The following is a 71,893-nucleotide window of genomic DNA, read 5'->3' on the forward strand; positions in this document are numbered from 1 at the left end:
CAAACAAAAACCCGTTGCTGTCGAGTTGATTCCGACTAATAGCGACCCTATAGGACAGAGTAGAACTGGCCCCATAGAGTTTCCAAGGAGCGCCTGACAGATTTGAACTGCCAATCCTTTGGTTAGCAGCCATAGCACTTAACCACTATGCCACCAGGGAGAATAGACATAGAGAAAAAGCTTTCCCCTAGAGCTGGCGCCCTGAATTTGGACTTCAGCCTCCTAAACTGTAAGATAATAAATTTCTCTTTGTTAAAGCCATCCACCTGTTGTATTTCTGTTATAGCAGCACTAGATAACTAAGACAGAACTTGGTGTCAGGAGTGGGGTGCTGCTCTCACAGATACCTAAAATGTGGAAGCTGTTTTGAAATCGTGAATGGATAGAGGCTGGAAGAGTTTTATTGTGCCTAATAGTAAAAGCCTAGATTGCCCTGAAGAGACTGTTGGTGGAATTATGGGAGTCAAAGACAATTCTGGTGAGGACTCAGAAAGAAGTGAGGAACGCTGTTACACTGGACACGGCGCAGACAGAGAGAATCAACAGCAGAAAACAGCAACAGCTGAACTAGGACACCAGAGTGAGATAGATAGTGCTGGAGCTGACCCATGGAGCAAGAGAGCTGAGTGCCTTTGCACAGAAGGCTTCTTGGCTGAGTGCGGTGCTGTTGCCAGGAACTCTGATTCTGCTAGATGTGACTCCATCAGTGCCAAAAAGACAGAGACTGAGTTGGGGAGAACGAAAGGCAACATTATTTTTTGGCCAAGCAAGGAGACAGTTGGGGCTAAGTGCCTTCTAAGACTGCCTCAAAGGCAGGTTGTTGAGGCTGGTTTATATAGGTAGGATCAGTTTCAGAATACAAAATGCCACCCATGCAGGCATGGAGGGTTTTAGAATGAGTAAGCATTTTCTAAGGCCTGGGTTTGATTCTCCATATAGGGGAAAATTAGCCATTTTTGTTCATTAGCATGTTAGCTCTCTACCCAAGGGCAGAGAATTTACCATGCATGAGGCAGTTAATGAGCTAACAGTCATCCAGAGTGCCAAGATGGAGGGCAGGACCTGTTACAGCCGATTCTGGCTAGCAGGTGGCTGTTTCTTTTGTCATCTAGTTCAAGGAAGTCTCTGCCAAAAAAAAAAAAAAAAACAAAACAAAACAGGAAATAGGGTGGAGACAGAGTAGGAACGATCTAGTAAGCCCAGTGTTAGTTCCTCCAGGCACTTATTGGTGGAGCTAGGCTTGCCAATCCATGGACCAAGAGAGCTGAGTGCCTTCTGGCTGAAGTTTACTGGTGGAGCGGGATGCCTCCATGTACTTATCAGTGGAGCTACGGAGCTTTGGAACACTTGTCCTATCTGGGCAGACACAGGCAGCGAGGTCTGAGGGGCTGAGAGGCCAAGGAAGCAGGAAGCAGAAGCTAAAGAGACAAGGAACACAGGAAGCTGAACTGCCTCAGTCTCAAAGGGTGGAGCCATGGCCCCTGGAGTTTCTAAGGGTGGAGTCGCCACTCAGATGGACTAGGAGGATGGGGCCGCCTAAAGCCGAGGGAGCAGAGTTGCTGTTCCAGTGGGCCTGGGAGGCTGAGTTGAAGCCCAGGGCTAAGGAGCCTCCACTCAGAATTGGGGAGTGTGTCCAGTACCTAGAGGCTGGAGGGCAGGGCCATTGTCTAAATGGTCTCAGAGAACTGAGGATTACTTTCAAGCCTTGAGGGCTAATGTAATGTGTTTTGCTGACTTGCTTGGTACCTGTTATGCTTTCTTTCCCTCCAATTTCTCCCATTTGTAATGGAAATGCCTACCTTGTGCCTGTTCTGCCATTGTACTTTGGAAGCAGATAACTTGTATTCTAGATTTCACAGATGAAGAAGAATTTTTGAAATTTGAACCTGGAGTTGATTTAAGATTTTTGCTATGATACGATGGGGTGAATGTGTTTTACATGTGGCAAGGACATGAATTTTGGGGGGCCAAAGGGTGGAATGTTATGGATTGAATAGTGTCCCTGCAAAATATCTGTCAACTTATCTAGGCCATGATTGCCAGTACTGTGTGATTGCCCACCATTTTGTCATTTGATGTGATTTACCTGTTTTATAAATCCTACCTCTATGAATTTAATGAGGCAGGATTAGAGGCAGTTATGTTAATGAGGCAGGACTCAATCTACAAGATTAGGTTGTGTCTTAAACTGATCTCTGTTGAGATATGAAAGAGAGAACTGAGCAGAGAGATGTGGGGACCTCATACCATCAAGAAACAAGAGCCAGGAGAGTAACACATCCTTTGGACCTGGAGTCCCTGTGCTGAGAAACTCCTCGCCTGGAGAAGGTTGATGACAAGAACATTTCCTGAGTATCAACTTAGGGGGAAAGCCTTCCCCTAGAGCTGGCACCCTGAATTTGTACTGCTAGCCTCCTAAGCTGTGAGAGAATAAATTTCTCTTTGTTAAAGCCATCCACTTGTGGTATTTCTGTTATAGCAGTACTGGATAATGAAGATAACTTGTAAGCACGGAGGGATGAGACCTCATTTTACTGTGTGCCAGCTTCTCTGTTAGGTCCCGAATACTCTTCCTTGCTCTAAAGAAATCTCACTGATCCCACATAAATAGGAACACTAATACCCAGTCATCAGCCTGAGCAGACAAATCAATAGGTCTCATTATAGGTAACGCTTTTTTTTTTTCCTGAGAAGTCCCTGTAAATAACCAATCATAGCCTCTTTCATCACCTTTATCTTTAATAACAGGAACTGCTAACACTCAATTATTCCATCATTCCTGCTCCAAGGTGGGAACAAACACTTAAATGCACTATTTACAGAAATCCTTCAAGAGTCCCAGTGTTAAGCACACCACCCTATCCAAGCGCTCTCAGCTCCTCTTTCCCTTATCAGGAACCCTCCCCTGCCAGTGAGACAGGGAAACCCCAAGCTTAGCTCCCCCTCTTAACTTCTTGTGCCATTACCACACCTGCAGAGTCTTTTAGGTTTTCTGTTAGCCTTTTGAAGAATGCTCATCTTTTTGGGCCAGTTCCAGTCCCACATCTTCCTGACTCCTGTCGGCATGGACCCCCCACCCCCCACCCTGGGCTCTGGGAATCCTTAGACTAGGTCACACCCTGGAATCTAGGTCTGTTGGTTTGTTTCATGTGCCTTGGAGTTTAGGTTTGTTTCTCTGGAAGCATAGCCTCCCCCTTGCCTGTGACTCCCCTGATTTTCCCCACCTTGAACCAGGAGGGTTGCCTGGCTCCAGCAAGGGTTAAGGAGGTGGAAGTTGGGGTATTGGCTCTGGCTCCCTAAGAACCAGAAGTGTCTGTATGCAGCGAAGGCCCTCAGTATATCCTGAAGGAATGAATGCAGCATGGCTCCATGAATCTTGGCCTGGCCAACTGGCTATGCAGCGGGCTCATTCCCTACTCTCTGTGGCTGCTGTGTGATCCTGGACAAGACATATCTCTATTAAACGAGAGACTATGGCATGATGATCAAATTCCCTGAGGCTCCCTGGCCTACACTCCCTTCTGCCAGCTTCACCAGCTGACTCTAGGCCTCTTTGGATCCCCCTTTCCAGGTTTGTTTTACTGCTGCCTGCCTGATTTGCTGGTGGCCTTTGGCACACAGCTGGCCTGGGGTCCCAGCTCCTCCTACTAGGCTGTGGGCAGGCCTGTGCCATGGATAGGGTATGGGAGGATCAGCTACGAATCTACTGACTTCTCTCTCCATCCAAAGCCAGGGCAAGTTCCCAGGGAGTCTGCTTTGAGAGACTTGAGTATCACGTGTGTATGCGTGGAGTGCTGGGAGGGTGCCTTAGGCGTTACCACGCTGAAGAGAAAGAGCTGTCCACAAATAGGGCATGCTTCCTGCCTCCAGGTTCTCACCCACTGAAGAAAATCCATACTAGGGTCTCAGAGTTTGGGGTCTTAATAATAGCAATTTGTATTCTGGAGGCAGTGCAGTGCAGCCCTTTAGATAAGGAAATGAGGTGGTTTATAGGTCAGCGCCCTGGGGTGGGAAATTGCAGGCCTAGAAATTGTGGCCATTCATTTCCTAGTTTACCCCAAGTAGCTCATTTGCCTTCAATGCCTTAACTTTCTTATGGGTGAATCAGGGGAGAAAATATCTCCTCTCATTAGGATGTTTTGGCAATGAAATGAGATAAAACAAAAAACATCCCAAAGGGTAAAAGAGATCCCCATGTGGTCCATGCGATTTTTATAGATACTGAAGCAGTGACTCAGTGAAAATATTTTTTATTACTGTTTGAGAAATTGAAAAACATTATAGAAGTTCAAAAAAAAAGTTTTAAAAATCAGGTGTAATTTTACCATCCTGCTACCATGATCATTTTCTTTCTCTTCCCTTACAGAGTTCAGATTGCTATTCTTAAATAGGTATGCATAATATACCTACCACTTGGTACCTCGATATAATGGTATCACTTGGTCTTTCGAACCTTTGTTTTCAATGCCTGCAAACTTATAATTTATTCAGCCATCCCAACAGTAACTGACGTTTCAGCTACTTTCAAATCTTCATTGTAATAAATGATGTTATGATCAGCACATGGCTTTTTAGTGGAATCCATCTGTATACAATGTTTTGTCTAATTATTAAATTAATACACACATGGTAGAAAAATTTGAAAGGTCCAGAATAGTATAAAGGACATTTAAACCGCTGATAATCGTACCACTGAAAGATATACCACAGTAAAAACATGGGTCACTGTTCCTCAATTCTTTTTGTATGCGTACATTGGGTGTATGGGCACACGTGTATACACAAATATACACATCACTAGCCTAGTGATGTATTTGCAATGTTGCATCCTATCTTTTTATTAGCTACTATTGCTGCTAACCAAAAGTTGGCAGTCCCAGTCCACCAGCAGCTCCTTGGAAATCCTATGGGGCAGTTCTACTCTGTCCTGTAGGGTCCCTATGAGTCAGAATCGACTCCATGGCAATGGGTTTGGTTTTTATTGTGGCAGGCAGTTAAGGGATGGGGAAAGGAATTAAGAGTTTGGACTTCATACTCAGACTCTCTGGATTCAAATCTTGCCTCTGCCACTTATTCAGCTAAGCCCTTTGGGTTAACTAAGCTTCAGTTTTCATATTTTATTAGCTACTCAACCTTAAGCAAGGTCCTTCTCTAGGCCTCGGGTTTTCCAAGAGGGATGATAATAGTATCTCCTAAGGTTGTAAGAATCAATTCATATAAAGGATTTAGCAGAATGTCTGGCACATGATGAGAGATCAGCAAATACCAGCTATTGTTACTCTGTGGATGTTTCATTCTTGATAATTTCTTGGAAATCGCCTTGTTTAATGACTGCATAATATTATATCGTTCTTACATACCCAGACTTATCAGATATGTATTTTTCACAACACAAAAGCAGTGAGTTTTGTGTACCTAAATCTTTGCCCAGTTGGGATTATTTCCGTAAGTCAAGCACCCTAGAAATGAAATTAATGGTTGAAAGAGTATGACGGTTTTTAAAAGACTTTTTTAAAATTTTATTTTAAATTTTAGTGAAAATATACACAGTAAACATACACCAATTCACCAATTTCTCCAAGGACAATTCGGTGACATTGGTTACGTTCTTCAAGTTACCCCACCTTTCTCAATACCCTTTGCCAAATTATTTCACCATCGTTGACACAAACTCACTTCCCCCCTAAGCTCCTCATCTAACCTTTCGAGTTGCCATTTGGATAACTTAAACCCAGTAACCCAGTGCCGTCCAGTCAATCCCTTGGATAGCTTAAAGGACTCTAAATACTAAACTGCTTTGGCACCAAAGAATGTAAAGAACTGAGCTTAAGCGTGCTTTCCCAGCTGCAGCAGCAAAAAGTGCTCCCTCTCTGTCTTCCTGCCCTTAACTTGCATGTGGAGCCACACTCTTCAGTCTCCCGGACTTTTGAGACGGTCCCTTGGTGTGAAAAAGGGCCAGCGCCCGGGAGAGGGAGGAGGAAGGCAGAGCAGGTTGGAATGTCTTAAACGCCGCGACTGTCTTAATAATTGTATCACAGTTGACAGACGCGGCAGCGGTCACGTGACCCGAGCATGACCTCATAGTTTCGGCCTCTCTTCTCTGCCTCCTGCTTCTCGGGCTCGGGAGCCCGGACCCCAAGACAGCTGGAGGAGGGGGTGGGCGATTTCGTCACCCCAAGTTGGCAAGTTACTTAAAGGAGACCCGGGAATTTGGGAACTCTCGTTTGTTCCCTGGGCAAAGAAGAAGGGAACCAACCGCTGGGAAGCCCAGATTTCTCTAATCGCTGGGAAGCGTGAACGTTTAATCGCACCATTAGCAAGTGTTTGCTAAATGCAGCTGGGTGCCCAGTCCTGGCTGCAGGCCAAGCTCCGTGCCAGGCGCCTTGCAAATTTCATCTTACTTCATTCTTATTATTCACATCTTACTGCTGAGGAAACGGGCTGGCAGGGGCGGGGTCGGACTTGGGGACACAGATGAGTAGACTTAGGATCTAGCTGGGGAGTCAGGACTAGCCCGAAGTCCCTGTCAACTGGAGGGAGCCGTGGATGCTAAACTGCGTAAAATCGGCCTCAGCCCCGGGGCCAGCAAGGCTTGGGGTGGGGCACGGCCGGCTGGGAAAGCTTCCGGGAAGAAAGAGCAAGGGGTTGAGGCAGGAGGGGAAAAGGCAAGACAGAACACACCCTGACCTGCGGGGCATCTGGGGTGGGGAAAGCGGGATTTCAAAGGAACGCTTAAAATAAAACAAGAAAGCAAAAAAGACCAAACGAAAGTATCGATAACTGCTTGGCTCCTTTCCCACCAACCCAGCCACCGTCGAGAGCTACCCCTCCGCCTCCGGGGCTTCCCTGGGTTCCCCCAAAGACTTAGGGATCCTTCCTAGCCTTGATTTAGCGTTCATTCCAGGCACACGCCCCCTTGCAGCCTCGGGCCAAGCTCCAGGACCCTGGCGCTGTAAACATTTTTGCTTGCAGACTCCTGAAAGAATTTTGAAAATCTACCCTCTTGCACAGTTTTTAGAAGGAAACATTGAAAATTTTTATCATAAGTTTCAACAGTTACATAGGATGTACTCTCTAGTGTATTGCAAATATTGACATTTTAAAATAAAACTGTTACATTTAATTAATTACTCCCCCCAAAATGTTTCTAAATACAGTACGATAGTGATTGGACGTCCACCATCATCCCTTTTAAAAATACATGAGCAAGTTCTTCTCTAACAGTTGGAAATTTTTCATCTTTTTTCTCCTTGAACTTGAATTTCCATTCCTCCATGCCTAGGGCATTTTATCCTAGTATCTTATGATTGAAAGTCTTTTACGTATCACCCTATCATACTTCTCTCTATCAAAACTAGATAAAATTCATTTATTTTGAAAATTTCCTGTGACCACAGACTCTAAATGTTAAAGAATATTTTGTCTGGATTTGTACAGTGACTACTCAAAAAAAAAAAAACAAGAATCAAACCTATTGCTCTCGAGTGGAGTTCTGACTCATAGACCCTTTAAGGAAGTAGACAGCAGTCAACTGCATCTTTCTCTTGATGAATGGCTGGTGGGTTCCAATTGCCAACCTTTCAGTTAGCAGCTGAGCTCTTAACCACTGTGCCACCAGGGTTCCTTGCAATGACTACTGGTACATCATTCATTAAAACAAGCACTATCGCAAATTTTAACAGATGATAAGGAAGCATTAAAAAAGTTTAATTGGAAATGCATGTTTTAATGAAACTTTTTTTTTTCTACCTCAAATTAATTCATATATCCATGGATGAATATTCCTTATTGCTAGAAGGGGTCAGGGGTTGGGGGTCAGTATTAATTCTATTCCTTTTTTTGTTTGTTTGTTTTAATCAGCTGAGAAACCTTGTTCACATACATAAGTACAAAGGAAGGCAAGGAGTTTCGCTACAGCAGTATCACTTAATTTTACAGAGTCCTTTGGATTATATACCAAAAATCACACGGATAGAACATTGAAAAACCTATCAGCTGACGAGAAACAGATTCTCCTTCTCTCTGGATGAAAGCAGAAAATTAGAAGCTAGCTGATTTGCACAGTAACTGGCGTCACTTCTCTCAGTGTGGATTGCTGTTGTTGGGTGTTGTGGAGTTGGTTCTGACTCACAGTGACTCTTATGTACAACAGAACAAAACACGGCACCATCCACACAATCGTTGTTACGCTTGAGCCCATTGTTGCAGCCACGGTGTCAGTCCATTTCATCGAGGCTCTTCCTCTTTTCCACTGACCCTCCACCACTTACCAAGCATGATGTCCTTCTCCAGGGACTGGTCCCTCCTGACAACATGTCCAAAGTATGTGAGACAAAGTTTTGCCATCTTTGCTTCTAATTAGCATTCTGGCTGTACTTCTTCCAAGACAGATTTGTTCGTTCTTCTGGCAGTTCATGGTGTATTCACCGTAAAAAAAATTTTTTTTTTTTTTTACCAGGACTTTAATTCACACTTTGTTGCACTGGACAGCTTTCCTCCAGCTCAATGCACCATGGTGAGATTTGTGATAGTAAGAGGTGTGTCTTCTTTGTGAAAGTAGAATGGCTATTGTGGAAGGGGAGGTAGGAAGGAGAACTAGCACCCCTTGTCCACAGGCGTGTGCTCAGGCAGGACACTTGTACAAGGCAGCACTTGCGGATGTTGAGGACTTGTGTGATTCCCTTAAAGTGACTCATGCCAGAATATGAACTCCTTAGGAAGTCTTGGTGTACCCCAGAGAGCACCTGTAACTTAGTTCGTACTGGTCCATTGCTGGATTGATGAGCAAAGGAAGGGAAGGTGGTGGGTGAGGGGTTCCTGGAGGTTCCGAAGGCCTGTTAGGAGGGAAGGTGCTCTGGGTGGATGTGACCTCCCTGAGGGTGCCCTCTCTGTAGGGCCTTTCTGTGGAGGGGTCAGAAGCAACAACCATCTGAATCCCAGGCACCCTACCTGCCATCTGTCTCTCCAGACCCAGATTCTTCTCTCAGAGCCTTCTTTCTCCTTTCAGTTCAACCTGCTTTGAGCTCTTGAAAGAACTTCTCATTCTTCCTTGTGTAGCCGAAGGGCAGTGTGGGTCCCCACCAGACCAGTCAGCGTGGAGAATAGAGTGGGACCAGCTAGGGCCAGGGAAAGCTGGTGTCCCAGTCAGGCCCTGAAGGAGTCCTGGCCTCCTTTGCTAGTGTGCCTCCCCTCATCATCCCAGGGTCTGCTCATTCCTGGGGCCTTCAATGGCCTCTGTGGCACCTTCGTGTTGCTAGAAAAGGCACCCTTCTGGGCAGCTGCAGCATCATGGGCCAATGGGGTGGGGAGCATGTGTCGCTGGTTGGTGTTAACTTGTCACCACCTCCCTGCCCCCGTCGCCCACAGTGGCACGCTAGGGAGGTGTGGGGGTGTGGAGAGCACCTCCTGACAATGTCGGAGGGGGTGACGCCGAAACAACCCCAGGTTCTGCGGCAGGTGGGCTGGTGGCAGGGGAGGGGCTGCCAAGGCAGTGGCGTCACTAGGGTTGGTGTCACCATCGCCCAGTGCGGTAACCCGTCACTGCCCACTAGAGGACCCTCTAGTGTCCCAGCACTGCTCTCAAATGTTTCTCAGGAGCTCCTGCTGCGATTCCCTGCTGATCGGACTATGACATTCTATCTTAAAAAGTGTCCGGCAGACACAGAATTCCTCACGTGGCTCCTAGAACCATCTAGTCTCCAGCCCGCACCTCACATACATGCCCAGTGCGTGGGCTCAGCTGAGAAGACAGTATTGAGAGAAACCATTAAACTTCAAGGTGGCTGGTGGCCATGTGTCAGCTTTCTCTTTTAGCCTGGAGCAAGAAACCATGAATCGTGTTTCTCAAATCCCTAAATGCAATCTGGGAAAACCCCACACCAGGATTCACTAGAAAAAAAAGTTCAGATTGATTTCTCTGACAAATGTAACACCTCCTCCCAGCAGGTCAGCTCCTAACATTTGTGAGCGCTCAGGGCAAAAGGACAAATGGAAGGCCACGGAGAAGTGTGCAAATACAACTATAAATCAAGGTACCAAACTGCTAAAATGTCCTGTCCCCCTCTCTTGAAAAAAATATCTTCATAATGACCTGGAAGGTTGAGTTTGAATTTGAATTCCTAGACTCTTCAGACTGCCACGCTGGAGCATGGGGGCCATGGACAGAGTCAGCTCCTAGCCTCCCCACAGCCCACATTCATGACCTGTGACCTGCCCGCTTCTCTTCTCACCCCAGCTCTGCCTCACTCTTTGGAGGGCCTGGTGTGTACAGATGTGGCAGCCCTGTCTACATATCCAAGTTCCAATCACACCCCTTGTATACTCACTAGCAGTGCCATGTACCCTTGAGAAGATGGACCTGGGGAAAAGACCCAGCAGGCTCTAGACACAGGTTTGGACCTTTTGGGCAATAAATTCCAGGACCCTGTGTACCGAGAGTATGGTCTAGGAGGGAGGAGGTGTGAGCTTGGGTGAGCATATCCACTTGGCCCCAGACTCCTTACCCTTCCCCAAGAGGGGGGCTAGAATGGAGCCCTCTTACAGTGCCCACAGCGAGGTCCTTCTTGTCCAGATCTAAGGGCAGTCCTGCCTCCCAGAGTAGCAGGACAGCACACCCACTCTTCCTTGTGCCCCCACAGCACAGACTGGGCAGGAACCTCAAGAGTCGTATTGAGATATAATCCACATACCCTACAATTCACCCACTTCAGGTGTACAATTCAATGGCTTTTAGTATATTCAGAGTTGGGCAACCATCACCACAACCAATTTTAGAACATTTTTATCACCCCAAAAAGAGACCCTACACCCCTAAGCTGCCACTTTCCAATTCCTCCCACGCCCATATCCCTAAGCAACCATGATTCCAGTTTCTTTCTCTATGGATTTGCCTATTCTGTGCGTTTCATCTAAACAGAACCATATAATATGTGGCCCTTTGCTGCTTTCACTTAGCGCAATGTTTTCAAGGTTCATTCATGTTGTAGCACGTATAGGTACACCATTCCTTTTTATTGTCAAATAATATTACATTATATGTATATGCCACTTTTTGCTTATCCATTTATCAGTTGATGGACGTTGGGTTGTTTTCAGAGCCTTGCTTTCATGAACCTCTTGTGAGTGCAGTGCTCTGCAATATTGGAAGTATGCAGCATACACTTCTCTGTGAAGTCTCCTGCTGGTCATTTCCTCTCAGCCAAGCACTGCCACTGTTTCCGTGACCTGCTTATCAATGCTCCATCCTCTCATGGTGCCAGAGTATGGCTGTTTTCCCTTAAAAAGTGGGGAAATGGCTCCCTTCTCTACTGAGGGGCACACATTGTCACCCTCACTTCTCTTCGTGTCTCTCCAGCTCTATTGTTTAGGTTCATCTTCCACATCTTTCTCCAAAAGGACAGGGCAGGAACAGACGCCATGATATCTCCTCCATTAGTTATTGCTGATCCCAGGTACCAACTCATGTAATCCTCTTTTCTTTAGCCAAAAGGGAAAACCCTTGAATGATTCAAGACTCTTGGTTGCAAGTGACAGAAAACCCAATTCAAGTCAAAGTTAATGGCAAAAGTTGAAGCTGAAAAACTTAGGGATGTCTCTAAAGCTTAGAGGCTCAAATCATGCCATCAAGGATTCACTTTCTCTCTCTCGACCTTCTCTCTGTCTATGTCCTCCCATATCTGACTCTGCTTCTTTCTATATCAACTTTATTCTTGGGTGGGCTTTCCCTCTGTGGAGGAAAAGGGCCACCAGCAGCTCTGGACTTACATTCTACCAGCTTAGTGCCCAGTGGAAAGTTTTCCCCGAGTTCCAACGAAAGTCCAGGGTTTGAGACTGATTGGCTAGGCTTAGATTATTTGTCTGCTCATGAACCAATCATTTTGGCCAGGAGATGGAATGTTCTGATTGGCCAAGTCTGAGTCTTAGAACCACCCCTAAATTGGAAGCTGGCCCACTTGAACCTCATGAACTGAGACTGGGGAAGAAGGAGCTTCCCAAAAGAACATCAAGGGGAAGATGAATGCTGGGCACACACTACACACACCCATCGGAGCCATTCTATGAATTGGCCTGCTTGGGGTCTGCAGAATCAGTTTATTATACATGTTCACATGTGCCTGAACCCTAGTAGTGAACAGTGCTTAGGCTGAAGCTGAAACCCCTGCTAAACAAAAACAAAAACTACCCATTGCCATTGAGTCGATTCCGACTCATAGAGACCCTATAGAACAGAGTAGAACTGCCCCATAGTGTTTCCAAGGAGTGGTTGGTGGCTTCAAACTTCCAACCTTTTGGTTAGCTGCCGAGCTCTAAACCACCGCACCACCAGGGCTTCAAGGGATCCCTGCTACATATGATAAATTAATTTTTCCAAGATTCTAAAAGTTGATAACCAAGTTATTTTCCTCCCTAATGACAGTGCACTTCAACATGAACAAAGCCAAGAAATTTTGCCCTAACGGTGGAATTACAGACTTGATGGCAAGACAGTGGAGAAAATATTTTGACTCTAAGAGGTCTTTTGCAGACCCAGAGGCACAGCAAGTAGGTATCCACTCAACCTACCCACATTTAGAATCTACATGTCCTTGACTTAATTTCATAGTAATTTATGCACACAGGCATGATAGACACAATCAGGATGGGGAGGTATCAGAGGGCCTGGGGAGTCACTGCCAAGGGTACCCATGTGATGAAGAGATGGATGGTTGTAGGGCGGCAGCACAATGTAGTCTTCCCTAAGATCTCTTGTTACTCTTCCCCTCCCTTTCCTTCCTCCTTTGTCACCATGGCAACTCATGATGCTCCCTTATTCTTTTCCCTGCTCTGGCTCCCTCTGGTCCCCAGGCCCCACCACTCTTTGTCTGACCAACTTCACAGAGCCGGCCTCTATTCACAGCTCTCAGCCTAGGGGACCCCAGCTTTGTCCTCTTTTCACCTCCACCCCCAACAGGGCTCCCATATCGTTTCTCTGCTCCCAGGTCCCTGCTGTGCCCCTTCCTTACTTAATCTTGATCCAGCCTTTAGCCAAATGCCCATCTTCCTTTAAGAAGTTGTATGAAAATTAGATTTTTGCCACTCTAACCTCATTTGAAATGCATTAAGAGATCTGTCTTTTGAAACACCTCAAGGTGAGGCAATTTGTGAAAGGAAGACACATTCCCTACTGCTGCTTCTGTGTTTGCACGTTGTTAGAGTGAATCATGTTCTATTTTTGCACCAGGAGTGTTTTCTGTTTAAAGAAACCCCCAGAATGTCTCTTAGTGAGAAGAGACCTCTATCACAAAGGAGATAACACCTCAAGTTCAGAGACTGTGCCCACAGCCCTATAGCCTTTTCTTATGTTCATAGAGTGGCTAAGGAATAAAAATAAAAAATTCGCAGGTATCACACGAATAGTTGGGATCTCTGGTTGCCCTTAGAAAACCAGACATGGGGCTTGCATCCTTAAATGGTGAGGAGGGGCCACCTCCTTTAGATGGCTCTTTGTTTCTTGTCAGTGACACCCCTCTAGCTTCCTTTTTTGACTTGACCCTCCTGGGCCCTACAGGTATCTGAGTTTCTACCCACCACCTAACTGATCAGTTTTTACAATAAAGATTGTCACGTAGTGCTGTATGACTCACAACAGAGTCACCCGGGGCTCCTCTGAAGTTAGGCTGACACCTGAGAGGAAATGAGCTTTCTACCGCTGTACTGTGCTTCTAGAATATTTCAACCAAAGCTCATCATTTTATAGGAACCCATGCGGGCTTTGTGTATACGAGGATGTGGAAATTGCCCAGATGTGACAGCCAGTGGGAGTGAATTGTGAGATTTTTCTCTCAGTCTGTCCACTTCCCTCTATTTCCACACACCTGCATCTGTCTCAGACGGTACAATAGCATCTGGGTCTTTACAGAAAAGGGTATGGCTTATTTAGAGGGAAATCCTCCAGACTGCCAGCTACAGACCCACTCGCCTGACTGGGAGTACCCAGAAGAGGATGTGGGATGGGGTCCAGAGGAAACTATGAAGGACTTTGGTTATTGACCTCTTGCCACTCAAGAAAATGAGGGTGTGTAACCTACACCCTCAAAGACATTTCCCTCCCCAGTCTTTCATGACAGGAAATGAGAGATAAAAACGCAGGCTTCTCAGCAGAAAACCATGGAAGCTGCTACCTCTAGGTGTACACATACAGAAAGACGCAGTGTGACCACACAATACCATCTTAAATGCGATCACAGTACTCTTCACATATGTTATCAGAACAGCGCATAATCTTTATCCACAAACTCAAATAGACAAAACATGTCACATTCTTTGTTTTCTTTGAATTGACTTACCGCAATGTTGCTCTCCTAGCTACCAAACCAGAAAACAGCCAACCCTCTTGCCATCGAGTCAATTATGACTCACTGTGACCCTATTGGACAGAGTAGAACTGCCCCATAGCATTTCCGAGGAGTGGCTGGTGGATTCAAACTGCTGACCTTTTGGTTAGCAGCCGAGCTCTTAACCACTGCGCCACCAGGGCTCCAATTTAATCTCAGACTTCCCCACCCCGCACCCCCATCTCGCCCCAGGATTGCACAGAACCCAGGGGCTTATGTGGAACTCAGAAAATGGGAGTAAGGCTCCACTCTCCAGTCTATGGTGGTCCCACCAACGCCATCTTTGTCCCAACTCATATGGCCCCTTGCAACTTTCAGCTCCTTGCTATGCTTGGTCTTTGCTACCTTCTGGAGCTCAGGCGATTCCTGAACCTCTTTGAGTCTGTTTTCTCATCTGCAAATTAGGTAGGGATGGTAATAGTGGCTCCCTTATGGGTTGTCATGAGATGACCTAAAGTGCATTGGGTGGGGTCACAATACACAGCAGGCATTCAGTAAATGAGTTCTCCCCTTTCCATGAAGCCTTCACGGAGGACTCTAGCTCACACAGCTCTGACCTTTCTCAGAGTTCCTATTGTATTCTTTCTTTTGTTCATTCATTGTTCATTCATTTGCTCCTGAAGCACTCACTGGGCAACTGTAGACGTGTTGGGCACCAGCAGTGGGGTGGTCCACACAGCCAGACTATTAGCTTCTGTGGCCTCTCCAGGGCCTGATGCCAGGCCTGGACACTTGCCTAAGAGTTGCCCTGTGGGAGCAAGCGCCTGGCACTGGCCCTGTCTTTGGGGTGGAGGGAAGCTCTTGGACACTCCCGCCCCAAACCGAGGGTTCCCTTGCTCAGCACTTTCTGCCCTGGCTTCCTGGTGGCCGTCTTCCAAGCCCTGCTTTCTGCCCCAGGACCTCACAAAGGCGCCTTTGAAGAAAAGTTCGAGGCCAAGTGACTGTGTCATTTGATACAAATGAGGCCCTAGGGGGGTGAAAATGTAGCATTATTCTCCTATTTTGGGATGTTCTAGCCCACAGGAAAATGGTCGGTTGAATGGGGTGAGGGGTGGAGACCAGAAGGAGAGGAAACGCCACCAAGTTGGAAAACCTGAGGCTTCTGTTTGCCCTATGATTAGCAGAAAGCCTGGAGCGTGACCTGCATGCTAAGAGGTGTCTCCCACTCAGCCGGACTCTGCTTGCAGAGCTGGTGGGGGCATGAGGGGGGCCACTTGGCCTGGGGGAGGCCTTTCCTCACCTCCACAGACCACCAGGCTCAGCATAACATATCCCCAGGCCTGTTCCAGTGGTCCACCCCCTCCATCTCCTCTCCCACCTGTTGATTGGGTGGAGGCTGAGAAGACCGCCTCTCTCAGGGTGGGATTTGTTGGACACCACAAAAGCCCGTGCCCCAGAAGGCCTCCATCTATCTCCAGGGCTGGTCTCATGAGTGTGTGACCAGGCAGTGGCACGGGACCCTGTGCTCAGAAGGGCTCGGTGCTTGGTTTCATGCTCTGTTGTCGCCATCTTGAAATTCTTCATATTTTTTGGACTAGGGGCCCAGCATTTTCATTTTGCACTGGGCCCAGCAAATTCTGGAGCTGGTTCTGTCACCTCTCCCAGTTCTTGAAATTCAGGCAGGCAATCAATACACATTCCCTGCTCATTTCCTGCTTACTAACACCTCTTATTTGTATACCAAACAAGACAAATCCATCGCCGTCAAGTCGATTCCAACTTATAGTGACCCTATAGGCCAGAGTAGAACTGCCCCATAGGGTTTCCAAGGAGTGGCTGGTAATTCGAACTGCCTACCTTGCGGTTAGCAGCCAAACGCTTAACCGCTGCGCTACCAGGGCTCCCTCTTTTGTATAGCTCTGTTTTATGGTGTGTTTTCACATCTGTCGTCATACTCAGGGGCGGAAGACCCAATAAGCAAGGTAAGCACGGGCTAACTTGTGCTTACTAATCTTTTGTGAGCAATTTCACATACGCTCACCACATGTGGAACAGTTCACTATAGATTAGTAACACATGTGAAATTGTTCACTACAAGTTAATCATTAAGCACAAGTAAGCCGTTGCGTACCTTGCTTGCTGGGTTATCTGCCCCTCTCAGGGATTGTAAATTTGAAAAGAGGTTTTGATTCTGTAGGAAGGTGCTGTGGGGTTGGGAGAGAGACAGATGCCAGCCATACCTAGAAGCAGAATCTTTGATGTGGTGAAAAAATGGTTCACTCCAGATGATCTGGTAAGCAGGCGCTTACCTTGCCTATTGGATAATCCACCCCTGGTCATACTTAATGGTCTCTACAGCCCTGGGTGTGGGTAACATCCTCCACCCCTCAAGCCTGAGGGGAACGCCTTCTGCAGTGATTTGTGTGATGAACCCAGGCCTTTGACACCACCCTGTTTGCTCTCTTTGAAGAACAAAATCGCCAACTGCCTACCAGTATCTGTAATCCCCTCCTGCTTAAGGGTAAGGAACTTTCAAGTCCGGAGCCGAATCCTCTGCTTCGCTCTTGAGAGCGGACAAAGCCCTATGAGGGTGCTTAATAAATACCGACTAATGAACCTGCAGCTGCTGCTCCTTGGGCTAATTAAATCTAAATAAGTCACGGACTTTAAATTATGCAACAAGGCTTGGCCAAAACAGCTTAAAAATGCGGGAGCCTCAGCTTTTCTGCTGTGCCCTGTGGAAAAATACCGTCTTTTAATCATGCTTAACCTTCCTGAAGGAACAGTGGCAACCTTTTAATAATGAATGAGCGTACACTGGCAAGATTCTCCCAAAGCTACATACAGAGGCGACAGATCAAAAAGGGGGCTGAGGCAGAGACAGGCCTGGGGGGATTCTGGAATTTTCTGGAGAATCCTGGAGTGCTGGGTGAAATTGTTTGGTTTCCCAGGAGCCCAGAGCAGGGACTGGTGAAAGAGCACGGAGGGAGAGGAGCAGAGGGGCTGCCTGTAGGCTCAGCATCCTGAGATTGCATAGCTGGCTCCCGCCATCTGGGGGCTGCGCTGGACCTTGATCAAAACCCTCACAGCACTTCCAGGGCTGACACACTCAGCTATCCCCCTCTCTTCTTATTTCCTATCTTGCCTTCTGTCATGGATTGAATTGTGTCCCCCCAAAATATGTATATCAATTCGGCTAAGCCAGGGTTCCTAGTGTTGTGTGATTGTCTACCACTTTGTCATTTGATGTGATTTTCCTATGTTTTTTTTGTAAATCCTGCCTCTGTGATGTTAATGAGGTGGGGCAGGAGGCAGTTATATTCATGAGGCAAGACTCAATCTATGAGATTGGATTGTGTCTTGAGCCAATCTCTTTCGAGATTTAAAAGAGAAAAGCAAACAGACACCCAGGAACCACCAAGAAAGCAGCACTGGGAGCAGAGCATGTCCTTTGGACTCAGGGTTTCTGGGCAGAGAAGTTCCCAGTCCAGGGCAAGACTGATGACAAGGACCTTCCTCCAGAGCTGACAGAGACAGAAAGCCTTCCCCTGAGCTGACACATTGAATTTGGACTTCTAGCCTCCCAGAAAACCAAAAAACCAAACCCGCTGCCATCAAGTCTGACTCAAAAGCCCATGGCCCAGAAGGTCAGGGTGAGGTCAACAGAGGTCAGGGTGAGGTCAACAGAATGAAGGCATTGCTGCTTAGTCGTGTGGCCAGGGAAAAAACCATGACCTTCCTACTATGGTATGTGAACTGCCCCATAGAGCTTCCAAGGAGCGCCTGGTGGATTTGAACTGCTGACCTTTCGTTTAGCAGCCATCGCACTTAACCACTACGCCACCAGGGTTTCCTCTAACCTACTAACCTGTGAGAAAATAAACTTCTCTTTGTTAAGGCCATCCACTCATGGTCTGTTGGAGCAGAACGAGATGACTAAGACACCTGCTCACACCCCCTCCTCCAAACACACACCCTACAGGTCAATGGCAGTATCTTCACAAGGGAGGACAGGTTGAATTAATGGAGCCCTAGAATTTCTTTTGGATGTGGCAGGGACCTCACCCACCACTCGGAGCAGCACTTCTCAGACAAATCACCCTGGGATAGTGTAAGACATCAAAATGCATCTGAGTCAGTCTGTCTTGGGGCCCAAGATGCTGTATTTTTAGCAGGCTCCCAGGTGATGCCGGTGCTACTGGTCTGCAGATCATACTTTGAGTAGTGAGAGTTTAGGTTTTCAACCCTGGCTGTACATTGGTTAAACTGGGGTGCTCTTAAAGCTACCGAAGCCCCGGACACCATCTCAGATCAGCTAAATCAGAAATTCTGAAATCAGGCCCTAGGCTTTGGTATTTCTGTATACTTTCGTAGTCCAGGTAGGAGTCCCAAAGTGGTGCAAATGGTTAACGCGCTCAAAACCAAAGGTTGGTGGTTTGAGTACACCCAGGGGCTCCTCAGAAGAAAGGCCTGGCAATCTGGCTCCTGAAAAATCAGCCATGGGGAACCCTACGGAGCAGAGTTCTACTCTGACACACATGCGGTTGCCATGAGGCAAGAGTCAAGTCTACGGCAAAACTGGTTTGTTGTTGTTAGGTGCCATCAAGTTGATTTCGACTCACAGTGACACAGTAGAGTTGCCCCACAGGGTTTTCTTGGCTGTAATCATTACAGAAGCAGGTTTCCAGGTCTTTCTGCTACAGAGCTGCTGTGTGGGTTTGATGCGCCAACCTTTCGATTAGCAGGAGAGCGCTTAACTGTTTGTGCTACCAGGACTGCTTGCAACTGGTATTAAAAAAATAAAATAAAACAGGAAAATCTATTGCTGTCGAGTTGGTTCTGACTCATAGCAACCTTGCCCATAGGATTTCCAAGGAGCAGCTGGTGGACCCAAACTGCTGACTCTTTGGTTAGCAGCCAAGCCGTTAACCACTGTGTAACTGATATAAACAGAAAAACCAAACCAAAAATGCATTGAGTTGACTCCAACTCATAGGACCCTATAGGACAGGGTAAAACTGCCCCATAGAGTTTCCAGGGAGCAGCTGGTAGATTTGAACTGCCGACCTTTTGGTCAGCAGCCGAACACTTAACCACTGTGCCACCAGGGCCCCGCACAACTGGTATAGTCTAGGTAATTTACAGGTGACCCTAATGAAGCCTAGAAAGCCTTACCGATTTGCTTGCAGTCGACTGCTAAATTGGGATTGGAAATAGCTGTGGCCGGAAAGTGGCCCTTGGAACTAAGCCTGCTGTCTTTTTCTTCCTGCAGATTTAAGCAGTCTCCCGACCTGAGTCCAGTCTTTGGGCTCAGGGCTGGAATCTCTGTGATTCCATTTGAGGACCAGGGACAATTTTTCTATCTTTCACTCCCTAATCCTGCCTGAAACTTCACTGTCAGTGCTTCATTACTTGGATCAGAGCTGAGTGGTCCTTTACAATACATAGAATCTGTGACACACTCAGTCTCAGTGGCTTGGTGTGAGTGTACTGATCAGAAGGTCCTTTGACTGGTGGGAGCGATAGAGAGGCCACTGGGCTCTGTTCTGGGGGAACTGGGACCCGGAGCTGGGAGGGACTCTGGACCAAACTTGCTTCCACTTGCAGTTTGCTGGAGGAATCCAGCACAGAAGTGCCCTTCTATGTCCCTGACAAGGCTGCTGTTACGGAAGGTTGTGGAAGGTCATCGAGCCTCTGGCAGAGGTCAGGGTGAGGTCAACAGAATGAAGGCAGAGCTGCTCAGTCGTGTGGCCAGGGAAAACCATGACCTTCCTACTATGGTATGTGAATGTGGCTTTAAAGCCAGGTCCATATTGGCTGCAGGCAGGCTCCACCCAGTTGTCTCAACCACCACGGAGCCTGGCTTTGGGGGCAGTTTGGGGAGGGAGTGGACGCTGGGCCTAAGACAGTAGGGTATGGTAGACACTGTTGTTTGCCTATTATGTCTACCCCTCACTCCCCATTCTATCAATCCTAGTTTTGTTCAAGACTACAACCAGGCCAGTTGCCTTCCGGTTGATTCCAACTCATGGTATCCCCATGTGTGTCAGAGAAGGGCTGTGCTCCATGTTTTTTTTTAAACCCACTTTTTGTCATTGTTGTGAAGATATAGGTAACGCAACTTTTTCCAATTCATCATTTTTCATGTGCACAATTCAATGATACCAATTACACCTATCACGTTGTATAACCGTCCATAGGGTTTTCAGTGGCTGATTTTTCAGAAGTAGATAGCCAGGCCTTTCTTCCGAGGTATCTCTGGGTGGACTTGAGCCTCCAACCTTTTGATTAGCAGCCACCAAGCACTTTAACCATTTGCACAACCCAGGGTCTCCAAGGCTGCAACAGTGCTCAGGTTAAAAACAAAACAAAAACAAAAATTCCCACCTCACATTTCTGCAGTTAGGAGTAGCCACATAACCCAGTTGTTTTTGTTTTTGTTTTTTAACTATTTTATTGTGTTTTAGGTGAAAGTTTACACTGCAAATTAGGTTCTCCTTTAAGAATTTTTATACGTATTGTTCCATGCCATTGGTTACAATTTTTACAATTGTCAGCATTCTCATTATTTCCATTCTGTTTGTTCTGTTTCCATTGATCTAGCTTCCCTCTTCCCTTCACCTCCTTGCCGTCTCATCGTTGCTTTTGGGTAAATGTTGACCATTTCGTCTCATATAGTTAATTGTTTAAGGGAGCACAGTACTCACAGGTGATAGTTTATTTTATAAGCCAGCCTATTATTTGGCTGAAAGGTGACTTGCAGAAATAGCTTCAATTCCAAGTTCAAGGCTATCTTAGGTGATAGTCTTGGGGGCTCCTCTAGTCTCTATTGGTCCAGTAAGTCTGGACTTCTTTAGAAATTTGAGTTTTGTTCTACACTTTTCTCCGATTCTACCCAAGACCTTCTCCTATGTCCCTGAATGGTCAGAATGGTCAGTAGTGGTAGCCAGGCACCATCTAGTTCTTCTGGTCTCAGGTTAGAAGAAGCTGTAGTTCATGTGGACTCTTAGTTCCGTGTACTAGTTTCTTCTCTGAGCCTTTGATTTCCTTCTCTTTTGCTCCATATGAGAAGAGACCAATAGTTGCATCTTGGATGACTGCTCACAAGCTTTTAAGACCCCAGATGCTACTTACCAAAAAGACCCAGTTTTGACCAATGAAAACAGACATCTCTGGGGGGGGGGGTCTTCATGGAAGCTTTTAAAAGGCAGCCCCTTTCCTCTTTTCTGACCTGGCAGGTGGACCTGCCACCTGCAGGTATAGCAGTCATTTGAGAGCCATGTGATAAGGATAAAAGCCACATGTGAAGGATGGTAGGAAGTCCCTGGGAGGTGCAAACAGTTAACATGTTTGCCTGTTACCAGAAAGGCTGGACCCTCAAGTCCACCCAGAAGTGCCTTGGCAAAAAGGCCTGGCTATCTACTTCCGAAAAATCAGCCATTGAGAAAACTCCGTGGAATACAGCTCTACTCTGCCATATAAGTTCTGCTGTGACTCCGTGGCAACTGGTTAAGGATGGTGGAGCTGGAGCAGAGTGGGTACTCTATAGCTTTCTAGAGAAGTTTCACCAACCTTGGACTGCCTACCTGGGGCTTCTTAGTAAATGAGGAACAGAAGCTTCTATTTGGTTAAGCCCTATGGCTGGGTTTCTTTTTATCTACTGCTGAATGCAATCCTCATCCTCAGGACCTCAGAGAGAACGTTCCCGGACTGGAAACGGGAAGGGAAGATCAAGGCAAGGATACAGACAGGAGTTACCTGCTTGTTTTTCGGTCATCACTATCTCACTCTACGATCTTCCAGGGAATTCCCTATTTCCCGAGGGATTAAGTTCATATTCCTCAGCCCATCATTCAAGACCCTATAAAATTTGGCCCCCAAACATTTTTCCAAGTCTGTTACCCTTTATACCATTCACTGGAGCAAGGAACAGCTTTCTCTTTCTCCCTAATACAGATTTTACATTCCCACCCTGACCTTAGTTTATGTGAGTCCTCCTTTCTCCTACCCACCTGTTCCAGGCTTCCTCCAGAAAACTTTCCTTCTTTATCCTTTAATCTTCATCACTGAGCTTCTTAGCAAGGCTGTGAGGTTATCCAAGGCAGGATCTTGGGAGCATGGTAGCATGGAAGGGGCATAAGCTTTGGAGTTAGACTTGGAATTGAATCCTTGGTATGCTACTTCTTATCTGGGGTGATCTTGGGTAAGTCACTTAGCCTCTCTGAGCCTCAGTATCCTCAACTGTGAAATGGGAATAATATAAATTCCTACCTCCCAGGCTCATGGTGCAGGTAGCCTCTACAAATCTTTTAGCGGAGTGTGGCCACATGGCCGGTGCTCAGGAAGTGCTTGTATGTTGACTTGTTGCCTGCTTGGCACCCTTCAGCTGTCCCTCTTTCCTCTCTTATACATCTCTCTCTACCTTCATCTCTTTTCCTTCTGAGTTTCTGTGTTGCTCGTATACCAGGAGATCTGCACCAGGTTGCACAGTAGCCATGAGCTGTTCTCATTTTCCCAGAGGGCAGATGTTAGTCTTAAACCACAGAAAAGGGGAGATTTCATGCCTCGTCTCATGTAATGCTGTGAGATGAGGGATGCTAACTTAACAGGTCAAAGGCATTTAGTCTTTCTCAAAAGATTTTAAAGGAAAATGCATGTCCAGTTCTGTCTGACAACAGGAGGATAGACTAAATGGCCTTATAGCACTTAGCATTTTTTTTTTTTTTTTTAACAAACTCCTAATTCTTATAACAAGGTAAGCATGTGAGTGGTAACCTCTTGAGATCCTTATCCCCTCCTCCCCGCACCTTGCTCCTACCCCGGAAACCATCAAATTAGATGCTTGTGAGAAGTGACCCATAGAGAAATGTCCTATGGTTGGAAGTTTAATGAGAAATGACAGTTTTATTACTTTTAAGTAAGTACCTGTCACACAGAGATATAAATGGGGGTGGATCCACTGAATAGGGTGGAAAATGAGACGTCACCGTAGACATAAAAGGCGTGATAATGTGTACTGACACTCAAGTCCCAGGGCGGTCTTCTTTCTTTCATGTGCTTGCACTAAGCTCCACTCAGGGGACTCAAGGACACAGAGCCTCGTCCCTGGCAAGACGAGGGGTCAATGAAGGCTTGATGGATTGCACAGCTATGTCCAGCCTCATTTAGTTTTGCTGCATTGTCACTAGACTGAAGCCTCCTTTGCCATAGTGTGCCAGCCAGCCATCATTTCTGGGCTGGTGGGTCAGGTCAGCCGACAGTCTGCATGATGTGTATGTGTGTGTTGGAGGGGGGTCTGAGGAGCTCGTGATTAAGGGACTTGAACTATTGTTATAAACACAATTAAAAAAAACCCAAAAAACAAAACTCATTGCCATCGAGTCAATTCTGACTCATGGTGACTCTACTGGGCAGGGTAGAACTGCCCCATAGGGTTTCCAAGGAGCGGCTGGTGGATTCGAACTGCCGACCTTTTGGTTAGCAGCCAAGTTCTTAACCACTGTGCTACCAGGGCTCCTCAAACACCTCTTGTAGCTTCATTTTTGGCCTCCTCATGAGCCCCCTATTGTCCAAAGTCTGTTCCTCTTGGTCGTTGCTGCATGTTTATCTGGGGACTTGTGTACGTATTTATTGTGGACAACCGTTTGCTTTGTATCTGTGTGTGTGTGTATGTCCTGGAGCTGGTGTATTTGTTTGGGGGCTAGCTTGTCTGCATGTGTTTGTGAGTCTGCGTTTGGGCTGGAAGTTGGTTGAAATTTGTGTGTGTGTGTGTGGGAGCACGCATGTGCACACATACACGCATCTTTGACGGTTAGGTTGTATTTGCCAGTTCTTTTTTCTTTTCCCACTTTTCCATTAAGGCAGCATTAATGACGTCCTCTAAGCCCAATTAGGCATTCAATTCCTGCTTCCCTAAACCCCTTAGATGATACCTGTATTCTGCCGCTCCTCCCCACCGGAGGGAAACACACTGCTCAGCAGTAAGGAGACCTTGCCCTTCAGGTTCTGATGGGCCTGTCCTGGGCTCCCTGGAGCTTCAGCTTCACTCCTTTTTAATCGTACTGCCTGAGGGCAGGGCCTTAAGCCTGCGTGGCTGACTGTGTACCAGCCTGCTCAGGCCCAGTGCTAAATGGGACCTTGCCAAGGGCCTTGGGATGATATCCTGACATGTCTCTTAGATGGAAAGAGCTCTGGGAATCTTGGCCCCTGTTTTAGTTCCCTACTGCTGCTATAACAAATGACCGCACACTGAAAGAACACAAATTTATTCTCTTACAGACATCTACAACAGATTGGCGGGGCTGCGTTTCTTTCCGAGGTTTCGGGGGAGAATCTGTTTACTTGCCTTTTGTAGCTTCTGGAGGCTGCGGGCATTCCTGGGCTTGTGGTCCTGCCTCACTCTGACCTCTGCTTCTGTCATCACAACTTCTCTGACTCTCCTGCCTCCCTCTCATAAAGGCCCTTGTGATTACATTAGGAGCTCTGGTGGCGCAGTGGCTAAATGCTTGACTGCTAACCGAAAGGTTGGGGGTTTGAATCCACCAGGTGCTCCGTGGGAGAAAGCTGTGGCACTGCAAAGATTTACAGCTTTAGAAACCCTGAGGAGCAGTTCTACTCTGTCACATAGGGTCGTTATGGGTTGGAATCAGCTCGATGGCAATGGGCTTTATGACTACATTGGGCCCGCCTGGATAATTCAGGGTACTCTCCCCGTCTCAATATCCTTAACTTAATCACATCTGCGAATTCTCTTTTGCTACGTGAGGTAACATATTCACAGGTTCCTGGTATTAGGAAATGAACATCTTTGGAAGCGTCCATTATTCTGCCTATCACAACTTCCCTACCTCAGAGATGATCTAAGATGGACCCCAAGCCATCCTAAACCTGTCTTCCCCATAGGTACCCAAAGTCACCTATATTTTCTCTTAGAAACTGTCTAGTTTTGCATTGAAGGTTTAGGTCTGTGATCCATCTTGGGTTAATTTTTGTGAAAGGTATACAGTCTGTGTCTAGATTCTTTTCTTTTTTTGCACGTGATGGCCAGCTGTTCCAGCACCATTTGTTGAAAAGACTATCCCTTCTTCATTCAATTGCCTTTGCTCCTTTGTCAAAGATCAATGAGTCTATTCCTGGACTCTTTATTCTGTTCCATTGACCTATTTGTCTATTCTTTCACCAATATGGCACTGTCTTGATCACTGTAGCTTTATCATAAGTCTTGAAGTTGGGTTGTGTCAGTCCTCCACTTTGTTCTTCATTATTGTGTCAGCTATTTGAGTCTTTTGCTTTTCAGTTCAACTATATCCTTACTGATTTTCTGCCTGTTAGATCTGTCAAGTACTGACAGAGGGGTGCTGAAATTTCCAACCATAAGAGTAGATTTGTCTACTTCTCCTTGCAGTTCTATCAGTTTTTGCTTCGTCTATACTGCTGCTCTGTTATTAGGCGCACCCACATTTACATTGCCTTTTGGAGAATTGACTCCTCTACGATTATATAATGTTCCTGTACATCCTTGATAATTTCCCTTGCTCTGAAACCTGCTTTGTCTGAAATTAGTATAGCTATTTCAGCTTTCTTTTGATTAGCATTAGCATGGCATATCTTTCTCCACCCTTTGCATCTATCTGTCTTTATATTTAAAGTGGGTTTCTTGTAGACAGCATATAGTTGCATCTTTCTTTTTCTCCACTCTGATAGTCTCTATCTTTTAATTGGTATATTTAGGTGGTTTAAATTTAAAGTGATTATCGATATAGTTGGATTACTTGTAACTACTTTCTGTTCTTACCCCCTTTCCCGCCCCACCCCCAACTCTTCTTTTTTTGCCTTCTGTGGTTTCGCTGAGCCTGTTATGTGATGCCATTTTCTCTCCTAAAAAAAATGTTTCGTGCTTCCCCTAGAGTTTGCAATACACATTTACAACTAATCTTAAGTCCATTTTCAAATAACAAGAGATAGCACAGGTACATTATAATGGAGTATTCCCAATGCCTCCTTCCTGGCCCTTATAACATTGCTGTCTTACATTTCACTTAATCATCAACTATATTGGTGCTGTTTTCATTGCCAACAAACTGTTATCTGTTAGGTCAGTTAAAAAGAAGAAGAAGAGATCTTATTTTACCTTCATTTATTTCTCCTTCACTAATCTTCCTTTCTTTACGTAGATCCAAGTTTCTGAGCTATATAATTTTCCTTCTCTCTGAAGAACTTCTAACATACCTAGCAAGGGAGGTCTACTAGCAAATGTCCTAAATTTTTGTTTGTCTGGGAAAGTCTTTATTTCTCCTTTACTTTTTTTTTTTTTTATTAACTTTTATTGAGCTTCAAGTGAAGGTTTACAAATCAAGTCAGACTGTCACATATAAGTTTATATACACCTTACTCCTTACTCCCACTTGCTCTCCCCCTAATGAGTCAGCCCTTCCAGTCTCTCCTTTCGTGACAATTTTGCCAGCTTCCAACTCTCTCTATCCTCCCATCCCTCCTCTCCTCCAGACAGGAGATGCCAACACAGTCTCAAGTGTCCACCTGATATAATTAGCTCACTCTTCATCAGCATCTCTCTCCTACCCACTGTCCAGTCCCTTTCATGTCTGATGAGTGTCTTTGGGGATGGTTCCTGTCCTGTGCCGACAGAAGGTTTGGGGACCATGACCACCGGGATTCCTCTAGTCTCAGTCAGACCATTAAGTATGGTCTTTCTATGAGAATTTGGGGTCTGCATCCCACTGATCTCCTGCTCCCTCAGGAGAGGAGTTGTGCTCTCTGTTGTGCTCCCTGTCAGGGCAGTCATCGGTTGTGGCCAGGCACCAACTAGTTCTTCTGGTCTCAGGATGATGTAGGTCTCTGGTTCATGTAGCCCCTTCCGTCTCTTGGGCTCTTAGTTGTCGTGTGACCTTGGTGTTCTTCATTCTCCTTTGCTCCAGGTGGGTTGAGACCAATTGATGCATCTTAGATGGCTGCTTGTTAGCATTTAAGACCCCAGATGCCACATTTCAAAGTGGGATGCAGAATGTTTTCATAATAGAATTATTTTGCCAATTGACTTAGAAGTCCCCTTAAACCATGGTCCCCAAACCCCCGCCCTTGCTCCGCTGACCTTTGAAGCATTCATTTTATCCCGGAAACTTCTTTGCTTTTGGTCCAGTCCAATTGAGCTGACCTTCCATGTATTGAGTGTTGTCCTTCCCTTCACCTAAGGCAGTTCTTATCTACTAATTAATCAGTAAAAAACCCTTTCCCTCCCTCCCTCCCCCGCCTCGTAACCACAAAAGTATGTGTTCTTCTCAGTTTATACTATTTCTCAAGATCTTATAATAGTGGTCTTATACAGTATTTGTCCTTTTGCCTCTGACTAATTTCGCTCAGCATAATGCCTTCCAGGTTCCTCCATGTTATGAAATGTTTCACAGATTCGTCGCTGTTCTTTATCGATGTGTAGTATTCCATTGTGTGAATATACCACAATTTATCTACCCATTCATCCGTTGATGGACATCTTGGTTGCTTCCAGCTTTTTGCTATTGTAAACAGAGCTTCAATAAACATGGGTGTGCATGTATCTGTTTGTGTGAAGGCTCTTATTTCTCTAGGGTATATTCTGAGAAGTGGGATTTCTGGGTTGTATGGTAGTTTTATTTCTAACTGTTTAAGATAACGCCAGGTAGATTTCCAAAGTGGTTGTACCATTTTACATTCCCACCAGCAGTGTATAAGAGTTCCAATCTCTCCGCAGCCTCTCCAACATTTATTATTTTGTGTTTTTTGGATTAATGCCAGTCTTGTTGGAGTGAGATGGAATCTCATCGTGGTTTTAATTTGCATTTTTCTAATGGGTAATGATCGAGAGCATTTTCTCATGTATCTGTTAGCTGCCTGAATATCTTCTTTAGTGAAGTGTGTGTTCATATCCTTTGTCCACTTCTTGATTGGGTTGTTTGTCTTTTTGTGGTTGAGTTTTGACAGAATCATATAGATTTTAGAGATCAGGCGCTGGTCTGAGATGTCATAGCTGAAAATTCTTTCCCAGTCTGTAGGTGGTCTTTTTACTCTTTTGGTGAAGTCTTTAGATGAGCATAGGTGTTTGATTTTTAGGAGCTCCCAGTTATCTGGTTTCTCTTCGTCATTTTTGGTAATGTTTTGTATTCTGTTTATGCCCTGTATTAGGGCTCCTAAGGTTGTCCCTATTTTTTCTTCCATGATCTTTATCGTTTTAGTCTTTATGTTTAGGTCTTTGATCCACTTGGAGTTAGTTTTTGTGCTTGGTGTGAGGTATGGGTCCTGTTTCATTTTTTTGCAAATGGATATCCAGTTATGTCAGCACCATTTGTTAAAAAGACTATCTTTTCCCCAATTAACTGACACTGGGCCTTTGTCAAATATCAGCTGCTCATATGTGGATGGATTTATATCTGGGTTCTCAATTCTGTTCCACTGGTCTATGTGCCTGTTGTACCAATACCAGGCTGTTTTGACTACTGTGGCTGTATAACAGGTTCTGAAATCAGGTAGAGTGAGGCCTCCCACTTTTGTCTTCTTTTTCAGTAATGCTTTGCTTATCCGAGGCTTCTTTCCCTTCCATATGAAGCTGGTGATTTGTTTCTCTATCACCTTAAAAAATGACATTGGAATTTGGATCGGGAGTGCATTGTATGCATAGATGGCTTTAGGTAGAATAGACATTCTTCCTATGTTAAGTCTTCCTATCCATGAGCAAGGTATGTTTTTCCACTTAAGTATGTCCTTTTGAATTTCTTGTAGTAGAGCTTTGTAGTTTTCTTTGTATAGGTCTTTTACATCCTTGGTAAGATTTATTCCTAAGTATTTCATCTTCTTGGGGGCTACTGTGAATGGTATTGATTTGGTTATTTCCTCTTCGATGTTCTTTTTGTTGATGTAGAGGAATCCAAGTGATTTTTGTATGTTTATCTTATAACCTGAGACTCTGCCAAACTCTTCTATTAGTTTCAGTAGTTTTCTGGAGGATTCCTTAGGGTTTTCTGTGTATAAGATCATCTCCTTTACTTTTGAAGGATGATTTCATTGGACATACAATTCTAGGCCAGCATTTTTTCCTTTTAATACCTTACATATTTCACTCTGCTCTCATTTTGTTTGAATGTTTTCTGAAGAGAAATTCAGTATTTCTTATCCTCGTTGCTCTATAGGTAAGGTTTTTTTTTTTTTTTTTTTTCCATCTGGCTTCTTTCAAAAATTTCTTTTTCTTTGATATTTTATAGTTTCAGTACAATATGCCTAGATGTCCTTTTTTGGTATTAACTTTGTTTGGTGTTCCATAAGCTTCCTAGATCTGTGGTCTGGTGTGAGTCAAAAATTTTAGAAAATCCTCGACAATTATTTCAACTTCAAATATTTCTTCTGTTCCTTTCTCTCTCTTCTCCTGCATTCTTATTACACATATGTTACACTTTTAGTAATTGTCCCACAATTCTTGGATATTCTGTTACACTTTTTTTTCAGTTTTTTTCTCTTTGCTTTTCACTTTGGACAGTTTCTATTAACATATTTTCGAGTTCACTGACTCTTTCGTCAACCATGTTCAGTCCACTGATGAGCCCATTTCTGTTATAGCATTTTTGATTTCTAGCATTTCCGTTTGGTTCTTTCATAGCATTTCTATCTATTTACATTACACATTTGTCCTTACACATTGTCCACTTTTTCCACTGGAGCCCTTAGTGTATTAATCATAGTCTGAATTCCTGGTCTGATAATTCCAAAATCTCTGCCATACCTGAGTCTGGTTCTGATGCTTGTTCTGTCTCTTCAGATTGTGTTTTTTTACTTCTTAATATGTCTTGTAATTTTTTTGTTGAAAACCAGATAGGATGTATTAGGTAAAAGGAGCTGAGGTCAATAGGCCTTTGGTGTGAAGTTTTATGTTTATTTGGCAAGGAATTAGGTAATACTTACTGTTTCTTATAGCTGTAGGTTCAAAGGCTAAAATTTCTCCCTGTGCTCTTGCTTTTGTCTCCCCTGTTCTTGGGTTTCCCCAGAGATTCTTTAAACAGGTCTGAGCCTTGCAGTTCTCTTCAGCTGTAACCCCCTTTTGTTATATAAGAGCCCTACTGATGTTAGGGGGTGTTCTATCATCCTATGATGAGGTCTCAGTCTTTTAGTAAGCCTGTGCTCCTGGGCTGTGATCTTGGGCTAAAGGGGGTGAGAGTTGGGTGTTCTCCTCACCCCATCAGTTAACATAGTTTTCCTTGAGGGCAGGTCATTGTTAAGGAGAACAAAGCACTCTGGGCTTGTTTCAAAATGGTTATTTCTCCCCTCCCCCGCTGGAAGTAGGAGTAGAGATTTTTCTTCGATCCTTGTGGTGAGAATCTGGTAGGGTGCCTACAGGTAAAACTCATAAAATGCAGGGCTTCCCCTAAAGCTATACCACCAGGAGTTTTTACCTCTAGTCCACACTCAGTCTCCAGCAGTTACTCAATTATCCTTTCACTGTCCCTGCTCAATGCTGGGTCTAGCAGTGGTTTCTGCTCTGGGTAAGCTTTGAGTTTTCTGGATCTACCTGTGCCTCCAGTTTTCAGAGTGCTGGTTTGCTCCGTGACCTCAGTTCTCTGTTGGATCTCAGAAGAGTTGTTCCTTTTCAGTTTTTCTTGTTACGGGAGGGACGACTTCCAAATTTACATGCCAGATCAGAAACTAGAAGTCCTCAGGACAAAGTATCTTTGTCCACAGTGAGAACTTGGGCTTAGTACAAGAGGCCTGAACATTTTTCTTTGCACTAAAGTTTAAATGGTGGACAGCAGGGTCTTCCCTAAGAGCAGGTTCTGGTTGGAGGGAGGTACAACATGAGGGAAAGAGGTTCCAGGAAGGGACGAGGAAGAGAGGGTGGTGGCTAATTTCAACATGTCCTGATGACACCCTAGCATGGGGATTCCCAGAGATGAAGAGACTGAAGGCACTTGGAAGTAGAGCCACAAAGTTTTAATCAAATAGAGCAAAATGGCTGCAATGCAGAAGAGGTAATGCTTGGAGAAGAGAAAGACGACCATCTCCTTGGTGACATAGATTATGTGTATAAAGATGAAGCAGTACAGGAACATGGCAAACTGGTTCTGGGGGAGCAGGAGATCCCGGAGCCCTCCTGAAAACTGTGGGGGAAGGAAGACCGTGGAGCTGGCAAACCAGAGCTTTGGTGCTCTGGGCTTGAGAGCCAGACAGATCTGGGTTTCAATTCTGCTCTGTCCCTCCCCACCTATGAGTTCAGGCAAGTTATCTTCCTCACCTCAGTAAAGGGCTAAGACTGCCCATTTCACAAGATCATTAGGAAGAAGAGTGAGACAGTAAGTGAAAAATTCCTAACAAATTCACTGGCACATAGGAAGCACTCATTATGTTTTCATTCTTGGGTGGAGTCTGCTTTTATCAAGCAAACGCCTTCCTTTCTGCCTGTCCCATACTTCCCATCTGAGTTACACATGTGGGCAGGGTCTCTCTGACTCAAACATCCTTACTTCTGAGCCCTAAGTCTTGGGGGTGTTCTCTGGATGATTTGACCCAACATTAAACCTTGTTTTCAGGCTGTGGCAGAATGAGAGGGGGTCCCTCGGGTACAAATGACTGTTTCTGAGCCCCCAGATCCTGGCACATGTCATATTGGAACAGCCTATGGTCCTTCAGCCCAGAGTTTTGTCTCTTCTGAGGGCAGGTGTTAAGAGACAGGTGGTGAGGTTTCCCTAAGCCCTAGGAGTACTGGGTTGTGGGGAAAGCCGCTTGAGTTGTCTGGCCGATCCTGCCTGGGAGCTGCTCTTTTCTGAAATCTATACAATTAGGATCCGACAGTTCCCATTTTAACTATAAAAAGCATCAACTTTTAACTAAAGTTGGTACTGATCGATAGTTAAAAAGGCATCACCCATGGTAAATTCTTTCAAATATTTTTTAAAAATCAAGCTATATTTTGTTGTAAGCAGGCCTAAACTAGGTTAAAAAAAAAAAATTTTTTTTTTTCAATCCATCCACAAAAAGAGAGGGAGGTTGGGGGAGCTTTAAAATTGAGTCAATGTCTCATCTTTTGTAAATACGCAAAGGTAATAAAAACATTTTTGTAAATTATTTCAAAAAGCTGGGGTCCTGGAGGCATTATTGTTGAAACAACTACATAAAACAAAGGCAACAAAATAAAATGGAGGAGGGCAGAAAATGACTACAGTGATGCTCCCTCTAAAATGAATAGCAAGGAAGGTTGAAAATCAGAGGAAGGAATCCGGATGTTCTAATGGACGGACTGACCCAACAGTTCCTGCCCTGCAGACTCAGCGCAGCTCTTGATCCGTGGACTTTCTGAAGTCTGCATGCTTTCAGTTTGAAACGCTGATGGGTGATAATGATGATTTTGATAACAAAACATGCATTCATGAAACCCTTTAGACTTTTCAAAACACTTTCCATGGTCTATCCTTTAAGCAGAAGACAGAGAGCAGATAGAACTTTACAATTTCTAAGGGTTTCTATTTTATCCGGTAAGGAGAAAGATTTTTGAACTAAAAAGGGAAAACCAACATGGTTAGGTGGAGATACAGGCCAAAAGGCATGGTCCAATACCATTTATCTGCTTTAAATAGTAGTTCCAGGCTCTAACTTATGACAAACTGTATCCCAGGGGACTGAGAAAAATCACAAATTTGGAAATGGAATTTACGAAAATTCAAAAATATCAGGCAACATGCCAGAATCGTAAGAGACAGGAAGATGTTTTTTTAGATATTCAAAAAGAGAGAGAGAGAAAGATGGATTCTGGAAATCTCAGCTCAATAAACTTGAGTTGGCCCAGCAAAATCAATTAGCGTATAATTGAATAGGTATTTTCTGAGCAAGAAAAAAGGTGATATTGTTAGAAGCCAGCATGTGTTCATTAAGAATCAATCATGCAAAACCAACTCTACTTTCTTTAAAAAAAAGAAAGAAGAAGACCAGTCAACTGGTGAAATGCTTTTAGGTACTGAAATATCTTAATTCTGGGAAACGGTTTGACAGTGTGTCTCAGGATAGTTTTTGGACAAGGTGGAGAAATGTGAGCTGGATAAAATCTAGCTCGAGGGTGCTGATTAATGGAACATTGCTAACCTGTAAGGAGAGCTTTAGTGGTATTTACTTGAGGTCATATCCTCTTCAACAATTATAGCAATGACTTGGATAAAGACAGAAGGCAAGCTTCTCAGAATTATGGATGACTCAGAGCTGGGAAGCATAGCTAATACATTACATCCCAATAAAATTGAGACGGGATGGATGGAAGTTGCTGCATTTGGGTCAAAAAGTGAATTGCATGAGTACATAAAAATGGTAACAGCTACCATTTATTGAGTGCTTACCTAATGTGCCAGGCTCACTGCAAAGTGCTTTACACACATTCTCCCACGTAACGCTCACAGCAACCCTATGAGGTAGGTATTACTGTAGAGATGAGCAACCGAGGCTCAAAGAGGTTTGGTAACTTGCCGAACACCACTCAGCTTATACATGGTAGAGCCAGGATTTGAACCCATGATTATCTGACTTTAAATAGCCCAGTCAACACCGCTTTAAACAAGAACATTTTTCATCATCCAGTGCTTATGATGGCCCAGCTACAGTTTAAAGCACTTCATATCTCATCTGATCTTAAGTAGGTTTTCTTATCCTCATTTAGGACAGGTTAGGAGAGAACTGGAAACCCTGGTGGCATAGTGGTTAAGTGCTACGGCTGCTAACCAAGGGGTCGGCAGTTCAAATCCACCAGGCACTCCTTGGAAACTCTGTGGGGCAGTTCTACTCTGTCCTATAGGGTCACTATGAGTCGGGATTGACTCGACGGCACTGGGTTTGGTTTTTGGTTTAGGGGAGAACTGTATATTTGTGAAAGGTTGTGTTAAGTTTTAGCTGACCACAAGGCAGTGTGATTCAACAGAGCAAAAGCAGCCCTGATCAAGGGAGGTGATGGTTCTATCAGAGTCCACTAGCCAGACAGGAGAGGGATTCTGACCTGAGCTCCCAGGCATGCAGAAAGGGGTGGGGAGTGGTGGAAGTCTAGCCTTGGAGAAAATGTTCCAGACTGGGGGTATACTTCCTGGAGAAGGAAGCCACGGGCAGACCTGTCTCAAGCTATTAAAAGGGCCATCAGGTGGACAAGATGGCTCAGGGGCCCCTCCTGCCGCCGACTCTTTTGAGAGAGCCGGATTTCCAGCTCAGGGAGGAAGTTCTTTCTAACAGAGCTATCCTGTATGGTGTAGGGGTCTCTAAAGCAGCGGGAAGGCCATCTCTGGAAGTGACCCAGAGGGGGAAGTGACCCAGAGGGGGAAGTGACCCAGGGAGCCCCTTCCAGCTGCAAGTCCAGGCTCTGCAGGACTGGATGCTGGAGCTAGCAGGTAAGGTGGGCTCCCAGGGCAGGCAGGGTCATTTCCCCGGCCCCCGCCCCACGTCTCAGTCCACCGCAGAGCCTCCTCGACCCCCTACCCTGCGTCTCATCCCCCCGGGCCTCTAGGCCGGCGTCACCCACCAGGCGGGGCGCCGCCTGCTGCTGTAGCTGTTCCATCACCTCCTCGTGCTGCCGCTGCCTCTGGTTCTCCTCGTGCAGGTACTTCAGCCGCGTGAGCTCGAACTCCATGCGCGCCTTCTCCAGCTCTATCTCAACGTTGCGCTTGGTCCCCAGGTCTGGGGGCAGCTCCGCGAGCTGGGGCCCGTCGCCCGCCTGGCCCTTGGTGGTGGGACCAGCCTTGAGGGGCAGTGGCTTCTGCCCTGGGCAGCCTCTGTCCTCGCAAGTCTCCATCTCCTCCGGGTAGTTGCAGGAGGAGTCTGGCTTCGGGGGATCTGCTTCCTGGGCAGGAGTGGCCTGCGGTAACAGTGAGGAGTCAGTACAGGGTGGTTTCCGCCCCGCCCACGACACTCCCCAGCCACAACCCACAGGGTGTTGTGACTTGTAAAGATGTAGACACAGTAGTTAGAAACGCACTTCAAGGAGGCGTCAGGACCTGAGTGTTAAGAAAAAGAGGGCAAGCTAACACTAAACAATGGTGCCTTAAGGGTGCAAGTGGTGGTATGGGGAAGTTGAGGCATAAATCTGTTTTCCTAGCAGGGCTTCCCACCAGTTGGTTCTGGTTCAAACCCCTGCTGAGAATTTGCATTTCTTTTTTTTTCTTCTATTGTTTAGATGGAAGTTTATAGCTCAAGTTAATTTTTCCTTCAAAAATTTACACACATATTGTTTTGTGACATCAGTTGCAATCACCACAATGTGACAGCACACTCTTCATTCCCACCCTGGGTTCTCTGTGTTCATTTGATCAGTTCCTGTCCCTTCTTGCCTTCTCATCCTGTTTTTGGACGGGAGCTGCCCATTTGGTGGTCTATATCTGATTGAACTAAAAAGCACATTCCTCACACGTATTATTTTTTGTTTCATAGTCCTGTCTAATCTTTGTCTGAAGGGTGGGCTTCAGGAATGGTTTCAGTTCTGGGTTAACGGTGCGTCTGGGGGCTGTAGTTTTGGAGGTTCCTCCAGTCTCTGTCAGACTATTAAGTCAGGTCTTTTTACGTGAATTTGAGTTCTCCTGTTCTGTCTGGGACTCTGTTGTGTTCCCTGTCAGTGTGGTTTTTGGTGGTAGCTGGGCACCATCTAGTTCTTCTGTTCTCAGGCTGATGGGGTCTCTGGTTCATTTGGTCCTTTAGTCCTTTGGGCTAGTATTTTCCTTGTGCCTTTGGTTTTCTTCATCCTCTATTGCTCTGAGTGGGATGAGACCAATTGATGTATCTTAGATGGCCACTTGCAAGCTTTTAAAACCCAGACGCACTCACCGAAGTAGGGTGTAGAACATTTTCTTTATGAGCTATGTTATGCTAGTTGACTTAGATGTCCCCTGGAGAATTTGCATGTCTAAGTTCCCATGAAGTTATATGTAAGAATCACCTGGGAATCTTGTTAAAATGTAGATTCTGATTCAGTATATCTGGGGTGGAAATGCAAATTATCAGCAGGGAACTTGTTAGGCAGGCAAATTGTCAGTTTGAACCTGAACAAACTGGTTTGAAGCCCTACTTCCTACAGAGGTAATCTTTCCACCCCCGACTATATCTAATGTTGAGATTGGTTAGACACAGGGTACTTTGAGGGCTAAGAGGGAGGAAGAAACCCAGGGCCTTTGTTGAGAGAATCCAGATATATGGGGAACAACCAAAGGGTGATGGGAGGAGCAAGGGTCCCATCCAAGGAGGGAGGGAAGGGCCCCATAGGGAGAGAGATTAGAGAGACCAGCTCCAGCTTCAGGTGACTTCACAGTCTTGTGAAGTGCTACCTGGTCCTTGGCTAGAGTCTAAGGAGGTGCCAGTTACAGGTATGGGTGTATGTCACTTGCCCTTCTTGGCAACAATCTGGAATCTCATAGCATTCAGTTCCTATCACATGTCCCCAGTGTACCCACCCTCCCCTGAATGAATAGGCTGGACAGTGAGACCAGACTTCCCCCTTACCAAAGAAGCCTTTGACTTCCCTTCAGCAATGGGATCACCAGGCACCATCTTGGGGAAGTTTGGGCAGCTTTCTCCCCCTCCACGGGCTTCCATCATTTCCCTGTCCTCAGTTGTCATTCAGGAGACCACAATGCTGCTGATGGAGGCCAAAGGACATCTTTTGAGGCACTAACATTTGACCTCACCAGACTCCACAGCCCAGGCACCATCACAATCCCCTGTCCTCATAATAACTTACATTCTACCAGTTGCTAGGGTCCCTTTGGCAAAGGTGTGACACCTTTGAGGTGCTGTTATAAAAAGCTGCAAGGAGGCCCTTTCCCACTACTAGGGACCGTTTTGAAAACTAGAATTCCACCATTTTGAAAACTAGAATTCCACCATTTTGAAAACTAGAATTCCACCATTTTGAAAACTAGAATTCCACCATTTTGAAAACTAGAATTCCACCATTTTGAAAACTAGAATTCCACCATTTTGAAAACTAGAATTCTACCATTTTGAAAACTAGAATTCCACCATTTTGAAAACTAGAATTCCACCATTTTGAAAACTAGAATTCCACCATTTGAAATCTGATCCCTTGGGTCCTCTTTTAAATGCAGATGGTATTGGGATGAGTTACAATTAGTGTCACAACCTCTGATTACTTATACTTCCGGGTAGGTCATGGATTGAATTATGTCCCCCCAAAAATGTGTATATCAATTGGGATGGGCTCTGATTGCCAGTATTATGTGATTTTCTTGTATGTTGTAAATCCTGCCTCTATGATGTTAATAAGGGAGGATGGGTGGCAGTTGTGTTAGTGAGGCAGGACTCAACCTACAGGATTGGATGGGGTTTTAAGGCAATCTCTTGAGATATAAAAGGTAGAAGCAAGCAGAGAGACAGAGGGACCTCATAGCACCAAGAAAGCGGTGTCAGGAGCAGAGCGTGTCCTTTGGACCCGGAGTTTCTGTGCAAAGAAGCTCCTAGTCCAGGAGAAGATTGATGAGAAGGCCGACAGAGAGAGAAAGCCTTCACCTGGAGCTGACACCCTGAATTTGGACTTTAACCTACTAGACTGTGAGACAATAAATTTCCCTTTGTTAAAGCCGTCCACTTGTGGTATTTCTGTTATAGTAGCACGAGATGACTAAGACAGTATGATAGAATGGATTGAGGAGGACCAGAGAAGGTGGTGGAGGACTGGGGAATATACTTTGCTATCTGCAGTTTTGTGAAAACCACAGAAAAGATTTTTGGTAGTTGGAAGCAGTGTTGCATTGTGGGAAGAGAAAGAGCTGCATTTGAATGCTAGCTTTGCTATTTTCTCTAGCCGTATGACCAAGGGAAAGTTGTTTTACCTCTCCAATAGTCAGCTTACTCATTTAAAAAAGAGAAAAAATTGTTGCGTTTTAGGTAAAAGTTTATAGAGCAAAAAAATTTCCCATTCAACAAAGTGTACACCAAGTGTTCCATGACATTGGTTGCAATCCCCACACCGCGTCAGCACTCGCCCCATTTTCCCCCTAGTTTCCCCATTTCCTTTTGTCTGGTCTTCCTCCTCCTTCCTGCCTACCCATCTATGTTTTTGGGCAAATGTTGCACTTTTGATTTCGTATAGCTGTTTGTTCTATGAAGCATGTTCTTTTTGGGTGTTATTGTTTATTTTATAAACAAACAAACAAAAAAACTGCTGCCATCAAGTCGATTCTGACTCATAGTGACCCTATAGGACAGAGTGGAACTGCCCCATAGGGTTTCCAAGGAGCAGCTGGTGAATTTGAACTGCTGACCTTTTTTTGTTAGCAGCCAACCTCTTAACCACTACACACCAGGGTTGCTGTTTATTTTATAGGCCTGGCCTGTCTCTTGCTTCACTGGAAGGTGGTTTCCAGGAATGGTTGCAGTTCCAAGTCAGAGGGGTGTCATAGGGCCATTGTCTTGGGGGTTCCTGCAGTCTTCAGCCAGTAAGTCTTTCATGAATTTGATTTTTTGTTCTACATTTTTCTCCGTCTTTATCTGGGATCCTCAGTTGTGATCCTGGTCAGAGCCATTACTGGTAGTAGCTGAACACCATCTAGTTCTTCTGTTCTCGGCCTGTGGTGCCTGTGGTCCCTTAGTCTTTTGGAATAATTGTACCCTTGAGTCTTTGGTTTTCTTCAGTCGCCTTTACTCCAGACAGGAACACACCACTAGTTGTGTCTTAGATGGCTGCTCACAAACTTTTAAGATCCCGGACTCTACTCGCCAAAGTAGAATGTAGAGCATTGTTTTTATGCACTACGTTATGCCACACGGGTCCCTGAGACTATGGTCCTTAGCCTTCAAGCATACTATCTTTGTCCCAGGAGGTATTTGGTTGTGCATAAGGTGTTCCCATGACTGTGTTCCTAGTATACTCATTTTTAAATGAGGATAATGATTTAGCCCCTTCCTAAGGTCCCTCGGTGGCCCAAATGGTTTGCACTCATCTACTAACCTAAAGATTGGCAGTTCAAACCCACCCAGTGGCACTGTGGAAGAAAGGCTGGTGATCTGCTTTTGTAAAAAATTACAGCCAAGAAAAGTCGTGGAGTCATTCTACTGTGCAACACATGGGATTGCCACGAGTCAGAATCAACTTAAAGGCAGTGGTTTCCACACCCCTACATTGCAGCACTGATGTGATGATAAAATAAGATAGTGTATTTACCCCATTGCCTGCCCATACTGGGGCTAAATAAATGTTCTGGGGCTAAATAAATGTTATGGTGGGTTCATGTCCATTGAAAATTATGTTGAAGCCTTAACCCTGTGCTTGTAAATATGACCCTTTTTGGAAATAGAGATTTTCTTTTGTTATGTTAATGAGGTAATTCCAGACTAGGGTGGGTCCTGAAGCTAATCACTTCTGAGTTATAAAAAGAGCAGAATAGGTGCAGAGACACATGGTGGGGGGAGGTGCCGTATGAAGACAGATACACACAGCAGATGTATCTCCAAGCCCAGGAATGCCAAGGATTGCTGGCAGCTACTAGAAGCTGAAATAGACAAAGAAGGACCTCCCCCTACAGCCACACCCTGAATTCAAATTTCTAGCCCCCTGACTAAAATGTGAGACAGTAAATTTCTATTCTTTAAAGTCACCCACTTGTGGTATTTTTGTTAGAGCAGTACTCACTAACTGAGACATCATTATTATTAAAATGGGGTGGTTTTGTCACTGGAGAGAAGAGAGTGCTCAATCTCTACCTTCTGTCCTTCTTAAAAATCCAATGGCACAACCATTTTGGAAAAAAATACAGTGCTTCCTTAAAAAGCTATAAATAGAAATACCATACAATCCAGCAATCCCATTCCAAGAAATCTATCCCAGAGAAATAAGAGCTGTCACACGAATAGATATATGCACACCCATGTTCATTGCAGCATTACTCACAATAGCAAAAAGATGGAAACAACCTAAGTGCCTACCAACAGATGAGTGGATAAACAAACTATGGTACATATCCATAGTGGAATAGTGTGCAACAATAAAGAACAATGATGGGTCTGCGAAACATCTCACAACATAGATGAATCTGGGGGGGCATTATGCTGACTGAAATAAGCCAATCACAAGAGGACAAACACTGAATGAGACCACCACTATAAAAACTCAGGAGAAGATTTACACACAAAAAGAAACAATCTTTGATGGTTATGAGGGAGGGGAGGGAAAAACACTAACTAGACAATAGGTAAGTGGTAACTTTGGTTAGCGATAAGACAGTATACAACACTGGGAAGGTCGGCACGACTTGATGAAGGCAAAGTCATAGAGGCTTTGTAGGCACATCCAGACTCCCTGAGGGACCGAATTACTGGCTGAGGGCTGGGGACTATGGTCTAGGGGGACATCTAGCTTAATTGGCATAGTATAATTGATAAAGAAAATGTTCTACATCTTTCTTTGGTGAGTATTGTCTGGGGTCTTAAAAGCTTGTGGGGACCCATCTAAGATACTCCACTGGTCCCACCCCATCTGGAGCAAAGGTGAATGAAGAAAACCAAAGACACAAGGGACTCATGGACCACAACTATCACAACCTCTACCAGACTGAATCGAGCACAACTAGATGGTGCCTGGCTACCACCACTAATTGCTCTGACAGGGATCACAATAGAGGGTTCCAGACAGAGCTAGAGAAAAATACAGAACAAAATTCCAACTCGGAAAAAAAAAAAAAAGACCAGACTTACTTGTCTGGACAGAGACTGGAGAAACCCCAAGTATGGCCCCAGGACACTCTTTTAACTCGGTACTGAAGTCACTCCTGTAGTTCACCCTTCAGCCAAAGATTAGGCAGGCCTATAAAACAAACAATAATACACATAGCTCAACCACGTATATGAGACTAAACAAGCACACCAGCTCAGGGGCAAGGACGAGAAGGCAGGAGGGGACAGGAAAGCCAGACAAATGGAAATGGGGAAATCAAGGGTGAGAAGGGGAGAGTGTTGACAAATTTTGGGGTTGGAAACCAATGTCACAAAACAATACGTGAATTGTTTAATGAGAAACTAATTTCTTCTGTAAGCCTTCATCTAAAGCACAATAAATAAAAAAGAAAAGAAAAGAAAAAGACTACTTTAACTGAACCATGACATTCCTTTCCTGGCATTATGGCAGTAACCACAGGAGCTATCTCACAATTACCATGTAAGATGTCAGTCGTGCCTCAAGGACTAGCAGTAGGGTTGCCAGATAAACCCAGGATGCCCAGTTAAATTTGGATTTCAGATAAATCACGAATAATTTTTAGTATAAATATGTTCTAAAAATCACATGGCATATACTTATACTAAAAAAATTATTCATTGTTTATCTGAAATTCAGATTCAACTGGGCATCCTGTATTTTTATTTGCTAAATCTAATGATCTTAGCTAGAAGAGGCTGCACACAGGAAAGGATTATATATGGCCACATGATCAACTGCTATTAAACAACACCAAGTCCTGAAATGTACAGTGGGTGCTATGGGGAGTTGTATCTGCTTTTGCTATATATCAAACAATCTCAAAGTCTCAGGAGCATTCAAAAATAAGCATTTATTTAGCTCAGGCATCTAAGAGTTTGCTGATCCAGGCTGGCTCAGCAGAGGGGTTGGCCTAGGCAGGTCTGCTCCACATGCCTCTTATCCTCTCCTCAGGAACGGTGGGCTAGACTGTGCATGCTCTTTTCATGGCAACTGTAGAGGCACAAGAGTCCTGGAACTGGTATATCAGCACTTCCCTTTTATTCTATTGGCCAAAGCCAGTCAAGAATATTTTACTGTTTTCTCTGATTTTGTATTTGGAATTCCCCATAATAAAAAATTAAAGGTAAAGAAATAAACCACCAGGTTAAGAGTTACCTACTACCTTGTGGGCTTCTTATGGACTCAGACTGTCCCAAAGACATGGCACCTTGGGTCAAACATAGAGTTAAACGATGGGAAAATGTACGCTGCCCCTTTGGTTGCTGAAACTGCAATGATATATGGTAAAAGGTGTGGATACAGGGCAGGATGAAGAACTGAGGTCAATTAGGCAATCTATCACAGTAGTCAAGAAGGGCAGAGGTAATATGGCTAGAGGAGCTTAGGAAGGTTTGGTGGAAGAGGTGACAAGAAGAGTGGATGGAATTTGGGTAAGAGGAAAGGATCAACATGAGCAAAGCCCTAATTGATAATTATAATCCAGTTGCCTCTCCATTCCTGCTCTCTGCCCTTCTCTACCCTGCCCTTCACTGACCTCCATGAAGTCCATTTAATTCATTAAGCAGAACAGTGCATTCTGAAAGCAAAGCAGAGTTTGGGACTATCCCTTTTCCCAAGGAGAGGGCATCACAAACCTGTCCTTTGGGAAACTCCTCGGGAAGTTGGGGAGATAACATCTTATGAGCCTAGGGTTGGTTTGGCACGCTTGGCAGCCATGAAAAGGTCTCCCTCTCCCTCCCTCACTTAGCTCAGGAAAAGGGAGGTTATAGTAAAGCCACATGAGGGAAAAAGGGAGACCAAATCACATGGGAGCCCAGAAACAAGGACAGGAAATGACTGGCCTCATGGAGACTGTGCTGGACCCAGGACAACTGTGGGGATCCAGCAGCCATTGCCGGTACGTCTGCGCTTTGTGACACAGCCGATTTTGGTGTCTCTGCTTCTCTGCCTCCTTTCACTTCTCACCAAGATCCTTCCTCATCTTTTTTCCTGCCTCACAGCTTCAGTGTTTGTAAGGTTTCTGCTTCCTTCAATTTCAGCTTACTCATAACTTCAACTTGCTAATGATGCTTCGTGGTCCAACCGCCTGGCCTCTGTCCGTGCATCCTGACAGTGTCGTGTCTGTCCTAATGGTCTGCCTCACTCACAATTTCCTACTAGATTTTTGCAAAAGCAAGAGTCAGAATGACCTGGTTTGTCTCTATTTGAGCAGAGCTTTTCATTCCAGCCACTGGGCAGCCTACAGATTGAGAAGGGGCCCAGCGCAGTTTACTGAATGGTGAAAAAGTGGAAGGATAGGGAGGGGAGGGTCATATAGTCCAATGCACACCAGCCTTAGGTCATCTGCAAGCAGGAGCTGTCTAGTGGGCCAGTTTCCTTGAGGAGGGGCAACAGGTGTAGCAGGCACCATGGGGAAGATTGATGAACATGCTCATAGAGTCCATATCAGTTGTAGGTTTAGCAAATAGCCGGATGGGAGACTAATGTGTGAATACAGTGCTTACAAGCTTTCATGTACATTATCTCCTTTGACTCTCAGAATACCCTTGTGAAACCATTTACAGCAGCTACGATTATTGTTGGCTGACAAGCCAGGAACTCGAGTCACACAGAGAGATAAAGGGATTTGCGTTTGGATGCGAAGGACATTAGTGGTTGAGTCAGGACTGGAACGCGGGTTTCCGCACTCCTCCCCCTGTGGTTTTGGACTAGACCATAAGGATGGTCTTTGGGCTCCAACTTTAAGAGGTGAGATAGTGTCTGCCTCCTAAGAAGAAAAGGAATATGTGCAAAGATGTTTATTACAGCATTGTTGACAACAGCAAAAGACTGGAAACAAATCCCCACCACAAAGGATCTGGTTAAAGCATGAGAGCTGTATCCGTATCAAGAGCACAACGCAGCTGTCAGGAAGAATAAGATTCAAGGAAATTAATAAGATAATGCAGTAGCACAGGTATAGAATGCTCTCCAAGATCTATCATTTATTGGAAAAGCAATAACAGTGCTCTCATATGTATTCAAATATGAAAATATGTTATAGTTGTGTATGCCTAGAATATGCCTCGAAAGACATGCAAGAGACTGGTCCACGAAGACAGCCTCTGAAGTGGAGGAGCTCAGGAGTTGGGGGCTTAGCGGGGGTGGGAGGCTGATGCTCAACTGTATACCGTTTTGAACTCTTTGATCTTTTTGTTTTTAAACTATGCTTCTGTATTACACTGTCAATTAAAATTTTAAAAAGTGTCCAGAGGGGAGAAATCTGCTCAGCATCACACTCTCATCTAGTTGATTCTGGCTCATAGCGACCATAAGGTTTCCCAGGCTGTAAATCTCTACGGAAGCCGACTGCCATGTCTTTCTCGTGAAGAAGCACTGGTGGTTTCGAATTGCTGACTTTGGGGTTAGCAGTTGAGCACTTTAACCAGTGTACCACCAGGGCTGAGCATAGGTGAAGGAAATGTAGGATGTGTAACTTGTTCTGGCTGAGGACAAGCAGGGATTTGGGATCCACTTGGTCATTCTTTCCTCTGTCCTATTTTCCACTCTTCAGCTCTGATCTCCATTTCAACCAGGTGTCGGTGGAGATGTCTTACTACTGAAATGTCCTCTTCCCTTCCCGGCTGTCTCAGGCACAGGCTCTGCTGTGACTTTGAGATGTGTCAGCTCAGGTGCGCTGGAGGTTTTGCAGGATTATAATTATGATGATAAGAAGAGTTTACATTTATTGAATGCTAACCATGTACCCCAGTCGCTAGAAAGTGTCATTGTGTTTGGTAGGTTAGAGGGTCAATAAAAACAAGGGGAACCCTGAGTGAGATGGATTGATACAAGAGCCAAACAACGCACTCAAACATACCAACGATCATGAAGATGGCACAGGACCAGGTGACATTTTCTGTTATACATCAGGAAATCAAACAACGTATTGCCTTGGGCAAATCTGTTGCAGGAGACCCCTTTAAAGTGTTAAAAAGCAAAGATGTCTCTTTGAGGACTAAGGTGTGGCTAACCCAAGCCATGATATTTTCAATTGCCTCATATGCATGTGAAAGCTGGACAACGAATAAAGAAGACAGGAAAAGAATTGATGCCTTTTGAATTATGGTGCTGGGGAAGAATATTGAATATACCATGATCTGGAAACCCTAGTGCCGTAGTGCTTAAGAGCTACGGCTGCTAACCGAAAAGGTCAGCAGTTCAAATCCACCAGGCATACCTTGGAAACTTTATGGGGCAGTTCTACTCTGTCCTATAGGGTCACTATGAGTTGGAATCGACTCTACAGCAATGGTTTTTTTTTTTGGTTTATGGACTGCCAGAAGAATGAACAAGTCTGTTTTGTAAGAAATAGAGCCAGAGTGCTCCTTAGAAGGGAGGATGGCAGGACTTCGTCTCAGATACTTTGGCCATGTTATCACGAGAGACCAGTCCCTGGAGAAGGACATCATGCTTGGTAAGTGGAGGGTCAGTGAAAAAGAGGAAGACCCTCAATAAGATGAATTGACACAGTGGCCACAACAATGGGCTCAAGCATAACAATGATTGTGCGGATGGCATAGGACCAGGCAATATTGCATTTTATTATATATAATGTCACTATGGGTCAGAACTGGCTCAAAGGCACCTAATGACAACAACATACATAAGATTGCAATGAGGCAGAACTGAGTTGATGACGACTAACAGTAACAACAACCAAGTACCAGGTGCTGGGAATTTTTCATAAACTATCTTAAATTTTGAAACAACCATATGAGTTATTATTTCTGTCTTTATCAAAGTGGGAACTGAGGTACGGAGAGATTAAGTAGCCTGCCCGCAGTTACACAGCAAGGAAGAGGCTGAGCCAGGGTATAAGCCCAGGTGGCCTGACTCCAGGACCTGAGCTGTTGGCCACTCTGTGGCCATTGGGAGGCTGTGCTGGGCTGGGCTGTTGTAGGCTCGCTCCCCGCCGGGTTAAGAATATTGCTGCAAGAGGGGTGAGGTAAGAGGAGAGAACATCTTTCCGCCATCTTCTGACTTCTCCAACTGAAGATCTTGTTCTTTTAGTCTGGAGGTGGCTGTGGTGTTGACGAAAATGTACCAGCTTTGGAATCAGAACACCTGCGTTAGGGTTCTGGCTCTGCCACTTATACCTGGGCCAGTCACTGAACATCCTGCACCTCTGTTTCCTTATTTATAAAATGGGGATGTTAATTCTGGATCTACCTGCCTTAAAAAAAAAAAAAAAATTTTTTTTTTTACAGGGTATCAAATGAGAAAATGTATGTGGACGTACTTAATAAATGGCCATATACTTAACAAATTTAGTCAGTGGTCTTTTCTACACACTTCCAAGGTGCCTAGCCTCATGCTGCTCCTTGTGGGTAGGAATGGGAAGACGTTCTTCAGGACTGTTCATTGACAATGTAGCATCATCCCCAGCCCTTCCACTTTCTGCATTGCAGGGGCAAAGCCTGGAACTACCACATTCCAGGTTAGATCTGCCCATGAGAGGCACTCATGGGAGATGTCAAAGGCACAAGAAAAGGAGGAGCCATTATTTTCATCTGATGGTAGCGGGCAAACATGTAATTAGCCAACAGACAGGAGGTAAACTTACATTGGTTTCCAGGCCCTATCTTGTTAAATAACCACTTTGGTGCTGCAGGTAACTGAGCTAATTATCAATGGAGGTTTCCTGAGACTTCTGCAAACTTTTGTTCTCCTAAAAGCAGTGGTGGTTTTCCCTCACAGTTGTTATTCCAGCCCTCCTGGTGGTTCTGTAAATACCAAAGTCCCTATATTAAATCCCTTCCTGTTAGAAATACTTAGAGTGGTCCTGACTGAACCTTGGGTGAGGAGAACAATGATTCGAGATGCTTCAAGGATTAGTTGGGGAAGTTAGACTGAAGAGGGAGCAAGAAGGTGCCTGATGAGAACCTTTCCAGGGAATATGCAAGGATGTGAATGCCTGTATACGAGTGTTGCATCAGGCAGGGGTCCAGTCAGGAGATACAAACCACACAGGAATCGAATAGGGAGGGTACAATGTAAAGAATTACTAACTAGTAACAGGGGATTTGGCACTCTGCTGGCACAAATGGCTAAGTGTTTGACTGCTAACTGAAAGGTTTGAATCCACTCAGGGACTCCGTGGGAAAAAGACCAGGCGATTTGCTTCGGTAAAGATTACAGCCCTATGGGGTAGTCCTACCCTGTCACATGGGGCTGCTATGAGTCAGAACACCTAACAGCAACACGGGATTTACTAGCTGGGGGTAACCAAAACCAAACCAAACCCACTGCCCTAGAGTTGATTCTGACTTATAGTGACCCTATAGGACAGAGTAAACCTAGGGGTAAATAGAACCCTAAATAATACGGGAAGGAAAAAATTGGGAAGCAGTGCCCCTTTAAGGCTGAGATTCAGGCCTCATTGGAGAAGGTGTGGCTGTAGCCCAGTGGATGGTGTAAAGGTTTGCGGAGGTGCTGCAGGTTGACGCTGGTGAGCAGGAACCCGCCCATGGGCTTGCTGACAAGATTCTCTGGGAAGCTGCCTTGACAGTGCTGTTGAAATCACCAAGAAATTTCTGCAGAAAACCTCTGCTGGGAAACTTGTGGGAAGCTGCCCCCACGGTGCCACTGAAACTCTCGAGATGGGCACCACTAGATGTGTGGAGGCAGGCCAAGCATTACAGCACTGCCAACAAGCAGAGAAGACAGACACCAGAACCCAGAAGAGAAGACCCTTACTCCTGTGATGTCTCTCCAGCGCCCTCTACTGGCAAGCTTAACATTGTGCCAGCTGGCCAGAGAAACGTTTATAGATAGGGTTCCACTTCAGGGTCACATGAGGGGCAATGAAGGGTGGATCTGCAGCTGAGAGGCAATTAATTGATAACTGGTACAGCTTGTGTATACCGGTAAGTCAGCTCCCTCTCAACACATCTGCCCCATTGCTTTGAGGGAATGTCCTGCCTTTTGAGAAGTTCAACCCAAAACAATATTTTCTGAGCCCCTCTCTGGCAGGTTTACAGCCCTGTGCTAGGCACTGTGGGGGGAATACCAAGAACCATCAGATGCAATCCTTACCTTTGTGGAGCAGATGATCTAGTTGGAGAGACGTGGGATGTTTCTTGATGTTCCCCAAGTACGCCCTCTCCTTGCCTGCCTTCCTGCCTTTTTGCTTGCTGTTTCCTCAGCCTAGACACCCTCTTCCTCTTATTTCCACCTACGGAAAGTTCCTGCCAACCTTGCGGGCCCATCTCAGATACCGACCGCCTGTTAATCCACTGCATCTCTGGCTCTGGCATGCAGGGGCGGATTACCTAATAAGCAAGGTACACACAGGCTTACTTGTGTTTATTCACCCATCTGTAGTGCACAATTAGTAAGTAAACACAATTAAGCCCCAGCGTACCTTGCTTACCGTAAGCCTGTGCGTACCTTGCTTACTGGTTAACCTACGCCCGCCTGTATGTTACAGCAATCGGGGTGTTCTTTTCATCTTTTCCACTAACTTAGGGGGTCGCTAAGGGTGGAGACATGGCCATGCTGAAATGCGCTCAGTAAAGGTTCGGTTCTGACAATGGCTCTGGCCAGCCTGCTGGCCCCCTTCTGGCTAGTGAGTGGGACCCAGGCCTGTGTGTAAGCAGGCAGATGGGATCCAGGAGTTAGACCTTCTAAGCAGAGCCAGAGGCCGTGCTTCCTAACCAGTTGTCATTTTATTCCTCTGACTTGATATGGGTGAATCAGTGGTAGAAGAATTCCTACCAAGTTGGATGTAAATCCAAGTCTTGTAAGTTTAATTCTATTTTAAATGCCTGAGAAATAGGGTGGGAGGTGTGGGGACTTTGCTATTTTGGCATAATTGAACAAAGCTGTCTTCCCCCAGTCTGTAATTTAGGTAGGTCCCATGGTCATTCATGGACTGGGTTTGTCAAAGCAAAGCTCACCTATGGTGATTTCAGAGACACCTGAGTAAAGGTGCCGATGTACTCTAACCAGGTAGGCGCTCTGGAAGGAAGGACGGTTCCCAGGAAGAGCCTGTGTCAGGCTGGAATCCTGGGCTTTCTTCTTTTCAGAGCCAGAAGGGCTGGGAGACCCTCCATCCCTGACTGCAGTAGCTCTTAGTAACTACCTGCTGATTAACTCATTTGAGGGTCAGAGAAGGGGCCCAGCAGAGTGCATGGGAGATGTTCTGGAGCCGGAATAGGAGGCTGGGAGTTCTAGGCCAAACTCCGCCACTAGCTGCGGAAGCACGGCAGACACGTTATTTAAACCAGCTTATTTTTTATGGTGCAGCTTCTGCAGCTGAAAACCGGGGCAATTAAGGAGTCCCTGGGTGGTACATAACTGAGAGGTTGGTGGTGCAAATCCACCCAGAGACAATCTCAGAAGAAAGGTCTGGCCATCTGCTTCTAAAAACTCAGCACTTCCCCGGAGGTCATGGTCCCCAGGCCTCCTGTTAGCCCAAGACAGGAACCATTCCCAAAGCCAACTCTTCAGACAGGGATTGGACTGGACAATGGGATAGAAAATGATACTGGTGAAGAGTGAGCTTCTTGGATCAAGTAGACAAGTGAGACTGTGTGGGCAGCTCCTGTCTGGAGGGGAGATGAAAGGGCAGAGGGGGTCATAAACTGGCCGAATGGACAGGAAAAGAGAAAGTGGAGGGAAGGAGTGTGCTGTCTCATTAGAGGGAGAGCAACTAGGAAAGGTGCATATAAGTTTTTGTATGAGAGACTGACTTGATTTGTAAACTTTCACTTAAAACACAATAAAAATCAAAAAACAAAAAACAACTTAGCCCTTGAAAGCCCAACGGAGCACAGTTCTACTCTAACACACATGGGGTCACCAGGAGTCAGAACAAACTCAAAGGTAACTTATTAATTTATTCTTTGCACAGGGCTGAAGGGGAAACCAACCGACTAGTGAAGTGTTCAGAGCTTCATCTGAGGCTGTTATCATTGTTGTTTCCACCTTACAACATGTGGGTTTGCCACCAACTGGCCACTTTCCCAGCTCCAGGTGCTTTCTTAGCGGTGGGCTGAATGAGGCAATGGGGGTCTCCCTTCTTACCCTTATGACATTGTTAAGTTCCCTTAAAAAAAAAAAAAAGCCTCAAGGACGTTCATCTAAGAATCCTTTTTTTTTTTTTAAATTTCATGGGAGCATACATTCTCCCCGCCCCCAACCTCAAAGGGAAGGTGACTGCAACCTTGTGAAACCTGTGTTGGCCAAGACTGCCCCCTTGTGGTCCCAGCTTGTCCTTACTGGGAGGCTTTCCCTCCAGGAGTTTCCAGTGTTTCATAAACAGAAATACCTGGACCAGACAGAAACACGGGAAAGAGACTGACAATGGACGGAGCCATAGGGGGCGTCCAGCCTCAGGGACATCTAGCAGGGGGTGGTTGGCAGCTGTCCTGCAGGGAGGTGGACGTTGGCCCCTGGAGGCTCCTTCCAGCCAGCAGGGGGTGCTGGAGAGCTGGGACAGCAAGCAACTGGGTTTGTCTGTCTTAGGCTTGGGGTAAGACTTCAGAGCCTTGAAGGGAATAGGGCTATGGGGCTGGGGGCCTGAAGTGGCATGACAGGTAGGAAACTAAGGAGGAGGGGAGGTCTGGCAGGGAATCAAGTAGGGGCTTAGGAAATAGGGTGAGGACAAGAGTAAGCGCTCAGGTCTTGGAAATGGAGTCACAGGTGGGGTTCACTTACTAGAGCTGAGAGACCTGTCAGAGTAGACCTGGCCCTGAGGCTGACTGATGCCCTGAGTGTGGTGTAATCTGGAGGTGTTATATGGCCTCCAGGTTGACCTGAGTCTCCAGAGTTGGGCTAAACCTTCAGGAAACGACTAAAGTGCCTCTAGCTGTACATAGGGAGTCCCTGGGTCGTGTAAATGCTTAACACGATCAGCTGCTAACCTAAATGTTGGAGGTGTGAGTCCACCTAGAGGGGCATTGGGAGAAAGGCCTGGTGATTTACTTCCAAAAGTTAGCCATTGGAAACCCTATGGAGCACAGATCCACTCTGACACCCATGGGGTCACCATGAGCTGGAACTGACTTGACAAATAACTGGTTAGCTGTATGTGAGGAACTGTCATTCCAGGACAATGTTTCAATTTCTGCAAGGTTCTATGTAAGACATGACCTTGGCAAATTCTGAAAAAACTCAGCTCATTTTTCTTCTTTGTCATCTACTAGCATGGCTCACCCCCTTTGACACCTCAGACCCTGTTCCTCACCTAAGCTCGCCCCACTAAGACTCTGCTCAGAGCCTCTCACTAACTTCCCAGCTCTCTTAGTCGTTTAATGCTGCTATAACAGAAATACCACAAGTGGATGGCTTGAACAATCAGAAATGTATTCTCTCACAGTTTAGGAGGCTAGAAGTCTGAATTCAGGGTACCAGCTACAGGGGAAGGCTTTCTCTCTCTCTGTTGGTTCTAAAGGGAAAGTCTTTGTCATCAATCTTCTCCTGCTCTAGGAGTTTCTCAGTGTAGTGACCCTGGGTCCAAAGGACACATTCTGCTCCCAGCTTGGTAGTAGGAAGTCCCTATCCTCTCTGCTGGCTTCTCTTAAAAGAGGTTGACTCAAGATACAACCTGATCCTGTGGATTGTGTCCTGCCTCATTAATATAACTGCCTCTAATCCTGCCTCGTTAACACCGTAGAGGTCAGGATTTACAACACATAGGATAATTACATCAGAGCACAAAATGGAGGACAACCTCACAATCCTGGGAATCATGGCCTAGCCAAGTTGGCACACATTTTTGGGGGACACAGTTCAATCCATAACACCTGCCTAGAAAACAAAGCTGCCATTGGAGCTGTTACCCCAAGAGGCATCTAATCTACAGACAGATAATGGCTCGACATGTCACTCTTCCCAGGCATTCTTACATTTTGATGAGTATCAAGCCCTCTTAACCCAAATGATGGAGTTTTAGGTGTTGAAGCAGAATAACAGTGAGAAAATTGAGTATTTGGGGAAGGCTTCCCAGAAGCCCTCTGTCTTAGGCTGGGTTCTCTAGAAAAGCAAAACCAGTGCAATGTATAAATATATGCACAGATTTATGTCAAGGAAATGGTGCACGTGGTTGTACAGGCTCGAAAGTTCCAAGTCCGTGGGTCAGGCTTGAGGCTTCTCCTGATTCACATAGCTGCAGGGGCTGGCGAACCCAAAATCAGAAGGTCAGACAGTAGGCCTCTGGCTCACAGGCTGCTGAGGTTGATGAATTCCAAGATTGGCAAGTAAGACAGCAACTAAGCCACTAGTCCAAGCCCCAAGAACTGGAGGTCCGATGAACAGGAGCCAGCTGCAGCCTCCAGAACAAACAAAAAGCCAGTAAACCTTGCCAGGAAGTCCACCTATATTGGATACAGGCCACACCCCCAAGGAAGCTTCCTTTCAACTGATTGGCTTCTCACAACAGATCTCATCATGGACGTGGTCACATTATATCGGATCTCATTATGCAGGCAATTACATCATTATATACCTGCCAAACTATTTCATAACTGCCAAACCACTGAGAATCAGGGCCCAGCCAAATTGAAATAACCTTAAGCATCACACCTTCATTGACAATGAAAATCAACTCAAAATACAAGCATAACCCTCCTCAAAAACCCAAATATCAGTCATGGCTATGTTGTCTGTGTTGTCAGCAGGATCAGAAATGGTTCACTTTACAAGGACTATATCAGCACCTATGTCTCGCTTGCAGCTTGTAGGAGTTTTTGACGTTTTGCTTCCAGATGTCATCCTTAGAGCAGCATTTCCCAGAGGGCATTTCCCAGGAGGCCAGTCCCAAGGGATGTACCATGAAGGTCATGTTTCCATGGTCAGGTAAGTTTGGTAAACCCTGTACACCAGACCCCCTGCTAGAAAGTCACAATTCACATGAGCAGATGAAAGGAGCTGAGAGGTCTGGGGGTGAAGGAACCTGTGTACTTTTGCTTAATGCTGATTTCTCCAAATTTGTTTGACTTTAGATTCGTCTTCCTTGCATATTATGTATTTTCCTATCTTAGAGCTGGTTTCCTGCAGAGCTGACTTGGGGAACCAGCTTTGGGTCATCTTCCTCACAGGGATTACCAACTCATAGGCTGTACTAGACGGCAGGTCAGAAGGAAGCTTTGACTTGCAGAAGCTGTCTGAGAGCCTCTGACCTTGGTGTGCCTGAGTTCCCTGCAGCTTCCAGAGGCTTCCATAGTAGCTCTGAACCACCACCATTATCTCCCTTGGGTACCCTGGGGCACACTTCCAACATGGGTTTGAAAGTTGGGTTGCCAGATTAAGCAACTCAAATACTAAAAATAGCAACTAAAATTACAGTTTATTGTTGTCGTTAGGTGCTGTTGAGTTGGCTCCGACTCACAGCGACCCTATGTACAACAGAATGAAAACGTTGCCTGGTCTTCACCATCCTCACAATCGTTGCTATGTTTGAGCCCATTGTTGCAGCTACTGTGCCAATCCATTTCATTGAGGGGCTTCCTCTTTTTTGCTGACCCTCTGCTTTACCAAGCATGATGTCCTCCTCCAGGGATTGCTCCCTCCTGATGATGTGTCCAAAGTAAGCAAGATGAAGTCTCACCATCCTCGCTTCTGAGGAACATTCTGGCTGTACTTCCTCCAAGACTGATTTATTCATTCTTCTCACAGTCCGTGGTATATTTTACATGATATATTTACAGGAGAACCAGCTAGATTTGAATTTCAGATAAACAACAAATACATTTTTAGTGTAAATATGAAAAAAAAATTTTTTTTTATGTCCCATACGGTATCTGGCAATCCTACTTGGAAAGTGACCGAGAGGAGTGGGAGTGCTGTCTGGGAACAGGGAACCACTGAGAGCCAAAGAAGAACCACTGTGGGTGCCTGGGCCCCAAGCCCCGCCACTGCCAATTGTTTATGAGGGTGCCGACATGAAAGGACTCGGGCTAGGGCATCAGCTTGTTTAATTCTCCTCAGGAGGGATTGTTATGGTCACTCCTTTTTTTTTTTTTTTTTGGCCGTAATCTTTTTTTTTTTTTTTAATTGTGCTTTAGATGAAGGTTTATGGAACAAACTAGTTTCTCATTAGACAGTACACATACTGTTTTACGACCTTGGTTAACAACCCCACGACGCATCAACACTCTCCCTTTTCGACCTCGGGTTCCCTATTATCAGCTTTCCTGTCCCCTCCTCCCTTCTAGTCCTTGCCCCTGGGCTGGCATGCTCCTTTAGACTCGTTTTGTTTTATGGCCTGTCTAATCTTTCGCTGGAGTGACTTCATGACTGAGGTAAAAGGGTGTCCAGGGGCCATACTTCCAAGGTTTCTCCAGTCTCTGTGAGGCCAGTAAGTCTGGTCTTTTTTATGAGTTAGAATATTGTTCTACATTTTTCTCTAGCCCTGTCTGGGACCCTCTATTGGGATCCCTGTCCGAGCAGCCAGTGGTGGTAGCCAGGCACCATTTTAGTTGTACTGGACTCAGTCTGGTGGAAGCCATGGTAGATGTGGTCCATTAGTCCTTTGGACCAATCTTTCCCTTGTGTGTTTAGTTTTCTTCATTCTTCCTTGCTCCTGAAGGGATGAGACCAGTAGTGTATCTTAGATGGCCTCTCACAGGCTTTTAAGACCCCAGACACTACTCATCAAAGTAAAATGTAGAACGTTTTCTTTATAAACTAAGTTATGCCAACTGAGCTAGATGTTCCTCAAGACCATGGTCCCCATAGACCTCAGCCCAGCATTTCGGGCCCTCAGGGAGTTTGGATGTATTTATGGAGCTTCCATGACCTTGCCTTTACAATTTGTGCTGGCTTCCCCAGTATTGGATCACTCCTATTTTATGTGTGAAGAAGCTGCAGCTTAGAGAGGTTAAGTGAGCTGCCCACATCACATAGCTGCTGTGTGGCAAAGTTGGGATCCAAACCCAGGTTTGTTTTACTCCAAAGTGTGGTTCTGTACTTCCTCTTGGCCTCAGCACTTAATATCCAATACCTGTGGACTGAGCCAGTGGCTCTACAGCCCCCAACAAAGGGGCCGAAAGAGACCCACAACTCTTCTCCTCCCCCTTCTCCAGTTGCCCTCTGAGATTCCTAGTGACCAGTATTCCAGTAACAACGCTGCTGACTTCTGTGGAGTCTAAGGGAACCGGTGGGAGTTTTTGATTTGACAAGACTTAATTGAACCTTCTCTGTCCTAGCTTTTTGCTGCTCACCATCAGTCAAATGTCACCTTCTCTGTTCTGCTTGCCCCAAGCAGACTGTCTCTTGGGGCCTGGTATCATGTGGAACGCCAATCTGTTGCAATGTTACTATTTGCTCATATGTTTGCGTACCTCTGGACCCCAGGCTTTTTTAGGACGGGGACTGCCTGGCTCATCTCTAGCCTAGCACCTAGCGTGGTGTCAGGTATATAGTAGGTGCTCAACTAAATGTTGAGTGATGAGTGAGGCAAGACACATTTGAAATGCTAAAAAAAGAAGTATATGATTAAAAGCATCTTTGCTGTAGAAAATGGAACCTATTACTTGCCTTTAGTCTGGTTTCTTGGCATTCAAGAGTAATTTTTTCCTGGGTATTCCCTGGTAGATTTTGAAGTTTACTCTAGAAGCTGGTCCCAGGAAGCATCTCTCTATTAGTAGTTCTGCTTCTATCCAGAAGATGGCGGGCGAGGCCAGCAAGAAATTGTGGGACTTCAGGCTGCCAGAGCCAGGCCTGGGCAGGTTACGTATAAAAGATTCAGGAACCCGATAACTATTTGCCAACCTTATAAATGTACTTCTGGCCTTCGAGGCAGGTTCTCTGGCTGACCCCTGTGAAAAGGAGTCTTTTGGAAAACGTGTTTAAATGAAAAAAACAATAACAGGTAGTGAAGGGGCTGGTCTTGTGTAGCCTCTTGACTCGCTGTGGAAAACGAAAGAAGCATAAACTAGACACAGCCCTCAAACCCTCAACAACTCTTAGGACAAACACCTCTTTGCCTTGTGAAGCTCTGGAAATCACTCTCAGGTCAGTGGCTCTGAGCAGTCCTTCCTCCTCTAACCTCCATAGTTGACTGGAAGCTTCTGGAAGGCAGGGGTCATGTCACATCCATTTTTGCTCAGTCTGCACACTCAGCAGAGGTCAGTAAAGATTTTCTGACTGGAGCTGACTGGAAAGAGGTGAGGGCCTAACAAAATGGCCTGGGGAATTTCCAGCACGGTGGGAATTTGCCAGATAACTCTCTTGTGGGCTAATGAGGCCTACCAATATTTTCTCCTCAAAGCCAGCTGTAATTACTAAGGTAAGACCATCATTCCCCGCCCCACCCCAGGGGGCATAGGTGTGACTGTGGGAAGAGGTGAAATACCTCTCTCAACTTTCTCTAAAAGCAGATATTAAGGCTGCAGCCACCACCGCTCCCCTGCCCCCATTCTTCTTCTGACCTAAATCCTCCCCTGAAGCTGAGCTGGGCTCCAGGCCAGGGTGTCAGCCGGTGGACAAAGGCGCCCTGTTTCGAAGGCCTGGCTACTGTGTTTTCCTACACGATCTGACAAACGGTGTTGAACTCCCCCAAGTCAATGTGATAACATAGAAATATACAAAGAGAGCAGTTGCCTCAGTTCTACCTCCCAGGAAACCAGAAACATTGCCCCCTCGTGTTTCTACCAAACGGCAACGGCAACGGGGTTGTTTGTATGAAGCACTCTCTCCTCTACTTCAGGTCTGGCTGATCACGTGGTGGACTCTGTGCTAGATTCTTCCTCAAGCTGAGCTTGCCCTATTTTTTTCCCGCTGACTGGGGAGCTGACCATTACTCACTGCTTCTCCTCAGGGTCTTTGGACCGTGAGTGAGTGACGTCTCCAGTGATGACCTGTTCTTCCCCTCCTCCTTCCCAGTACCCTGGCTCTTCTGCCTCTGGCATTGCAGGGAAGTGGGAGAGAGCTGAGCTAGGCTGGAAGCCAGGTCTAGTTCTGCTGAAATGACCTATTGCTGTGCAGCCTTGGGGAGACACATTTTTCAGTTCTTTGGGGCACAGTTTCTGCCCCTGTAAAATGGGGATAATAACGCATGCCCTTGTGAGTTGTTTGGAAGCCATGTTCACATGTACCCAGACAAATACAAAGTGTCCCGAATAGCCAGCAATTATGTACAAGGTCCACCATCCATCTGTCAGTTTGTCATACTCTCGTGGCTTACATGTTGCTATGATGCTGGAAGCTATGCCACTTGTATTTCAAATACCAGTAGGTTCACGCATGGTGGATAGGTTTCAGGGGCGCTTCCAGACTAATACAAACTAGGAAGAAAAGCCTGGCAATCTACTTCTGAAAATTAGTCAATGAAAACCCTATGGATCGCAACAGGATATTGTTCAATAGAGTACAGAAAGAAGAGGCCCCTAGGGTGAAAGGCAGTACACAATGGCCGCAACAATGGACTCAACATGCCAATGACCATGAAGATGGTGCAGGACCAGGCAATGGTTCGTTATGTTGTACATAAGGTCATCATGAGTTGGTGCAGACTCGAAGGCAACTGAGGACAACAACATACAAAGGTGGCATGCACTGTAGCTCGCAATACATGGGAGCCTAGCATGTGGTCCCCACCTTCAAGTCCTATGAGCCAGTCGAGAAAGTTGGGCATATATGTAAAAATCTGACTTATCTCAGTGCGTAATGCCTAGAGAATACTGTTGACAGCGCAGATGATAAATAGTTTCTTGGCTCAGGAGGACGGGCTCTCTGTGAGCCTGGAAAGTGGAGGGAGAAGGAACATGAAAGAAGGAGGGAAAGACTGAAGGATGAGAGGAATTTAGACATGTGCACATTATGGGAGATGGTGTGCCGGGTGGGGGAATGGCACAAGGACAGAAATCCATGGGACATTTCCAAGGAACAATGGATACATATCATTCTGGCTTAATCAAAAGCCGTATGTGTGTTTGTGCAAGTGTGTGCATGTATACACGCAAGTGCGAGTATACCCATAGAGAAGATTAGTCTGGAAACTTGGTACGAGGTCCAATTATGGAAGGATTTGAAGTCCCAACTGATTACTTTGGGAAACGTTGCAAATTTATGAGCAAGGATTACATACAAAGTAGTGCTAGGAAGATTAATATGGTCATTTGTGTATGAGAGAGGGCTGGAGAGACCAAGGGCAGGGACCCTTGAGGACACCATTGTACGTTCTGGGCCAGATAGGATGAATGAGACCAAGATGGCCACTGGGGGACAGATGTAAAACCATCAGGCAGGAAGGATCAACAGGGCTTGACTGAGCGAGGCGGCATGGCCTCAGAGGTTCAGGCCTTGGAAAGGAGGGAAATGATGGTGCCTTGGAAGAAACAGGGAAAACAGGCAAGGCCATAGAGGACCACCTAATATGAAGAGAGAAGAGTTCAGCTTGAGGTGAATATGTTCATTTGGCCAGATATAAGGGGTGACTGGTAGGAAGGAGAGCTGAAGCCCACAACTGGATAACATTTCTCTAGCAGATTTTCCTCACCACTAGGGTCCCCTTGTCCCTCACCCTGCATTGGGGGTGTCTCTAGGGAGGTGTAAGGGATGTGACTGTAGGGACTGATGCCAAAATAACTGTCTATGTAATGTTCTGCTATAGTGTTTCAGCGGAAATGTGTTATTTTTTTACAAAAATATCTCTGTAGTTATTATAATAACAAAAACATTTTTTGTACGCCCAGCTTACATGTACGAATATATCTACAAGGCTAAAACTCTATGCTGATTTTCTTTTTGGACCTTCTGAGTCGGAACTGACTTGATGGCAATGGGTTTGGTTTGGTTGGTAACAAACTCTGGTCAAAGGTGTTATTATTTCCCGATTACGATGACCCTTCAAATCACGTGGTTTTGTCTGCAGGTGCTACAAGTGCTCGCTGCTGTTTTTTGTTGCTGCTGGTTTTTTTATAGTCACCGATTCTTGTCAAATTTTCTGGTGTTTTAGCTACATTATTGTGGTGATTCGTATTTGTGAACCTGTATCAATAACTTTTTTTGAGAAGGATGTAGTAATTAAAGGAATAGAAGGAGAAAAATCAAAAAGGCTCCCACTCAGTTACTAAAAATGTTGTAACTAATGATGTTGTAATTCAATGTAGAAAGATTTTACAAAACAAATTTGTTGTTTTCATAGAGTCTAAGAAATATTACGTTTAAGCAATTCGTAACTGTATTTATCACATCTTAGTCTATGATTACAATTGATAATAAACATTACTAAGGGTTCTGTACGGCCTGGTGAGGGGAGGAGATCCCTGGGAGAGGGTGACACCGTGAGTTACCGCAGTGGGTGACACCAACCCTAGTGATGCCATTGCTGTGCCTTGACTCAACCTCTAGCTGCGATTTTAAGGAACAGGACTTGCTAGTCTGACTCCCTCTGGAGAACTGGCCTTGACCTAGGTCAAAAGATCCCTGGCCAGAATCAGGGGTGCGCACGGCTGGGTTTTGTCTTACCAGGGCTGTTGTTCCTCTCCCTGTCAGATGAGGCCTCAGTAGAGAGTTTAGCCACATTTGGCAGCTCTATTTGGTGAGTGGTTGACAGGAGAAGGAGTTTCTGGATGGTGCAGTGAAGTGCTTACTAGTGTTATAGGCTGAATTGTGTACCCCACCAAAAATGTGTATCAACTTGGCCAGTCCATGATTCCCAGTATTGTGTGATTGCCCGCCATTTTGTCACCGGATGTGATTTTCCTGGGTTGTAAATTCTACCTCTATGATGTTAACGAGGTGGGATTAGAGGCAGTTATGTTAATGAGGCAGGACTCAATCTACAGATTAGGTTGTGTCTTAAATCAGCCTCTTTTGAGACATACAGTAGAGAAGCGAGCAGAGAGACATGGGGACTGTATACCACCAAGAAACAAGAACTAGGAGTGGAGCATATCCTTTGGACCTGGGGGCCTGTGCTGAGAAGCTCCTAAAGCAGGGGAAGATTGATATCAAGGACCTTCCCCCGAGCTGACAGAGAGATAAAGCCTTCCCCTGGAGCTGGTACCCTGAATTGGGACTTTTAGCCTCCTAGATTGTGAGTGAATACATTTCTCTTTGCTATAGCCATCCACTTGTGGTATTTCTGTTATAGCAGCACTAGATGATTAAGACAGCTATTAACTGAGAGGTTGGCAGTTCAAGTCCACCCAGAGGAATCTTGGAAGAAAAGCCTAGTGATCTGCTTCTGAAAGGTCACAGGCATGAAAACCCTATGCAGCCGTTCTGGACACATGGGGAGCTCCTGAGTTGGAACCGATGACAGCAACTGGTGTTTAGTGAGTAGAGACCAGGAGTTCTGTCTAAGAAGGAGAGAAACAACAAAATGGTAGATAATTTCCTGGGAAAAGTGAGAGGCAGCAAGAGGCATTTCTTTCCTTCAGTTCAGACCCTTTCAAACTGCTGCTCGTATGATTGATGGAGACACTTATTTGCTGAAGTTTTCTTGGAATCGCCAATCTTTAGTAAAATGTTCAGCACCCTGCCGGTGAACACTGCTAGCATTGTGAGGTGTGCATTTTAATTCCAAGGGAGTCGCGGATGCAGGCAAGACATTGATTAAATATAGACCTGGCAGGAGATGATAGGGATAAAGACCCACAAGAAGGATTGTGGGGAGGGGGACAGGTACAAGCACTGCTGCGGAGTAGTCCCTTCCTCCCTCCGGACCTCAGTTTTCTCATCTGTAAAATGAGGGTACAGGGCTGGAGGATCTCCAGGCTCCTTTTCTAACCTGATATTCTGTGATGCATTTTGTGTCATGGTCTCAGTCTGGAGCTGAGTTCTGTGGACCATGGTGGAAAAAAAAGCATACGTTTTGCCATCTGGAAAAGACAGTCTCAAAACTGGCCACTTCAAGTTTCTCATAGCTTTTGAATCAGTCTTAATCAACTGAACAGAATTCTGGTCTTGTAGCCCAGTGTGAAATCCTGCGTTGTCTGCTGTTTGGCTCTTAACAAAAGCCAGTTGTAAGAAATCATTTTTAAGGGAGATGGTCAAAGACTAATTTTCAAGCATTTGAGAAGACAATTGAACCCCTTTTTCAAAGGAAATCTTATGGCGAGTTGAGATAAAATATAAGTCCTTTCCAGAAGCCCTTTCTTCACACCCCGCCTGACCCCCAGGGTCCTCCATAGTACTCGCAGACTCTGAGGAGCACAGTTGGAATGTGACTGGTCTAAGGGTCAGGCAACCTAATGACAGATATGGGGACAAGTGAGAACACTGTTTCCATGTCAATGTATGCCTTTGCCTTTTATCAAAAGTCACTTTGAGAACCAGCACATGAATTCTCCCCCTGTATCTGTTATTTTTTTGATCTGTTATTGCAAGAAAAGGACATCACGTTTGGTAGAGGGTCAGTGAAAACAAGGGTCACCTCAATGAGTTGGATCGACATATAGCCAAAACAATGGACTCGAACATATCAAAGATCAATGAAGATGGTGCAGGACAGGTGACCTTTTGTTCTGTTATACATAAAATCACCAAGAGTTGGAGTCAACTCAACGACAACAACACAACGTCTGTTATGAAACTTATGTTGAAGATACTGCCCATCGCAACATCCACTATGGGATGCCTCCACGTGAGAAGCTTCGTGTCAGGAAAAAACATTATTCTTTTCCCTTGAACTGAATTGTCTCCTAGCTCTTTAAAACAAAGGAACAAACAAATGAACACTTTATCTCCCTCTAGAAGAACTTTTCCATTCCAGTTGTAGTAAAGTCTGGTCCTTAAGACTGTCAGTAGAACTGTGCTCCAGGTTTTCCATGACTGATTTTTTGGAAGTAGATCAACAGGCTTTCCCTTCAAAGTGCTTCTGGGTGGGCTTGAACCCTCAACCTTTCAGTTAGCAGCCAATCGTGTTAACCATTTGCACCGCCATGTATCACCTAATGGAGTTCCCTCTTTGTGTTGTGTGGTGGATGCTGTGGACTGGCCCTCAGCATCCATTCCAAACTCCTTCTACGTGCCTTCCTAGACTCAAGAGGCTGGCACCTAAACATGACATTTCTCAGATTCCTCTGCCCCTAGGATTCTGAATTTACCTTAGCTTCACCATTGGGTGCACTCACGCAACACCTGGAAGGTGGAGTGATCCAGGTGCCATGTTGATACATGCTGGAGTTCAGTTCAGTTCTAGGAGGATGGATGCTTCTGCAGCAATGACTCAGTGGCCAGCCCCTGGCTCTGTGGGTGTCATGGGACATCAGTGGGGGTGGAGATTTGGCAATGCGTCCTTGATTTCAACAATTCTGCGTGTTGGGCTCCTGATTCTCCACCACTCTGGTTGTGGCAGAGGTGGCAGCTCCCCTGGCGGGCAAGTTAGGTGGCAGGGTTGGTCATGTCATTTCCGAAGCCCAGCCTAGAGCCCACTTCTCCTGCCTTTTCCGTGATCCATTCCATAAACACCCAATTCCCTGTGCTGCATGCTTTTTCGCTTGCAACAAGAGTGGACTCTGTTTCCTGTCCTTGAGCCCTGACTGATACTCCTTAGTTATCAGGATGCTTAGACCAAAGTCTGCTCAGGGTCTCTGAGCCTCAATTTCCGTGTCTGTAACTCCATTAGAAACCCTGGCGGCACAGTGGTGCAGAGATTGGCTGCTAACCAAAAGGTCAGCGGTTCGAATCCACCAGCAGCTCCTTGGAAACCCTATGGGCTAGTTCTACTCTATCCTATAGGGTCGCTATGAGTTGGAATTGGCTCAAGAGCAATGGGTTTGGTTTTTTATAGCTCATTATAGTAATAATCCTATTGTATTGTGTTGCACTGCATTATATGTAATTGTTTCCTCGTCACTATTGGCTTCTGCCTCCATCAATGACTAAGATCCATTTGATATTTTACAGTGCATCTAGCCCTCTCCCTTATTACCGTTCGACCCCCACCACCACCGTGGGAGAGCGATAGGGCAGGCTTATTTATAATTACAAGATCCCAAGTTCATTGCCATGGTGGAGGTATGTGCCAAATGTGGTGGAAGCATAGATGGAATACTTCTGGTTGCTTGGGGGAGTCACAGACATGGCGCCTGAGCTTTGAAGAATGAGACATTTCTTAGACAGATAGGCAGGGTAGGACTTTGCCAGCAGAGGAAAACCTTGTGCAAAAGCTCAGAGGCAAGAGCAGGCATGGCACATTCAGAGAAAATTGCAAATGGCTGAGAGCTGTTGGAGTGTGGAGTAGAGGGGCAGTGGCTGGAGGCCAGACGGACATGTAGGACCTTGTATTCCCATCTGAGAGGAGTTTAGATTTACTCCTGTGCATGACTGAGAGTCAATGGAGAGTTTTTAATGTGAGAATGACATGATGGAGTGATCACACTGGGTCAGTGTGGGGGATGGGCTGGGAGGTAAGATTAGGACCAGCACAATGTGAAGAGGCTGTTTTAGCAATTCAAGTAAGAGGTGATGAGGAGACCGCAGTGGGGTTGGTGACTGATCAGGTAGATGTGAAGGGTGGGAGAAAGGGAGTGATATAGGATGATTCCCAGGCTTCTACCTTGGGCAATCGGGTGATTGGTGCTCACTGAGAAAGGGAATTCTGGAACAGAAGTAGATTCAGGGTTGAAGGGAGATGAGCTGGGTTTGGACACATTGAATTTGAGATTATCTGGTAATCAGCTGACTATATAGGTCTGCAACTTGAGAGGATGAGAGAGAGAGAATCTGTCTGGAGGTAGGAATTTTGGAATCATTAAATGTCCAAGTGGTTGTCGAAACCTTGGGTGCTGGTGTGCTTTCTTAAGGAGAATGTGAACACTAGAGAGGAGTTAAGACTGAGGATAGAGCTGGGAGGAGCAACAATAAAGGAAGAGAAGCCTGCAAAACAGACAGAAGAGGAGTGGCCAGAGACAAGGAAAAATAAAGGAGAGAAGTTCAGGGGGGAGGAAATGGTCAACAGTGTCAGAGTTGCAGGGATATCCAATAAGATGAGGACTAGAATATTCCCATTGGATTTGGAAGGAGGTCACTAGTGACTCTGGCAATTTAATTCAGTTTCAACAAATAAACAGAGTGCCTCCTATATGCCAGGCACTTTTCTTAGGGCTTGGGATATAGCAGTGAACAATTTCATTCTAGTGAGGGGATACAGCTGATAAAGAATAACCATAACAAATAAGTATATTATACACACGTTAGAAAATGGCAAGTGCTATAGAAAAAGAAAACAAAAAAGTAGAACATATATGGGGGATATCAGGAATGTTGGGCAGGGGTTGAAATTTTAAATATGGCCATCAGAGAGTTACATTTGAGCAGACTTAGTGCTGAGGGAGTTGGCTATGGGAGTATCTGGGAAAAAAGGATTTCAGGCAAAGGGGATGGTCAATGCAAAGGCATTAGGGCAGCTATGCCTGGCACATTCTAGGACTAGCAAGGAAGTCAGTAAAGCCAGTGTGGCTCTGGAGTGAAGTGAGGAAGGGAGAGTAGTAGGGGATGAAGTGAAGGAGGTAAAGGGTAGGAGTGGAGGCAGTCTTCCAGGGCCTGAAAGACCACTGGAAGGACTTTGGCTTTGGGGTGCCACTGGAGAGTTTTGAACTAAGGAATGACATGGTCTAATGTATGCTTTAAAAGGATCACTCTGACTACTATGTTGATAATTAACTGTCGGGAGGGCAGGGTGGCTGCAGGGACATCTGCTAGAAGGCTGTTGTGATCCAGGAGAGTGATGATGGTGTCTCAGGTTAGAGCAGTGGCAGTGGAGGTGGTTAGCAATTATAAAACTCTGGATATATTTTAAAGGTAGAGTCAATAGAATTCGTGATGGATTGGTATATGGGGTGGGATAGAAAGAGGAATCAAAGATTACTGAAAATTCTTGCCATGAATAATTGGAAAGACGTCATTGCTCTCAAATGAGATGGCAAAGACTGTGGGTGAAGAAGGTTTGGGTTCAAAGATCAGAAGTTTTGTTCTGGATATGTTGAGTTCTACCTGCCCATTAGATGTCTAACTGGGTGTTTTCAGTGACGTGGGAGGGGTGGAAGCTAGACTGCTAATGTTGAGGAGTAAATTGGGAGTGAGACACAGTAGAGACAGGGACTGTAGACTACATGTCTATGAGCTTGGCTGTGAAACAAAGGTGCACTATGGTGAAAGTGAGAGAGGAGGGCTAGGCCAAAAGAGAATTTATAAAGAAGAGGCATGAGCCAGTGGGGATCCAGAAGTTGGTCATAGGAGAGCACTTGTCTGATGGAGCTGCCAGGTTCTCAAGGAAGTCAGAGAGAATAGGTCCAGATCATCAGAATATCCAGACATCTTTTCGTCGGAGGAGAGGTGATTGAGGGCGGATGTAGACAGGTTTTGAGGTGGTGGTTGGGGGACAGGAAGTTGAGGGATTCTTATTTAAATTCTCTGCAAAATAAGAATCAGGGTCGACTGAGGGAAAATGTAAACATTTAGAAGAGACCCTGAGGGGAATGGGAGGAGTCAAGGAATTGCTGAAAGGGATGAGGGTGCAGGCTGATGCCATAAATTTGTGGGGCACCATTCTTCATTGTGGTGAGATTTCCTACAGAAGTCCTGAACTATGATATAAAAGGTGGATGTTTAGATTAAACCAGGATTGGGAGTTTAAGGGGTAGATGTGGTGGAAAGACAAGGAGGTGATACAGCTGGGGTAGTTGACAAGAAAATAATTGAGGTGAAACCCTGCTGGGTCTCCACCGGATGGAGATGGAAGTGAAGCCAGGAGGCAGTACTAGGAATTGAGAACCAGGTAGAGTCAGAAGCTCAGAGATCAAGATAAGTTCAGGAGTAGGTATAGTGAGAGGAACTGAGTGAGAGCTGGTAGAATAAGAGAGTGTGATCTGGGAGTGGAATATTGGGGTTAAGACTTCAAAGATGAAGGGGTTCTTAGTAGTGTTAAGATAGAAGGTATGACCAGGGGGTGGGCAGCCTAATATGGAAAGGAGGCGAAGGCCACTGGAGCTAAGAATGTTAATGGTCTGGAGACTGGGATGTTAGATGTCGTATCAAGGAAAACCAAATTCTCCCAAGATAAAAGCAGGAGTTGGGGTGAAAAGCAAGTCAGTGGGTTGAATGGTAAACTCCTCAATCTTTGTTGAGGAGAGTTCAGGTCATCTCTAATGAATATGATAAAGGGGAGTAGAAGATAATGTGATGCTTGGTGTAGCCCTCAAGGAAGGAGGACGTTTCATCCAGGGGCTGTGGAGGAATGACCTGGTAATTTCGGTCCTCATTATGAGGTTCTCCAGCATATTTTTTGTACCTCTATAGACAGCTCATATTTCATTTGACGTCCTACTATGGCTAACTTCTTACATGTCTCTTCTACAATATTCTTAGAGCCTCAAGAACAGGTACGTCTTCATGTTGTAGATATTTAATAAACATTGGTTGAAAAATGGAAGGTTGGCCAGATTGTGACCTGAAACAAATGGGTAAGACCTCTAGTTTCCCTCCATCCATTTGTGTTTTCAACAGGAACACCCTACACTCAAAGTTTAGGGTCTGAGGATTGCTGGCCTCCCATGGAAAACAAGAGGGATGTTAAATTTCCATGTCTGTTGGTCACCTCTTAGGACCTTGGAGTCTGGAATTGTCTGTGAAACCTGAGTTTGCTCAGACTCCTGGCGACCTGACAACTGGTGGGGAAACACGAGGAACTGGAAAAGATGCCAAGACCAGAAACGGTACTGGAAACCAAAGACTAACAGAAGATTAGTTGTACAATGAACAGAAAACCGTATGCAAAGGCAAATATTTAATTTGAGGTGGAGCTTTATTTTCCTTATGTCAGGATAACACAGACCTTGGATCAAAGCCTCTGGGACTAATGACAAAAAATTAAATTAAATGTAATTATATTCCACTCAGAGACTCCTGGGGAGCCATTCAAATATGCAAGTGTCCTTTGTGAAAGATAGAGTTCGTTCTTCCTGATTGAGAAAGACAAACTGAAGTGGAGGTGGGTTGAGTGGAGGTAATTATATTTGATAAACTCAATTACCACTTTTCAGCAACTGTAATGGGTTCTGCCCAAACAATGGAAAAATGATTATGTGTTCTATCCTTTTGATGATCCAAGGAAATAAAAAAAGAAATAATAAAGTTTCTAGAACCTGGCAACTTCAAGGCACGTCCAGATCCTACATTATGAGAGGCACTTCAGGGCTTATTACTACATATTGCACCAACCCACTTAGCCTGCTTGTAGACAGCAGGTATTTGAGTTTTAGGGACAGAGAGTTGTCAGTAGCCCCCTGAAGGCAGGTACTATGTTTAATATTCCTTGGTGTCCTCCTGCACCTAGCATAGGTATTAGCCTCAGTTGGTTAGGGGGATGCTCTCTTTTGCTCCCCTGAGGAGGAAGCCTTGCTGTTTTTTGAAACTGTTGTGAACACAGTTGAACACATGGTTTTCTCTTTGGGGATGGTTATAAAAGGTGGCTTTAGTTCATACACTGACTCCATGTTAGCCCTTGAAGACTCAGATCAGTAAATACTAGCAAAAAACCAAAGCAAACCAAAATAAAAAAGATAACATTAACCAAAGACTAATTATGGGTTGAATTGAATAAACAATATTCCTTTCATATCACCGTGAGTGCTAATAAATATTTTGCCTCCCCAAATTTTTAACACTTATCTTTGTCCAGAGGAGCCCTGGTGTTGCAGTGGTTAAAGCGCTCAGCTGCTAACAACAACAACAAAAAAAAGATAGGCAGTTCAAACCCTCCAGCTGCTCTGCGGGAGAAAGATGTGGCAATCTTCTTCTGTAAAGATTTACAGCCTTAGAAAACTATAGGGCAATTCTACTCTGTCTTATAGGGCCTCTATTAGTCAGAATCAACTCGATGGCAGTGTGTTTGATTTTGGTTTATCTTTGTCCTTCCCTTTAGAGCCAGTTTAACTGACTGCTTCCATAGGCATTTCAGATTCAATGGTCCCTCCCCTTCTCATGGACCTTCTCCTTCTGTCTGTCTTGTCCACCACTATCCTCCCTGTAGTGCTCCTGGCCAGCTCCTGGGAATAACTTAGAGTTACTTTCTCAGCTTTCTTTCACAGATAGTCCAATAGTTACTAATTCTGTCAGTTCTGTGTTTCCGGTAATCCCCTTCCAACCGTCCTCTGTTCTCCAACTATAACCATATAGTCATAGCTCTTGCCCTCATCACCTGTCACTTAGACAAGTGCCGCCATTTTTTAACTAGCTTCCCTTTCTTCTCACAGAGACATTCTTCATGTTATTTCTGGGATACCCTTTGGACGCAATGTAAAATAAAACAAACAAACAAACAAATGCAAACTAAAACATAAACAGATCAAACTGCTTGTGGTGTTAGGTTGAAAACACAGACTCTGGGTCCAGAGGACTGTGTTTGAACCCCAGCTCTACCACAACCCAGCTGCATGCCTTAGTTTTCTCACTGTTGAAACTAGGACTAAAAATAATCCATACCTCAGAGGGTTATTGTGACAATTCAGTGAGAGAATCACGTAAAGAACAGTTCCTGGTATGGAGTTAACATCCAGTAAGTGTTAGCTATCAGTCTTACAAAAATCCATCAATGACCCTCCACCGCTTACAGCAATAGTTTTCAAATACTGCTTAGAGGAGAATTGGGGTTCCTTGTGTCAATGGGGTTTCTGGTGTCTCGAGGGAAGGGGGAAGCATTGACACGTAGAAGATTATTCAGAGCCTGCTTTGGTTTCAAAATTTATGTTAATGTTTTAGGTTGAACTCTAGTTCTTCCTTAACCTTTTGTGTTTAGCCTACAACTTTCATAATTCTGTTTGTCAGTCTAGCCCATAGAATCCCTTTTAAGGGAGCCCATAGAGTTTCCCCTAAAATAGTCAAACTGCCTTTAAAATTTAATATATTCTATTTTATTTTTAAGTACTCCAGCTGTCTGATTAATCAATGCTATCTTCCAGAGTATTTTCATAAATCCTTCAAGCATATAAATAGGGCAACTTACAGTATTCTTTACATGTGAAGTAGTATAATAATACCTGAAAGTAAAGATGCATGCCATAAACCCTAAAGCAACCACTTGTCTAGCTCTGTGGGATTGCAAGATGTTGACAGGAGAAACAGTGTAGGGGGAAGGGTTAAGTGGGAACTCTCTGTACTTTCTGCATTATTTTCTTGTGTATCTAAAACTGCTCTCAAAATAGTCTAATTTAAACAAAACATAAATAATCCACTTCAAAGAGAGTAAAATAAAATGTATAGAAATAACTGTGCAAAAACAATTAAGTGATTAATAAAAGTATAAACATAAAAAAGAGTCTAGCTAGTAAGCTATCAAGGAGAGAAAATGAAATCTTAAGGAGTCCTCCATTAATCTAAAAGAAGGCAGAGAAAGAGAAAAAGGGGAACAAAAACCAGATGGGACAAATAGAACACAAATCTATGGAAGATTTAAACCCAACCATATCAATAATCACATTAAGTGGAAATGGCCTAACCAGCTAAGTTAAAAGGCAGAGATTGCCAGATTGTATAAAAAAGCAAGACCCAGCTGTGTGCTGCCTACAAGAAACATTTTAAATATAAAGAGACATAGGCGAAAAGTTAAAAAAAAAAAGATACGTCAACTAACAATAAAAAGAAGACTGGAGTAGCTATATTAATTTCAAACAGAGTAGGTTTCAGGGCAACAAATATGACTAGGGATAAAGAGACTTATTTCGCATGATTAAGGGGTCAATTTAGCAAGAAGATGACAATCCTAAACATTTAGGCACCTAATAACAGAGCTTCAAAATAGGTGAAGCAAAATTCGATAAAACTGCAAGAAGAAATGGAAGAATCCACAATTATAGTTAATAATTTTAACACTCTGTCCCTCAATATTTTTTAGAACAAATTGAAAGAAAATCAATAAGGACTTAGAAGATTTGAACAATTCTATTAACAATGTTGACCTAATTGGCACTTGATAGAACACTCCACCCAGCAAGAGCAGAATACACATTTTTGCCAAGTGTACAAAGAATATTTACCAAGATAGAACATATTCTGGGCCACAAAACAGGTCTCAATACGTTGAAAAGGATTTCTGCCTATGTTATAAAGGATGTTCTCTGACCACAATGGAATTAAGAATCAATAAAACAGAGATGCCTAAAAATCCTCAAACATTCAAGAACTATATAAATCACTTTTAAATAACCCATGGGTCAAAGAAAAATCAAAGAGATACTGTAAAGTGTGTTACACTGAATGAAAATGAAAACATGGCATTTCAAAATGTGTGGAATGCAGTTAAAACAGTACTTAGAAAGAAATGTATAGCACTGGAGGAGCCCTGGTGGCGTAGTTGTTAAGAGCTCAGCTGCTAACCAAAGAGTCAGCAATTCACATCTACCAGCTACTCCTTGGAAACTCAATGGGCCAGTTCTACGCTGTTCTGTAGGGTCACTATGAGTCTGAGCTGACCCGACACCACCTAACAACCACAGCAACAACAAGAACAACAAAAGCCTATGTAAGAGAAGAGGATCTCAGATCAATGACCTCAGATTTCATCTTAAAAAAGTAGAGTAAGAAAAACAAATAAAGCCCAAAGGGTAAGCAGAAGAAGGGAAAATGTAAAGGTCAGAGTGGAAGTCAGTGAAAAAGAAAATACACACACACAGCAGAAAATACTAACGAAACCAAAAGCTGGTCTACGAGAAGATGGAGAAAAACTATAATCCTCTGGTCAGACTTCCCTGGGGGAAAAAAAAAAAAAACAAAGAAAGAAGGATAGAAAGAAGATACAAACTACCGACATCAAGAATGAGAGAGCTGATATCACAGTCAAGAGGATAATGAAGGAATACTGTGAACAACTTTATGCAAATATATTTGGCAACTTAGACAAAATGGACAAATTGCTTCAAAAATACAAACTACCATTTCTTCACTCAAGAAGAAATGAATAACTTGAGTATTAAATAAATTGAATTTGTACGTGCCTGACTATATTAGAATTAGATTTTTTAACAATATGCAAATTTTTATCGGACTGGCCTGCTCTCCAGTTTTTCAATGAGTGTGCACTTTTATGTGTGTTCACATGCATATGCAAGTGCAGGAAATTTTGTGTTTTTTTTTCTGCAATTAAAATAATTTTTAAGTTTCTGAACAAATTTCCTTTTCATGAATGACAAGTGTTAGAGGGGAAGGCCTGTCCTTCTAAGGCTGAGGTGCAGCGAGAAGCCTTCCAGGGACTGAATAGCTGGAGATCTCAAAGCCTACATCACCTGTTTAAATCCACATGCTTCTTGGGCATTTGCAAGAATTGAGAGTGAGAATTGTCTGAGCCCTTAGCCTTGGAGTACCTGAGTACTTGGAGCACTCATGTATGAGGGACTCTCTAAGGCACACGACAGGGACTGAGTGAGAGTCAGGCTCAGTGACGTGGAGACCTCACGCTTTCTGTGTCTCTGCTTCTGCCCCCAGGAAGGGCTTTCAGAGCTGAGAATAAGCTCTAGTGTAAGGCCTGTGGGCAGCTTTCTCTGGAATCTTAAGCAACTTGAATTTAGGACCGCTTAGTCTGTCCCACTTTAATCAGTGGAGAATAAAAGGACAGACCTCAAGTCTAGAGGGTCACCAGATGGAAGGTGGAGGACAGCTGGAAGAGCTCTTACCCCTAATACCTCAGAAATGCGTCAACAGGAAAAAGAGGCCGTGGGTGGAAGAAAAGCTCCAAGAGGAGACTGAAAGACCACTGGCTGTTAGCAAAGCAGGAGCTCTGGAGACACTGGGTGTGGTGGGGAGACAGGAGAGAGGCCTTCAGGAGATGCGACCTTCTGGGAGGGCGTCAGCTCAGCCAACTGTGGGTGCCCAGGAGGAAGGAAGGGAAGAGGCGTTGTTGCTTTCTAATACATGGGCTACATTGTATTTTTTGTTCTGTATTTCAGATGTAAGACCT

The 71,893-nt window shown here is 45.0% G+C and overlaps 1 protein-coding gene across 1 annotated transcript; it reads right to left on the bottom strand.

The window, feature by feature from the left end:
- Positions 1-29,489: 29,489 nt before the first annotated feature.
- TMEM247 (transmembrane protein 247) lies at positions 29,490-37,239 on the bottom strand. The gene is made up of 3 exons (XM_023557266.2): positions 36,798-37,239; positions 34,831-35,148; positions 29,490-31,444 (listed from the first exon to the last, which is right to left on the bottom strand). Exons 1-3 carry the CDS (start codon positions 36,912-36,914, stop codon positions 31,082-31,084), a joined length of 798 nt encoding a protein of 265 aa, XP_023413034.2. The 5' UTR covers positions 36,915-37,239; the 3' UTR covers positions 29,490-31,081.
- Between the last annotated feature and the right edge of the window lie 34,654 nt (positions 37,240-71,893).

Source organism: Loxodonta africana, chromosome 26 (genome assembly GCF_030014295.1).
Source record: "Loxodonta africana isolate mLoxAfr1 chromosome 26, mLoxAfr1.hap2, whole genome shotgun sequence".
NCBI lineage: Eukaryota > Metazoa > Chordata > Mammalia > Proboscidea > Elephantidae > Loxodonta > Loxodonta africana.

Bases quoted from the DNA above. Each gene is read 5' to 3' on its own strand.
- TMEM247 (XM_023557266.2), bottom strand. From the start codon at position 36,914: ATGACAACTGAGGACAGGGAAATGATGGAAGCCCGTGGAGGGGGAGAA. The intron at 35,149-36,797 runs GTAAGGGGGAAG...ACTCCTGCCCAG, and splicing joins GGAAGTCAAAGGCTTCTTTG to GAAGCAGATCCCCCGAAGCC. The intron at 31,445-34,830 runs GTGGGTGACGCC...CTTCCCCCACAG, and splicing joins AGCAGGCGGCGCCCCGCCTG to TTTTCAGGAGGGCTCCGGGA.